The following is a 72,089-nucleotide window of genomic DNA, read 5'->3' on the forward strand; positions in this document are numbered from 1 at the left end:
TATCCAGAGTGCAGGTGAGATTCCCACACAAGCAGAGAGGCAGGGTGCTCGGAGGAGGATTACAGCCTGTCATGCCTCTGTTACAAGTGCCACAGCAGCAGTCACCAGAGGCATGTTTTGGGCCATCATGGAGGTGCAGACATGTAATAAACATAACACCAGACATATATATGCAGGGCTGTGTATGAGCACATCCCTGGTGTCCATGGCAATATTTTTGAACTCACTGCGACCATCCATGAGTGTACTGAGGTCATGGATAGACAGTAGAGAGAGACCTTGGCACTCCTTGATCATGGAATATCTGTGCTTGAGCATTTGGTGGATGATGGCCAGCAGCCAAGTGGTTGTAGGGTAGCACCACAATCAGCTGAGAGCCATGCACCATCATGTTCCCATAGTGGCAGTACCACCAGCACTACTGAAGGAGTTGTGCTGTCCACACCACGACACAGCAGCCCATGGGTACATGGTCCCAGCTGGTCACATCAGGGATGTGGATCTAGCAGGCAGAAGTCACCATCAGGGAGTAGTAATGCATATGGACTCAGCCCTGGTGGTGTCAGTGAGACCCCTGGCAAGCCAAATTCCCCTGTCTGTGGCTGGTGATGGTGAACTGTACACCCTGCCATGTATGGTCCACAGCTGTCCAAAATACCCCTGTGTAGGGTGCCCACATGGCATGACTGTGTGCATACAAACACACACATATCACCATCAGAGAAGTCTCCTCAACACACACACACACACACACACACACACACACACACACACACACACACACACACGCACACACACACACACACACACACACACACACACACACACACACACACACACACACACACACACACACACCACCCCTGCACATTCCATTTAATGAACACACCTCCAAACACACACACATGATGTCAACCATATGGCCCAGCCTAGGCTTCTGGCAAACCCTCACAGCACCCTGTGCATATGATGATACCTGTGCCACATCCGTGCCATCCATATCATCAATACAAGGACATGCTAATATGAGTCTGATGCACAGGGTGACTTTAGTAGAGTGTAGCTGTTTAATGCTGTGTAAGGTGCTGTCATCTTGCATTCTTAATGGGTACACATCAGAGTGTGTGTGTGTGTGTGTGTGTGTGTGTGTGTGTGTACTTTTTCAGCCATGATGCATTATTGGTGTTAGTAACACTAAGTGAATGTGTTCTCACATGCTGTATTCTATTTGTGTTTCAGGTGTCTTTGTGTCATCAGGATGTGGCCATGCAGACATTACCAATGAGGGGTACGGCATAGCCAAGGTACAGCTGTATCTGCACACATTTCCCACTTCTGGGTAACAGTTCTTGCATGTGCCTCACAGCTTATAGGGCTGAGGGGTTGTATATAAGTCTATAGTGGTTGACATTAGCTCTTATTGAGTGGACAATGGTGTGGTGGATGGAATACAAGTCAGATCGCTAACACCCACAACACCAGAGGATATTGTGTCGACCAAACACACAGATAATACTGTTCATACACACACAAACACACATGCACGCACAGGATCACAGTTGCCCATGTTGTGTTTGGAACCCCTACCCATCAACTTGTGGTACCACACTATTATGCAGTTATTGCAGGTGGCACAGGACTACTAGTGTGATAAGCGTTAAAAGGTACCTGTAAGGTTAATAACATCACATGGCCTTGTGAGGTATGGCAATGGTGGGTGTACTGGGTGTGAGAGTACTCATAATAGTGACACATACAACTCTACACACTCACAAACACTGCTATACACACCAATGTGTGCATACGCACACACACACACACACACACACACACACACACACACACACACACACACACACACACACACACACACACTTGCCAGTACTGACATTAGCAGACCAACCTATATTGTTATTCATACCATACTATTCCATACTGTAGAACAGGGCTTATAGGGTTGGAGAGTGTCTACAGATACTACTACAGTTGATGTGAACAGCAGACCTCATACACTAGAGCTAGGAATGTGTACTGTGAGTACCATGGCATAAAATATGAAACCATGGCTATCCAATAGATGTCGTTCTCCCACAAACACAAGATACTTTTCTCTCACACACTTTGCCAGGACTGAGATTAGAACCCCTACCTATATATTTATTGTTATGACATTGTTATGCATTTATCTCACATGCCATAGAGGTTGAGATATGGGCATGGGATTTTGGAGGCATAACCTCAGTGTCAGACTGACTCACTGCACCCCCAAACTGTGAACCTTCATTGCTGCCTTCACCATCAGAGGCTACTAACACTGTGACATCAGTTGGTAGGAGTTTAACAGTTCCACTGGCACAATAATCTATGATAACAAGTAATCAACACAACAAAGAGAGAAATCAAGTAAAGAATGATCAATCTTATATTGTGTGAAATGTATGTTAAAAATTAAGAGATTCTACTGCGATGAAACCAAAACAAATTTAGTTACACATAAATCAGCCTTTTGTACATTAATAACATTACTAAAACAATGAGTAAAAAGGTCACACAGAAAAGAATAATTGGTTAAAAGCATAAAAAGAAAAATCTAGCAAAGCTATTTTTCCACTGTGAGATACCTTAAGCCTCTTGTGTCGGAGGCAACATGGGATATAGGCAAATTAACCTTTAAGGATATCAGGTGTTTCAGCTAAATGGCAATTCTGAGTATCCATGGCTTTTTCTTTTAAGCCTATTTATGAACAATTTCAGGGCAATAAAGCCATACCCCTTTAGCTGTAGACATGCATGCTTCAGCCTTCTTATAACATCATCAGTACAGCATAATAGGAATGTTTGACCTTTGGAAGCATAGGTTTGTTGTACCTCAGTAATATCCATAAACAATAGGATGTCTACAAAATATCCCAACTAACAATTTAAAACAATGAGTAAAAAGGTCACACAGAAAAACCAATTGGTTAAAACACAAAAAGAAAATCTAGCAAAGCTAGAGTTTCCACTTTGTGATACCTTACACTTCTTGTGTCAGAGGCAACATGGGAAATATGCAAATTACCCTTTAAGGCTATCAGGTGTTTCAGGTAAATGGCAATTCTGAATGTCTATTACTTCTTCTTTTACTTTTAAGTCTATTTATGGAGAGTTGCAGGCCAGTAAAGCCAAACCCCTCTAGCCGTGGACATGCATGTTTCTGCCTTCTTATGGCATCATCAGCACAGCATAAGAGGACTGTTTGACCTTTGAAAACGCAGAGTTGTCTTACTCAACTGATATCCATGAACATTAGTGTGTCTACAAAATATTCCAACTAACAAACTAAAACAATGAATAAAAAGGTCACACAGAAAAAAAAACAATTGGTTAAAAACACAAAAAGAAAAATCTAGCAAAGCTATAGTTTCCACTGTGTGATAGTTTAACACTCTTGTACCAGAAGCAACATGGGATATATGCAAATTACCTTTTTAGCTACATGGAAATTCTGAATGTCCACAACTGTTTCTTTTAAGTCTATTTAGGGAAACTTTCAGGTCAATAAAGCCAAACCCTCTAGCTATGATCATACAACATTCTGCCTTCTTATGGCATCATTATTATCACAGCATAACAGGAATGCTTGACCTTTGGAAACACGGGGTTGTTGTACCCAACTGATATCCATAAACATTTGGGTGTCTACAAAATATCCTAACTAACAAACTAAAACAATGAGTAAAAAGGTCACACAGAAAAAACAATTGGTTAAAAACACAAAAAGAAAAATCTAACAAAGCTAGAGTTTCCACTGTGTGATACCTTAAACCTCTTGCATCCGAGGCAACATGGGATATATGCAGATTATCCTTTAAGGATATCAGGTGTTTCAGCTAAATGGCAATTCTGAATATCCATGACTTTTTCTTTTACTTTTACTTTTAAGTCTATTTATGGACAATTTCAGGTTTCATTAATAACATTACATAATGTGTGCTTACCATGTGCAGGTGGTCATACAATAACAGAACCAGATATGCATAGATATAAGAAAGGGAGATGAAACATGGATGATAAATGCCACAAAGTAAATGACTCAAGAAACTATCTCTAGACAAAGCTGTTGAATACTTTAATACAATCTTCTTAAAAATCTTAAATCATCATGTACCCCCCACAGAACCATTAGAATACAAACTAACTTTGCCCGGTGGCTAAGAAAGGATACTAAAACTATAATGAAAGAAAGGGACAAGGCCTGGATTCAGTATTAAAAAAACAAAACCACTACTTTGAGACAAAACTATCTAGAGCTTCGTAACAAAGCTAAAAAAACAAATCAAACTAGACAAATCTAGTTACTATAAAAATATGCAAGAAAAATAATCTCACAACCCACAAAACTTCTGGGCCACAATAAATGGTATACTGCACACAGGAAAGTCCGCTACTCCAACCCCTGTGCTACCAAATAACTATGAAAACGTTTCTACTCAATTTAACAAATTCTTTATCAAAACAGTCCATACCCTTGCCAATGACCAAAATAGCATTAGCAGCCCCGTACCAATAACTGCCCCAACCCACTCCAATACACAAAACAATACTCTCAGTTTTCACCTTCACTCTGTGTCCATCAAGGCAATTTCTAAACTCCTTAGGAAACTTAAACCAACTACTCTAGCAGCTGATATGCCACCAGCAGACTTCCTTCAGATATCAGCTGAAGCTATAGCCTATCCTGTCTCTATTCTCATAAGTACATCTCTGTTAGAATACAAAGTTCCCACCTCATGGAAAACATCACATATTAGTCCACTGCACAAAGGAGGTAACTCCTTAGAGCTCACCAACTATTGCCCAATAGCAATCCTATCACCTTTATCAAAAATATTAGAAAGAGTTGTTCATACTCAACTAATGCAGTACCTCCAAAATAACAACCTACTCTCCATATCCCAGCATGGCTTTATACCTTCCCATAGCACCACCAAAGCATTACTATCATTCACCAATATAGTTAACCACCATAGAAACAAGGGTCTATTTATTTCTTCCATATTGTTAGACTTATCAAAAGCCTTTGACACGATAAATCACAGTATGCTTCTTGAAACTCTATCTACCATAAATATAAGTCTCCGCTCTATATCATGGTTCAACAGCTACTTATCTGGCCATCAGCAAGCAGTCCTATGGCAGGGACAACTGTCTCCCCTGTTAACAGTTACCATATAAGTCCCTCAAGGATCCAACCTTGGCCCTTTGCTATTCTCTTTATTTACTAACAAGATCTCTTCATCCTCACCCATTGCCTCAGTAGTACAATATGCAGATAACACCACCCTTATATGTCCTGCCCCCACCCTAAGTGAACTACAAACCATAACCCAAAAAACTTGGTTCACTAACATCAAACTTCTTCTTAATCCCAAAAAAAACTAATTATTTTCAGCCCTGGCAGATCTCCTCCCCTAAATATTTATTTCACCATCTACTCTAAAGAAAACATTCAAATTAAAACTCACTTAAAAAATAAAATATAAAATATAACCATCTGAACCACCAAAAACTCCAACAATAAATATATCAAGTAGTTTTATTCATATTAAGTACTTTCATCTTTTAAAGAGACTTCATCAGAATACCTGATATTCTGATGAAGTCTCTTTAAGAGATGAAAGTGCTTAATATGAATTAAACTACTTGAATTATTCATTGTTGGAGTTTTTGGTGGTTTGGATGGTTATATTTTATATTTTATTTTTTTTAAGTGAGTTTTGATTTTATTAGATGGTGTGGTTGTTTCGTTCTTTGGTTAAAACATTCAAATTAGTCCAACCACGCACAGTAAACTGCTAGGTTTAGAAATAGACAATAACCTGAGGTTCAGCATCCACATAGCACAAACCATCCAGAAAGTTAATAAAAAACTTGGACTCCTCTAAAGAAACAAACAGTTTATGACTAAACACACCAAAACAACCATCACAAGGACTCATCTACTACCCATCCTCCTCTATGCCTCTCCCATCTTGACTAATTTCCACCAAACCAATTTCAATAAAATGGAATCTTGCTATAACAAGATTTCCAAGTTTGCTACTGAAGTCTCATATAGGTCCCACCACTGTCTATCCCTTAAGCAGCTCAACTAGCTTGAGTTGTCTCATATACTTCTACTCAATTTACTCTCTATAGCACACAAACTGTACTACCTTCCTGAGAAAACACCAGCAGTTCAGCATCTAATTGAGCCCCACATTCCCTGTAGAGCCTTAGGATTTAGTAGCCAGAAACTCATAACTGTTATCCAACATAAAAATGATGCTGGTAAATGCCTCTTTGCCAGCACCATTGCTAAAACCTGGAACACACTACCAAGCCACATAACTTCTACCACCTCCTTTATTAATTCCAAAAAACTCCTGAAAACCCACTATTTAAGTGACTAACTATGTTCATGCCACTCACCAGGCTAACCCAAACCAAGAGAATGTTTCTGTGTACAGCTAAGTATAAACAGTTCCCCTGAAAGCTTGTGAACCCATTGATATTTTCTTGACAAAACTTATAACTGTAAAAATAATACAAATGCTGTTCTAAGTTTATTATGTACCTCACTGATTGTCTACTATAAGAATTGTTAATGTCTAACATATTGTGTATGATTGCTATAAGTATGCCCAATTTTTTTCTCTTCTCTCATGTAGTGTATTGTATTGTGGAGCTTTTCTCCCCGGGCCTCCACTGAAAATGGACCTGTGTCCAGTCGGACTTTCCCAGTAAACAAATGTAAAATAAAGTAAAATAAATGAATAAAACAATTATCTTTATGTCTGCAGAATAAGACACATTTAATACAAAACTTTGCTCCCTAGTTGACCTCCTACCCCCTTCCTTCTCCACCGTAGTATCTCTTCTATCCCGCTCTTCTCTCTATCTCCATATGTATATATTACTTAATTATATACTGCATACCTGGAAGTTCTGCAGTAGACACACTTGAGTTGTGTTCCACTTCAGCCGCAAAATCAAGAACCCTGTGCTGAGCTTCTCAGATCCCTGGCAGTAGACAGGAATTCCTCAGTTTCAGTCAATGGTGAATTGGTAGCAGGACCACCCCCACCTCCATATGTTCACGGGCAGTTGCTGCCGACCAATATCTGGCCGCTGTGATCATATTTCTGGCCCTATATCTTATTTTGGAATAAGTATTTCCATGGCCTCCAAACACATTCACATTGTTGACCACCTCCTCCCAGATGCGGTGATAGCAACACTTGTCACCTCTACTTCTCTCTTAGAGGAATGCCCAAGACAACATCATGCCTGAATGATCATCTCAGTCTCAGTATCACTGTATATACATGCATGTATGCATACAAATATTTCAAGCATGGGCATTAATGTCCTTCTAGCCTGCCAATATAGCAAAACAATTGTTCCCAGACTGTTCTTAAAAATACCTAAAAAAGTACTTGCTTTAATGTAATTCCTTAGTCTATTCCATGTATCAGCAGCTCTCTCTGAGAACCAAGTAATACACTTCTCATTCCTACTGAATCTTCCACACAGGTTGTTTGAAGATTCTCTAGCATGTTTTGATAACCCCAAACATTCCTAGAGGTAGTTGTCTTTAAATGCCCTATATACATGAATAAGATCTCCTCTTAGATATCTATAAGAGAAACTGAACAGGTTCAGATAACTTATTCTGTTAACTTAAATGTTCACATCCATGGATGCTTTTGGTATATTTCCGCATTACTCTTTCCAGTTTACTCATGCTTGTTTTCTTATAGGATCTCCATATTGTTATTCCATACTCAAGTTTGGGTCTAATGTAACTAACAAACAATGACTTCATCATTTTTGATTTCCTAGATGTTATAATCTTTTTATACAACCTATAGTTCTATAACTATCATTAACCAATTGGCTGATATGATTAGAAAAACTCATAGCTGAATCTACCCATGTACCCAGGTCCTTTAACGAGTCTACAGTTTCAATCACTGTGTGCTATATTAAATATTCACCTTTCAGTGTATGTCTCTCAAATCTCATATGCTTAGTTTTTGATGGATTTATCAGCATATTATTCTCCTGTGCCCAAATGGTCAATTTAGTCAAGCTATTTCGCAGACATGACTTATTTGTAACACATGTAATCAGTTTACCTAATTTCAATTGGCTGCATATAGACTGTAGAACACTTCAGATGAAAAAAGTTAAGTCTGAAAGATACAATCTAAACAAGTAATGGCTTAGGACAGAGCCCTATGGGACACCTTGACTGTAACCAAGAATTTCAGCCCTCCACTTGTTGTATGATACTTGTTATAGCCTATTTGTAAGCTATTCAGCTATGCAACTTAGCAAGAGTACATCAATAACTAGTTGTGCTAATTTATTGATCAGTATTTTGTGTATGACCCTGTCAAAAGCTGATGTTAAATCTATACAAATTACATCACAGCACAATTTTTCATTCACAGCTGTTATTATATTGTTACAGAACATCATGTTACAGGTGGTAATAGATCTATTTTCAACATATGCATGCTGATACATGGTTTCAAGTTCCAACATATCCAGTTCTGACAATAATGTATCCAATATTACCTTCTCCATTATTTTTCCACAACATGAAAGGAGACTTAAGGGTCTATATGACTCTGGCTTTGTCTTACTCCCCTTCCCCTTAAAGACAGGTTTAATAATCTCATGCCTCCAATCTTGAGAAATTTCACCATATTTATATGACCTAGTGAATAATAGATATAATGGTACCATACGGTCTTGCTGAAGTGTTCTCAGGTCATTGTTACTAATTCTGTCTCCTCCCTTTGCTTTGTTTGGATCCAGCTTGCATAGTTCTTTTTCAATATAATCTAACTGATTCCAGTATCTGGGGTTTCCTGGATGTTATTAGGGCAATTTATCACCCCTTTTGTGGAGCCAAACTGTTTTGCATAAGATTTTGTAAATATATCTTTAATCTGTTTTGATTGAGAATAAGTTTTAGAATCTGCACACAGTTTATCAGTTTGTGTGTGTTTACTCCTTCCACATCGTATGTATCTATAAAATGGTTTCATATTATGCTCAATATCTTTATATAAATTTTCTTCAAAATTTTCTTGATCTTGTCTCACTATGCTTAATCTGTTTGCCCAACGTGTTTAATTCAGTTTTCAAAGTTATAGTTTGACCTCTCTTTCATTTCTTATATTTTTTCTCTCATCTTAATCAGATAGCTTGCTCTTATGTTAATATATCCCGTGAATTTTGTATGCCTAGATTGTGATGTTAAACATTTTTTTTTTATTTTTTGCACTCACAGTTTCTCTTTCAAAACTTTCCACATTCCATCTGCAGTTCTTCTACTACACCTCACTCCAGTTAGTTTTACATAGTACTGACCCATTAGCTATCAATAATGTAGAATTAATTTGTCAGCCAAAGCAGTCATTCATTATGCTTTCATTTTACTATCTTTTTTTTTATTTACTATACTGGAGATGGCATTAAACTGTGAAGCACATCAAGAGAGACTAACTCACGTCAGACAGGCAAGGGGAAGGGATGCATCGGGTCTGATTGTAAGGCAGAGAAGGTTTTGAGTTCATCACTTTATCTCATCTTGAACAGGCATATCTTAAGTTTAATATCAAGCATACATGTCTACTCCAATAATTTTTGTGTATTGCAGCAGGCAATTAGTACATATGCTTTATTGTGTAGGTTCAATATCCAGAAACACACATTACATATTTTTACAGGATAGTATTTATAAGGTATGAACTGTCTAGGACATGAGCAATTACATTTTGACAAATGCAATTAACTTTGAAATCATATATATAGTATGGCATAGTGAACTACATGATTCTGTTTGTCATGTCATACTATTGTAATTGATTGATTTTATGATACATTAATTCCTTCCCATCATATCTGGATGTGGCCAAGGTGTACTTTTATATTTCCCACAAGCGTTTATGTATTGAATTAATGAACTAATGTGACATGCCATTGATCTAATTCTCTCCTTTGTCTCATCCAACCCTATTTCTCTCTATTTTTTATTCATATATACAGATGTATGTAAATGTATGTATATGTGTATGTATATGTATGTATATATTCACAGGTTCATAGATTCATAGGTGTGCACTTGGCTAATGGCCCTGAAGCCTTTACAAGCCTAGCCCATAGGATTACCCTGGCATCATGCCACCCGACCTTAGTTCCAAGTGCCTCTATCGAGTAGATGTAATCTATATCTACACACACACACACACACACACACACACACACACACACACACACACACACACACGCACACACACGCACACACACGCACACACACGCACACACACACACACACACACACACACACACAATACACACACATATTTTTTTACATACATTGCTGTTGCAAAAATTAAAATTACCATCAGCGCAGGTAGCTAGACAGACCACTGCAGTTAAGCCCACCATACCTCCACATGTGTCTGCAGTGGCAACAACACAGGCAGCACAGACCCCAGCACATCTGGGTCACAATCTGTCACTGTTGCCTCTTCAACTCTTGCCCTACCTGCCCCAGCTGCTGGTGCAGTGGTGTCTTCTGTGAGCAGTAGTAGTAGAGGTGGCAATTTTGTCACCCAACAGGAGCTGACAGAGCTGGTGGAGGAAATAATGGACAGGATCCTCAGTGCCTAAATCAGTAGGGTTAAAAAGGTCCTGTGTCATATTGTCAACACAATGCTATGTCTGCCACTGACCCAGGCAATAACTCACAAGAGACAGTGATGGCAGTACTGAGGGTGAGGACTATATTTTCACTGTTCTCAAGCTGGAAGTGGCTGTGCCTCTGAGGTCCACTACCTATCCCCAAACAATGGAGTCCCCCAACCTTCTGTGTCTATCACCATCATTGTCTGTCTTGTATGTCTTGTATGTCTACACCTGCTAGCTAGCCTAACCTTCCTACTTAACACTCATTTATCATCACAGTTTCCATCATTTCTCTCTCAGTGAAGAAAAAAAACATGAAAAATGTGCACCGGTCCCTGAATATTAGCTCTGTAACTCACTTATGTGTCATCTTGACACACCTGATTTGGTCCAATTGACTATTCAACATTATTCTGTTTTTGTCATGCATCCTTGTTGAGGTGACTCTCAAAACAGATTCAATTTGGTGTATATCTCTACATATATGTTGTGCAGAAGTGGATAGCTATGGTGCTCTCCCACCAGTCCTGCAAAATCCTGTATTCTTTCCCTTGTGTCCTACCATCTGCTTGCCTCTCCATTTTCACCACCATCTTATCAACCCCCTTTTTACACTTTTTCCTATCTGGTCAAAAAATAAAATCACACATGATACACATGTACAGAAATGACTCTTGATTTTTGGTCCTCAACTTTTGTGCAAAGGTGTTCATCACACACTACTGACAAGTGATGGTGAATGGCATTTCACTTCTATGGCAAAACCTAAAGATTTTAATTCAACTGCACTAACAATGTTCACTTCCCGCAAAGGAGCTTAAATCCACTGTGCTATATGAATACAGAGTAAAGGCAGAATGAAAGCAGTACTTGGAAACAGTTACTCTAACAGTTATCAGGCTGCTGGATGTAATGATTTACAAGTTCCTGTGTGGTGTGCTGAGATAATTCCACTGTCTATAGACATGTTTTTGCATAGCAACATGGATATGATTACAGCTGTATGTCAAATTTTTATGAATGACATTTCAGATTCCAATCATATATTTAACTGCAAATGTCTGTCTTTATCTCTAGGAACATTGTTCCATTAATACAGCATTTGAATAGCGCAGCAAGGAGACATTTGCAAAAGCACTCCATCCCCAACAGGTAGACTTAGCAATCTACTCTCATCCTGCTTATCTCTCCATCTTGTTTCTTCTCTACTACCCCTTCTTCTTCCTTGTAGCAAACAATTTATTGTATATAGCATGGCAGATTAATAGTGAGGAAACACTTAGGAGTAACACACTATAAAGATGATCCTAAATGACAATAATCAATACTTTTATTCCTCTCTCCATCTTTCTCTCTCTCTCCCTGTATTGCATCTGCTTCAGTAAGTTGTTATTGTCCCTTCAAATGTGTGATTGAAATTGTGATGAGACAAGATAATGCACATAGCTATAGACTGATTTTTGCATACGTTCAAGATTTCGAGCTCACACCTTTGCAAACTGTTATGAACTGTTTTAGTATGGCTCGTGCCTACATGTTGGTTTGAGTCACAATTATCCTTCTGCCATAGTCTACTTGATCCTTGCCTCCCTCTCCCACTCTGTCTCTTTCCCCTTCTGTGCCATCACTCTTGTCTCCTCATCAGCTGCACAATGCCTGATGCTGAGCAGCAGCTGTACCTTAGAGACAATGGAAGTACACAGCTCTTGGAAACTCTTGTGCGTTTTTGCCTTTGGCCACATTACTCTCGTGGCCTTTACACTGCTGTGTTTAGTTATGTACAGTCAAGCTAGTCTTCCATTGAACAGGCTGAAGAGTTGAACGTGAACCATGTATGATGTTCCCATTCCAAATATTGTGAGGAAGTATTCAGCACTGGATCATTTAGTATGTTTCTGGATGGAATGTATATCTTTTGTAATATTAAAATTGTCATTATTGTGATGAATCCTGATGCCTACATTCTCCCTTGCCTCATAGTTTTTTGATTGCTTCTTCAACCCACTAAAATTAAATTTGTGAAGTAATATTTCCTGTGCGGTGTGTTGATATAATTTGAATGTCTGTAAAATGCTTTTTGCGTAGTGTCTCAGGTTCTAATCAAGAAATATTTGAAAGTCATATTTAATGTTTTATATGAATAAAGTGTTGTTGACATATCATATTAACCCATCATTATCCTCCTTGTGCCTTTATAGTGTTTCTACTTTTTGAATCCTGCTTGGTCTCTATTGGAAATGTTTAATTGTGCATAAAATGACAGATAACTTATCAGGAAAAACATAAGGGTAACATACCCTATACATGTTAAAAATGCCCCACAAGAAATATAACAATCTTTGTTTGTCTCTATCCCTGTTCCCACGTCTGTATCATCACTTTTTACAGTTTCATATTTATTAAGCTACTGGATGTAATGTACATGTTATGGGATTTTACAATTGTCATGAGTGCAATAAGGAATAATACATACATTCTCCTTGGCTTTAATCTGTTGTCATATTTGAAATTGGTGAAGCAGGAGTATCAATTTGGTGTGTTCAGATAAAACTCAAGTGTTTGGATTTGCTTTGGAATACTGTCAGTGTTTGGATCCAGATGTATAGAAAAGTGTTTGTGAATGTTTTGTCTGACTTCTGTGGGTATAAGTGCTGGACACACATTTTTCGAAAACACCATTATCCTGCTATTGTATTAATGTGTTTGCTCCCTCTTGGGAACACTGTCTTGTACAGATCTTGCCTGAATAAATTATGATGATAAATTGAAGAGCAGCACAACAAAAACATGTGCAGAACTGAACCATACACCAATCTCTTAGTATGTCTGCATGTGTATTCCTGTCACAAACTGTCCACCTCTTTCCAGACCTTCTGTGGCATCAAATAAACATCCTTGATTTAAAACTGTTTCCATAAGCTATGTTTCCACCAGCAGTAATGTCTGTTTTGTCCATCATGTGTTTCATAATACACCTGTATTATAAATGTCAAGAGTTAAGGACTGCAACTGTCATGACAAATATTTAAATCATGGCACAATGAACGTGACCGTAATGCATCTCTGTTCTGTATTCCATCAGATTCAGACATTGGCTGTATGTATATACTGCTTATTTGCATGAAGGTTGGCATGGAGCAACACAAACTACTGTTAATTTCTATTCAAAGTTCAACATCTCATGATATGATCGCACATGCGCTAATGCTTTGCCATCAGCTACACAAATTAGCTTGCTAGTGCTGTGTTTCCGGGAGAGAGTTAGAAGGAATTACAAGAAAGAATTATGTGAGCAGGTTGCACAAATTCTGTATGTGTTCGTGGAATTTTGAAACCGAGGTATTCCGATGTTACAGTGACGCTGACTCATTTAATTCAGTCTGTTCGTGTATGTCTGCACTCCAAAAGTTACACTTGCAAATCTGTTACAATGGTGTGCAGCCTTTTAACACATAATCCATCGCTTTTGTTCAGAAGTGCACTGTCATATTTATGAAGTATCTGCATTATCCATGTACATTGTGCAAACATGAGCCAGGACAACTGACAGTGATGCATTAACTGGTTACTCTTTGCATACAATCATCCTGGGATGAGCTGTAATGAATGCTTGCTTGACTATCCACTGTTTTATAATTTTGATAGTCAGTGATAAATCATACTGTGAAGCAGGTACCTGTCCCTCACAGTAATGCTATGTACATGAATGACAGTATATAGATGCAATTACATGGTACAAGCACAATGCTGTTAAAAGTACCTGACCAGACACATGCTTTTGTCTCAAAACCTGTGATGCACAGTAGATGATTTTGCAGTGAAGTATTGATACTTACAAATGTGTATTTTCAGATTGTTAAAGTCTGATTTCTCCTGTTGTGTTTCTAATTCATATTGTGTTCTCTAGACTGTGTAAATAATAAGGAAGATTTGAATCTGGCAGTGGTAAACATGTCTGTGTGGTTTAGTAAGACGTACGCAAAGTTTCAACAGCAGATATGCTTTGAACAGTTTCACGCAGAAGAAAAATTTTACTTTGGACACAACTCTCTCTGCATTTATCCCTCTTTAACACAAAATTGTTCTCTGCAACACACTGATGAGGCCATCATGTCCAAAGTGCACCCTCTCCCCTTAAGAGTCAGTCTTCTCATGTGGTGTTTGTGGTCATTACTGTGTTAACTAGATTGGTAGATGGATTGCATCTGACAGTGGAGAACTTGTGTGTGTGCGGTTCTCGTGACACGTATATCAAACCTCAAAAATTGATGTGCATTGTCCACTTCTACTCAGGAGAAAACTTTAACTTTGGGCACAGCTCCCTCAGCAATATATCTCCCTTTTAACATGAACACCTTCTCTGCAACACATTGATGAGATCATCCTGTCAAAAGTGCACTCTCTCCCCTTAAGAGTCAGTCTAGTCATTTGGTGCTTGCAGTAAATAGAGAGGTAGGAGATTCAGTTATCACAGTAGTAAATGTGTGTTTGTGGATTAAATGTAAGGTATATGTAGCATCCTGAACAGATGTGCTATATCTACTCCCACTCGGGGAAGAATTGAATCTGGGGCTGGATTCCTCCATCCTCTTATCACAGTTTAAACAAAAACATGCTCTCTGCAACACACTGCTATGGTCATACTTTCATAAGTGCAGTCTGCAGTCTCTCACTATAAAAGTCTGATTTGATCTGTAGTGCTTGTGGCTAATACTGCATTCTCTAGATTTTGTAACTAGATATGCACAAGGATCAAATCTCACAGTAGCGAACTTGTGTGTGTGAATTCAATGTAAGACATATATAGCATCCTGAACAGATGTGCTGTATCTGCTTCTCCTCAGGGTAAGAATTTAACCTGGGGGAGGTCTCCCCCATCCCCGTAACCCACTTTTGCCACAAACATGTTCTCTGCAACACACTGCTAAGGTCACCCTTTCATAAGTGCAGTCTCTTACTATAAAAGTCAGACTTCTACTGGGCTACTTGTTGCTAATAATGTATTCTCTAGATTGTGAAACAAGATAGGGACGTTGTTCAAATCCAGCATTGATTAACTGGTGAGACTGTATACACTGTCATGTAAATATGAGTCCAGGGCAGCACCATTTATGTAAAGTTACACTTAGATGATGTATTTTCAATGGCAGAAAGCTATCCTATAAAGTTTTATTATTCCCGGGTAATACCCAGTTTTGGAAACACAATGGTTACATTATGCTATCAAAAATGAACTACATTACAGTTGTAGTATGACTTATCCTGTGGCATTGACTCTTGTTAATGTGATTCTATACTGCACAGCTAAATATGTAGGAGGTTTAAATCCACTAATGACTGACTGTTGTGCTGTGTAGAGAAGGCCTCTAATGCATATAGTGTGTGTGTGACTGTGTATTTTTACTGTGATCTTCAACCACCTTTTTTTTCCTTTTTACAAGAATATCACCATATTAAATGATGGTGAGTTCATCCATCCAGATATGCACTGTCACAATTGTAAACCACCACCTCATGTGGCATGTGCAACTCAGCCAGTGTTCTATCCTTGTGATCTTAGTTAGTATGTTCAAATCCAGTCATTACTCCTTAGACTCACTTGTGCCACTTCTTCTTCTCTTTCGGCTGTTCCCGTTAAGGGTTGCCACAGCAGATCATCGGTTTCCATATCTTCCTGTCCTCTGCATATTGCTCTGTCACACCAACCACCTGCATATCCTCTCTCACCACGTCCATAAACCTTATTTTAGGCATTCCTCTTTTCCTCTTACCTGGCAGTTCCATCCTTAGCATCTTTTTCCCAATATACCCATCATCCCTCCTCAGCACATGTCCAAACCATCGCAATCTCACCTCTCTGACATTGTCTCCAAACCATCTAACCTGAGCTGACCCTCTAATATACTGATTCCTAATCCTGTCCATCCTTGTCACACCCAGTGCACATCTTAACATCTTTAACTCTGCCACTTCCAGCTTTGACTCCTGCCTTTTTGTCAATGCCACCGTCTCCAACCCATACAACATAGCTGGTCTCACTACCCCCTTGTAGACCTTCCCTTTCACTATTACTGGTACCCGTCTGTCACAAATCACTCCTGACACTCTTCTCCACCCATTCCACCCTGACTGCACTCTCTTCTTCACCTCTCTTCCACACTCACCATTACTCTGAACTGTTGATCCCAAGTACTTAAACTTATCCACCTTCGCCAGCTCTACTCCCTGCATCCTCACCATTCCTCTATCCTCCCTCTCATTCACAAACACATATTCTGTCTTTGTCCTGCTGACCTTCATTCCTCTCCTCTCTAGAGCATATCTCCACTTCTCCAGGGTCTCCTCAACCTGGTCCCTATTAACACTACAGATCACAATGTCATCTGCAAACATCATAGTCCATGGGGCCTCCTGTCTGATCTCATCTGTCAACCTGTCCATCACCATTGCAAATAAGAAAGGTCTCAGAGCTGATCCTCGATGTAATCCAACCTCCACCTTAAATGGATCTGTCACTCCCACTGCAGACTTTACCACTGTCATACTACCCTCGTACATATCATGTACCACTGTTACATACTTCTCTGCCACTCCTGACTTTCTCATACAATACCACAACTCCTCTCTAGGCACCCTATCATATGCTTTCTCCAACTCCACAAAGACACAATGCAACTCCTTCTGACCTGCCCTATATTTCTCCATCAACAGTCTCAGAGCAAACATCACATCTGTAGTGCACTTTCCCGGCATAAAACCTTTCTGCTGATCGCTAATCATCACCTCCCTTCTTAACCTAGCTTCCACTACTCTTTCCCATAACTTCAAGCTGTGACTGAACAGTTTTATCCCTCTGTAGTTACTACAACTCTACACATCACCCTTATTCTTAAAAATAGCTACCAAAACACTTTTTCTCCACTCCTCAGGCATCCTCTGACTTTCCAAGATTTCAGTAAACAATCTGGTTAAGAACTTCACTGCCATTTCTCCTAAGCATCTCCATGCTTCCACTGGTATGTCATCTGGACCAACAGCCTTTCCATTCTTCATCCTCTTCAGAGCTGTCCATACTTCCTCCTTGCTAATCTGTTTCACTTCCTGATTCATTATACCCACATCATCCAACCTTCTCTCTCTCTCATTCTCTTCATTTATCAACCCCTCAAAGTACTCTTTCCATCTGCTCAATGTCCTTTCTTACCTCACACATTAATTTCAATTATTTGTGACAAGTTCCACTGCTATGTCTTGTGGCAGACATGCCTAGTATAATAGGCAAAGGTTTGAATCTGGTAACATCCATCTGTCAGATAGGTGAGTCACATAGGAGTGACTTAGGCAAAGAAAGTATATATGGCACAGTCAGAGGACCACATTTTTAAGGCATCACCCTCCAAGGTAGGGGATACATACACATTGCAATGTAAAGTGCTGTAAGCCGTTCAAGTGCACTCATCATGACACACACAGTATGCCTATTTTTGTGGCATCGCAGGTTGATACAGAGCTTTCTGATATCTATATTGCTATGTGCTTGAGTCTGGCATGATGTAAATGTTGAATACATCATTGGTTGTTCACAGGCATTACTTAGTTTCCAACAAATAATGTTCTGTATTGCATATTTTTTTTTCCTCTCATATGTTTTACTATATGTAACAATCTGTAATTGTGACAATGTTGGAGCTTTTCTCCCCAGGCCTCCGCTGAAAATGGACATGTATCCAGTCGGACCATCCCGATCAACAAATGTAAAATAAATAAATATTTTCATGCAAACATTTATGTATTACTGCCATTCTTTTCCTCACACTTTAGAGATTTATAGGACATGACTATTTATATATCATTTCTTACTGTATTGCATGATGTAAGATCATCATAAAATGTGATTATGTTTATGTTTGGACACTTTTTTGTGTGCTTTTGCTGCTTATATGCTGTTATGACAGTGTTCACTGTAATTTCTTATGAGCATGCCCAGCATGATCATGTAGCAGATGCACTCCATTTATGAACTGATACCTTGAAATACTGAAATGTTACCAGATTTGTATTGCCATTTGTCAGTTGGGTATTTTGAGTTTTACTATGTTACTGTTTACGATGTATATGAATATACAACAGATGATTGTCTAAAACATATTTCAATATAATATACCCCTGTCTATGGTTGCCAAATGACAACTAATGGCAAACATTTCACTTTCTGATGTGTTTGACACAACAGCTGTTGCATGGTGTCTTTCTCATATTAATTTTTCATTTATGTTTTTAGTTATGTGCATGGGTCAAGAAATTTCAATAGGACTAATTATTATTACAACTGTTTTTTGAGTATTTATGTTTAAAATGTTGCTTTTTGACATAATTAGATTTGACTCCATTAGCTGAAAACATTTTCCCATTCACTCTTCCCTTTGTACATATACATTATTCATCTTTATCATCCCCTGCAACTTAATTCTTGTAATCAACCTGCCCTAATTTCATATGAACTGTCCAAACATGCACGTATAACAGATTTGCTTACATGCAGGCTGATTTGTTTACAATTTGTGCTCATAATTGCCTGCACCTTTTTATGGTCACCAATACTATTGCTGGGAGCAAAATGGTGCTTGTAAACATGTAAGCACAGTGAGCAGCATGCATATAAAATAAGCAGTGCTGCTCATTTTGTTAACACTCTTAAGCTGTGCAGGCTTTCAGCAAATCCTACATGATTTTTAATGAATTCCATGGGGTATTCTCTTAATATTTAATGATCTGGGGACTTTGCCCCACTCCCCACATTATTTTTGGCTTTGTCCAGGTTTCATGAGCAAAGAATTTTATTTATTATTTTATTTTACATTTGTTGACCGGGCTAGTCCACCTGGATGTATGTCCATTTTCAGTGGAGGCCCGGGGAGAAAAGCTCCAATGGTTATTACAAGTTTAAACAAAAACATAAAAGGATAGAAAGATAAAAGGATGAAAACAAAGATGAAAAGATTATATACAAAAATTGAGTTAGTAGATTGTATACAAAATTGAATTAGTACACGTAAAACACATATAAGAGGAAATAGCAATTACAAGATAAGATTAATAATCAAATAAGTAAATACTTGCAATACACAAATGATAAAACATAGCATGAGTAACAAACTGACAAACAAATGCGATAGAAATTTTTTTTTTTTTTTGTACAGTATATATGAGATTAAAGAGGGGAACAATCAGGATACAGGAAAAAGAGAAGGAAGAAATTATGGTAGTGGAAGTGAAGAAGGAAAGGTCAATCAGGGTTGGTACAAGAACAAAACCAGTACTTATCAAGATGCATATCCAGTTGTTTTTTAAATAGTGGAAGAGTGGACAAGGATGAGATATCGGAAGGAAGTTTGTTCCACATTTTTCCAATAGAGTTGGAAAAGAGGCAGTCACCTGCAGAGTTATTGGGTTTGGTAATATTAATCAGCAGTTTGTTTGAAGAATGTAGGTGGTTCAGGTTATCATAAGGAGTAATGAGGTTAGAGAGTATTGGTGTTTTGGATGGTTGATATAGAATTTTGTGAGCTATTAAGAGCTGTTGATAAATAAGCTTGTTAGGAAGTTCAAGCCAACCTAGCTGTTTTAGGTTCAGACAGTGGTGAGTTCTAAAAGGGGATCCTGTAGCAAATCGAGCAATATTATGGTAAGATGTAGCAAGTTTGTTAAGGTTATTTTTAGAAGGATTAGTGTAAATAGGGGAAGCATATAGAAGGGTAGAGATAAGGTGAGATCTAGCTAAGGTGGTCCTAGCTTCAGGTGTAAGGAAGGGTTTGATTCTATAAAGGGATCCAATCTTTTTGTTAACTGCTTTTATTGTGTTGTTGATGTGAGAATCAAAGTTAAGATTGTTGTCAATAGTTATACCTAGTAGCTTTGTGGTAGAGTCAGGAGAAATAAAAGTGTTATCAGTGGCAGTGATAGAGAAATTTAGAGGGGAAGATTTACGGGTAGGTGAAAATAGTAATAATTTGGTTTTCTTGGGGTTGAGGAGTAGGCAACAGTCAGAGAACCACTGTTCAACAGTGTTAAATGCTTTTTGGGTAAGAGACTGGAGTTCAGTTTGAGAGGAAGCAGTGCAGATTATAGTGGAATCATCTGCATATTGTATGCAGGTAGCATTAAGAATAGCTGATTGGAGGTCGTTAATAAAGATGGAAAATAGAAGGGGACCCAGGATAGACCCTTGAGGTACTCCTAAAGAGATAGGAAGGAGATTAGATAGTGTATTTTTCCAGCATACTGCTTGCTGACGGTTTTCTAGGTAAGATGTTAACCATGTTAAGGAAGAGGGATGAAGTGCGAGAGATTGTAGTATATGCAGAAGAAGTCTGTGATTAACCATGTCAAAAGCTTTTGATAGGTCTATGAAGAGAGAAGATGATAGATTATTGTTGTTGCTGTAATAGTTGATGGAGTTGGTAAAGGAAAGTAATAAAGTGGTGGTGCTGTGGGAAGGTCTAAATCCATGTTGACAGTTTGCAAGTAAGTTGTTATGGAGAAGGTGGTTAAGTAGTTGTTTGTGGGTACATTTTTCCATGATTTTAGCTATGGGTGATAGAAGTGCGATAGGACGGAAGTTTGAAAAGTCATTAGAATTGCCCCCTTTATGCAGGGGAATGATATGAGATATCTTCCTTATGGAAGGGAAAATTCCTTCCTTTATAGATCTATTTATTAGGATAGAAATAGGATAGGCAGAGGCTTTGGCTCCTATTTGCAAGAATTCTGCAGGAAGCTTGTCAGCAGAGGGGGTGGTGGGTCTAAGTTTTTGGAGTAGAGATAAGATAAAGGAGGTAGATACAGGTTGTAAGTGAAGGGGAGGAAGAGTATCTAAAGTGGGTGAGAGTAGTTTAGTAGTGTCTGGAGATAGTTGATTTGCAAGAGTTTGGATAGTGTTAGTGAAGAAGGAGTTAAAGTCATTGGCTGTTTTTGTAGGATTGTCTGGGTCAGAGTCCTGAAGGTTAGGTGTGATTGACTGACCTGTGGATAGTAGATTATTAATACTAGTCCAGAATTTTTTTGGTTCTTTTTTGGTGGATTGTTGTAATTGCAAGTAATAGTTCTTTTTATCTGTCAGGATAGCTTTTTTGTGCTGTTTCTAAGCTCTCTAAATTTTTGATGGTCTGTTTGATTCTTAGTAGACCGCCATTTAACCCAAGATTTATTTCTGAGAATGATCTTTTGCTTAGTATCCTTGGTAAGCCAGGAAGCTGTTTTTGCTTTGGTTCTAATGGTCCGACTTGGGGCATGATGATCTAGGATAGATAGGAATGTAGAATTGAAGTATTCTACTGCTTCATTAAGTGGGAGATGTTTAAGTGGGGCCCAATTACATTGTCTAAGTTCAGCCTGAAACTGTTCAGAGTTAAATTGTTTTTTAGAACATAGTGTTTTGTATGTTGTAGATAATGTTAGGTTTGTTTTGTGTCTAATGATATAAGTTAGTGAGTGGTCACTTAGATCATCTGGAAGGGTGCCTGATTGGTAGGTTTGTTGGGGAGTATTAGTAAGAATCCAGTCTAAGGTGGTTTCATTATTGTTGGTTTTATTAGTTCTGGTGGGACTATTAATGAGTTGTTTAAAGGCATAAAGGTTAATATGTGAGGTGGGGTTAGTACTGTTACAGGTATACCTGTGGGAAACAGATATGCTCATCCACATGGGATAGATTACACTGAGACATTACTGCAGTATCCTTAATTCAGAAGTCATGAGATACCCAATGCGCCCCATTCTCCTTCTGAAAGGGACTTGCGGCAAGTATACTGACAGTAATATATACCTTGGTATCTGCAGGTATAGGAAGGCCATCCATTCCTGAAATTCCAACTTGTGAGCTATACAATTTCACCATACAACCTTGGCCATATGAAAGTGGACAAGATCCTCCTGCTCCTAAAAATTATAATGGGCTAGGACATTATTTGTAGCTATTTTGCCATGAGTGCTGTGTGCTGCCAAGCACAAGAGGCAAAAATATTACAGCAACAAACATTTGAAAGCATCAAATTGGAAAAACAGCTGCTGCTCAAATTTTCACTGATTGACAAATGACTAAAAATGGTGGAGCTTGATTTTATGTAAACCTATGTGCACAGTGCACAATTGCAAGGCATTCTGGGATTCTGAATAGCAAAAGCAGGAAAATGAGCACCATAAGCATATCAGCAGTGCTGCATTTGTATACATTGCCTCATTTAAATATCACAGTGCATTCATTTCCACACAACCTTCACTTATAACTTTGGTATCTTTAAAATACAATCCCCTGGATTCAAGAAATTCCATACAAGAGTAAAAATATTCTTGCACAGAATGGTTTGTGTCCGTTTATCAGAGTAGAACGCCTTGCATATTCATGAAGGTGTGCTGCTGTACTTCCTATATGGACATGACCAACAGAAAATAGAACTGGAACCAAACCAAGTAGTAAAGAAATAAAGTCCAAACCACCACACTGGTAATAAATTAGATTCTTTTTACTTCCAACCACAACAGATGAGCGCTTTCGTCTAATAGATAGACTTCATCAGATGAAAGCACTGATATCATGATACACTTATATATAAAAACACAAACAATTAAGAATCCATTAATTATAATTTAAAGACATACAGCTTCAAAAACCTGACATCCAATTTTAAAAAGACTTCCCAGCTTTCAAGACTTTAATGAACACATATATATTCTATATACAAACATTAATAATATAATTATTCAACTGATAAAATACAAATAATAAAAATGTGCAACAATTTAAAAAAAAATGAATAAAAAATTATAATCTTTTGGTTTATTATATACTTTCAGCTTTTTTATGTAGCACAGATTTTATGCTGATATAGTCATTTAAACCTGGTGGTGAGTTTGAATTCAGCCTAAGCTGCCATATTATATAGTGTTTATGTCATAAGAAATGCTCTTTGCAAGTAGCCGAACAGTGAACTATCTAGATGGCTATGTTTTTAAGGAACGGCGGCATGGCGTGATGATGTCATGATTAGGAGTGCTTTTGCAAAGTAAATAGTAGAGTGAGTGCTTAACAGCATTTCACTTGAAAAAAAAGGGGGTTTATTGCAAAAGTAAACTGGATAAGTGCATATTTAACTGCATTTTGGAATCTAGTATCAATATATAGATAAACAGGCAATCAACCATCTATGTTTAAGAAGGTACAGTAAACTGTTTATTTGAATGATGCAAAATAGAACTTACTTTTTGATTGATTTTTGCCAGCATACAAGGGCTGTAAGGTGAACGATTATGTATTCACATGTTTGATGGTATTATATCTTTCATTTGAAAGGACCTAGCTACACTACAGGATAGACTTGGATGGATATATATATATAAAATGTGTGTAATATGACTAGATCCATAAATGTATAAGTAATGATGTATTGACTTGAATGATTTGGGTTTTGGAGTCGAGTGAGTGCTTGACCATATAATCAGTTATAACAAGTAGGAAATGTTATGTCACAATGATATAAATTTATTATTGTGTGGCGATCTATATATAACAAAAGCAACTAGACAGCTAGTTGATTTATAGATGCACAATATAATTTATGTGGTTAAGGATGAAATATTTATATATTTTAAAGTGGAGCGTGCATACAATTTTATTATGTGATGATTTTTGCGTATTATAAAGTGGATTTTATTTATGTATGAGCAACGAATAGTTAATTTGTTGCTGTTTTAATTTGTTTATGATGTCAAGTGACTAGGGGGCATTTTCTGCAGAATTGATTTGCTACAACAAACATATGAATTTAATTAGGAGGAGGTGTTATGTATAAATGGAAATGTTTGTCAGTTTATACACTTTTACTTGTAAATGGACTGCATATAATGTGGTCTTGTATGCATTTAATTCATGAGTATACCTTTTTACTAGGTAGCTCTTCAAACAGACAAAATGGCACTGATCATTCTTTAATTAACAATTAATTGATTTTTAATTGGTGTATAATTGTTTTAACTTATGGCAAGCAGCTATTTAAGCTGATGTTTGGTAGTGATTCATGTACTTGAGAAAGCTAGGAACATCCTAGCGAAAACGCTTGTATTACGTGTTTCTTGCATTTGGTTTTATAATAAAAGATCAACTTGTGGACTATCATCAATTGTGGTGTCAGCTTCTAGGTCGTTCACTTGTTACTTGTAAATGGTCTGATGAAGCCACATCCTGTGGTGAAAGCACTTACCTATCTAAAAATAAATGCGATTTTGTCTTACTGAATGGTGATACAAGTCATGCTTCAGATTACCGTTGCTGTTTTTTGCTGTTTTGTCTGTTGACAATGGCCAGACATACACAGACTTCTCAAATATGCAGTTTCCCACAGAATGTATAGGCACAGGACTCATATATATGGCCACTTCCTTGTTACATGTCTGGGGGGTCTATGACATCACTGCGATGGTAGCAGGAATGTAGGCAATAAATAATGATACTACATACTTCTGAACCTCTTAGTGCATGACATATGGACAAAGCCTGACAGAGGCCCAAACACAGGAGAATATTGCTGTTATAAATTTAGACAGTTGCTGGTGTTACTGGGTTTGTTGTCACATATATTTTCTGAGGGATATGAAATGAGTAACACCAATGCATGTTAGCATCTACTGACTGCATTCCCCAGTTATCCTACTGATTAGCCAAGGACAACGAATGTCTGGGGAACAGATCAAACATATGAGCCATGCATCTGGACAGTGTCTTGGCCTCTGGGCAGTGTAGAGGCACGACCGCAGTCATGTCAGAAAATGAAAATCCCCTGACAGCGGCCAAACATTTCATCCAGCACCTTATGAAGCACAGTAAGACCAACACAACACTCCCCCACATCAGCTCTGGGCAATTACCCATGTATATTCACATATAGCATGCACTACAGGATGGAACTGTAGTGAAAAGCAGATAGCGAGGCAAAAATGTTCACCCACAAACATTTGCACCACGGTCACAGCAACATACCAGTACCCAAAATGAACTCCAGAGTACTATGACTCTCTGAACAAACATATTCTGATTCCAGTCACACACTACACTGACATATACTGGCTAAAATCACAGTGAACTGGGAATCCTGAGGTGTTGCAGGACATTTTCACAGTCTGCCCCTTCAAGCATACAGACCTGATGGACTGCCAGCAGCCATATCAGCATGCACAGTCAGATAGGTAAAGGATGTATGGCACTCACATCTGCTACTCTCCCTACCCAGTCCAACAAACATCTACACACAACACTGTTACACAATCTTGACAGTCTGTTCACAATGTTCAGACTTACATAACTGTCATATGTACAGATTTCCACAGAATTTTATGGGTGTGGAACCATAATCCTGGCCACTGCCACATATCATGGCCAGGAGTCTGCTAGGTCACTGGGATGATAACTGGAGAGCAGTCGGTAATTAATGATATACCATACCGCTGCACCTTGTAGTGCAGGACAGCTGGACAACGCATGATGTACTTGGGGGACAGGGAGATGGAAAGAGGGATATATCACCCATAATGGTGTTATAAACTGAAACAGTAGCTGGTGTTACGTGTGTTGTTGTAATATAACATTCCTGAAGGATATGATATCTGGAACACCAATGGATGTCAGCAGTTAGTGACTCCAGTCCTCACATTATCCTACCGACCCCACAAAAATAGATGCTGTTCGAGGAACCGACCAAACATAACAGGCAAACCTCTGGCCACTCTGTGGACAACATGCCTGTTGAGAGGTATGGCAGAGGCATATCACTGTCAGATGTCAAGTCACTCAGTAAATGCATGTCCAGATGAACCCTGTCAATCTAGCTACCCTCCATGTGTATAACAGCAGTAATGACATACAATCTGTACCCAATTCTGGTACTTTATCCCCCATGTTTTTGGGCTGTTTCCACATGTTCTGTCATGTGAGGTATTCCCACCTGCTGTCTGTGAGGCTGTAGCCCCTACACCTCCGTAATGTCCCCTGCACAGGTAAGGAAAAGGCGCAAGGCCTGACTAGTCTGGTCTGTAAAGCTATGGAGTGTATTATCATGGAACTCATAAAGAAAGACATTGGGAGCCTCCAGACACTGGACCCTACCCAATTCAGCTTTGTTAAGGGCAGATCATGCCTCTTAAACCTAGTTGATTTCTTTGAAACAGTTACCAAAGCCATAGATGAGGGCAAGGTAGTCCAAATAGCCTACCTGGACCTCGCAAAAGCCTTCGACACAATACCTCACTCGGGCATCATAAATAAGCTTACCAGCTTAAATATCAACCCCTATATCACAAGATGGGTTGCAAACTGGCTCAGAGATAGAACCCACATGGTCAGAATCACAGGTGCCATGTCCAAATCTAAACCAGTTACAACTGGCGTCCCACAGGGCTCAGTTCTGGGACCTCTCTTGTTCGGTATATACTTCTCTGAGGTTCAGGCTAACACGTGGGGATTATAGCTGACAAAGTTCGCAGATGACTGCAAACTGGGGGCCATAATCAAATCTCCAGCTGACACAAGCATCCTCCAAAAGGGTCTCACAGAGACAGATGCTTGGTGCCAGGGCCACGGCCTCAAGCTAAATGCTAAAAAGTGCATAGTCATCCCCTTTGGAAAAAACAAGGTGCCCACAAATTACCACATAGGTGGTAATCCATTAATTATGGAAGAAGTAATTAGAGATTTGCGAACCAACGTAGATAGTAATCTCTCCTTAGATAATCACGTTGCCAAAGTGGTTAGAAAGACCGTCTATATAACCCACCTTATCATGAAAGGGTTCGCATCTAGATCAAGTGAGGTCATTGTGCTCCTCAACTCGTCACTCATCAGGCCCATAATTGAATACAATGCCCCTTTTGGGATGTACCTTACCAGACACCTGCAGCAACTGGAGAGACCCCAAAAGTACCTCACCAAGAGGATCATGGGCTACAAACAGATGTCCTATGCAGCTCGACTAAAGAAACTCCAGCTCTACTCAATTGCTTACCACCTACTCAGAGGCGATCTATGCCTGACGTACAAAGCCATGTCAAACCCAGAATTAATGGACATGCTCCACCTCAAAAAATCCAAGTCCCTTAGAGCTACATGCTCCAGGGACCTAAACCTCAACACAAAAATAAATAGGACATGCTGGAGGGACAGATTAATTTCCCAGAGGCTCCCCTCATTCTGGAATAGAATCTCAATTCATGTTAGACATAGCCCCTCACTAATCCTCTTCAAGCGAAATTTGAACGCGTGGATGGGAAATCGCAAATTCACCCCTGGGATCTCTTCTGTGTCCCTGCTAGACAGAGGCACAGTAAACTAATCTTAAAGGGGTACCTTCTGTGACCTACTTTACAGAGGCACAGCAGGCTAATCTAATAGGGAGGCGGAAGCCAAATACACTCTGGCTAGGCTTATAAATGCCCTAGGGCAGATAGCCTAGTATCTACCTATGAACCTATGAACATGAAGGATGTCCCATATGTTGGAACTAGCAGCAGTGTGCAGGCACACACCACAATATTATGTGGACGCCTACATAGGTGTATGGCCTAAGCAGTACCTGACAGGACAACATCAACCCCCTCAAGGTAGGCTGAACAAATGTGGTGGACATCAACAATACACAATTACCATCATAGGTGGAAATAATTACAGGATGCACCAAGAAGGAACATATGCCTCATTGACAGCCATGTCATATTGTTCTGCACAAGCAAATAAGGTCACAGGTGATGTACACTAAGGCTGTCTTTGAGTGCAAACTGGATACATCCACTAAGGCCAATCACTAGGCCTTCCAGATATGTGTCTGCAATTCCAGAGGCAACACACATATCTGCTCTGTAGTGGTGGTAAATAACACCACATACACATATGCCATAGATATAGGTAATGGGCTGCAGACAGGTGAAGTGTAAACTTCACCCCCTATCCCCCCATAGGTACACATGTGCATGTACAGCACCTGCCCCCTCCCCTCATAATCAGGAAGCAGGTCTGTAATGCCCTCTCAAAGGCAACATGCAGAGGTCTCCATAGGCCTGATACCATTCCTGGCTGCATTGTACATGAACACAGGCATGGGCTCTCAGGCCCATTCTGCAGTGTAGTCAACCACAGCCTGTCATCCCATCTGCACAGAGGACAGATAGAAAGTTGTTAGAAAAGAGGTCATGCATTAGCATGAATATTCTGAAAGATACATGTCTGAAAATGAAATGTATGCCATTATGTCATGACAGCAGCCCCAATGACTTGGCCGAAAATCTCAATACTATTTATTTCATATAATAATATAATATTAATATACAATAGGAGATAAATAAAAAAATATACAGATCAAATCCACAAATCAATGTAGTGTAGTGATCAGAGGCCCAACTTTGCATGCAGGCATGCACGGTTTGAGTACTACAACAGGCAATCCAATTTTACATGGGAAAGCAGTGTTAAAAGTACTATTTTCATATTAAAATATGTGGTAAGTTATTTTTGTCACACAGGGTAGTGTAACTGGCATAAAATGGAAGTGTGAGTGCATATAACATGTGAAACCACCCATATATATATATATATATATATATATATATATATATAGTTACACCCCTTGCTACTGTAATAGAAGCACATTTTGTATTTTATAAGAAATATATAAAAATATATGTATAAAAATATAATATATGACATTATAATATTATAAGGATATACTATTATAATATCATCATTATAATTATAATAATATAATATATATAGAAATATATATAAAAGATATTTTATAAGAATGCACTATGAACAATGGTTAGCAATGCTCTGATATGTTTAGCAGGTTTAAGCATTGCTAAACATGAATGTTATGCAGCAGGTAGCTCAGCTAAGTTGATTCTCATCCAGAAAAAAAGAGGTCATTGTTCCCCTCTACTCATCACTCATTAGACCCATTATAGACTACAACACCCCTTTTGGTATGTACCTCACAAGACATCTACAACAACTGGAAAGACCACAGAAATACCTCAAAAAGAGGATTACTGGCCTCAAACAGATGCCCTAGGCAGACCGTCTCAAAAAACTACAGCTTTACTCCATCGCATATCGCCTACTCAGGGGTGATCATTGCCTAACATACAAAGCTATGTCAAACCCAGAGCTGTTGGACATGCTCCACTTAAAGAAATCCCAGTCCCTCCAAGCTACATGCTCTAGGGACCTTAACCTTGTCACCACAATAAACAGAACATGCTGGAGGGATAGATTCTGGTCCCAGAGACTTCCCATACTCTGGAACAGACTACCTATTTCAAACAGAGCTCCTCATTAGCACTCTTCAAGAAAAATCTTGATGATTGGGTGGAAAATGGGAAAGTCACCACTGGGATCACTTCTGTGGCTCTGCTTGACAGGGGCACAGGAAAATAATTTTCTTGGGTGGCGAAAGCCAGGGTACATTTTTTGGCTAGGCTTGTATGGGTCCTAGGGCCGATAGCCTAGTACCTACCTATGAACCTATGAACCTATGAATGTGTGCACTGGTAAATGTTGCTAAGTGAAGCCAACACAGATTAAGCATCTGTCCATTTAACCATGTGTTGGCATTGCTTAGCATCACGCAAACCTGTGGAAACCCACTTACAACTGCTTAAAACTGCTTTAATCACTCTGTTTTCATCAGCCACTATTCTGCCTGGCAACAAAATAATCAGCCCTGCCAAGTCCTTAACCCAGGTTTCTGTACACCATAGTCAGAGCAATGTACCACTACAACATTTGAGTTGTAAGGATTGCTGATGCTTTTTCAAACATATCATGCAGTAGAGTTTTTAAGTAGAGTTTTTAAGTAGAGTAGAGCTGGATGTGGCAGAGTTAAAGATGTTAAGATTTGCACTGGGTGTGACAAGGGTAGACAGGATTAAGAATAAGCGTATTAAAGGGTCAGTCCAGGTTGGATGGTTTGGAGACAAAGCCAGAGAGGCGAGATTGTGTTGGTTTGGACATGTGCTGAGGAAGGATGCTGGGTATATTGGGAAAAAGATTCTAAAGATGAAGCTGCCATGTAAGACGAAAAGAGGAAGGCCTAAGATAAGGTTTATGGATTTGGTGAGAGAGAACATGCAGGTGGTTGGTGTGACAGAGCAAGATGCAGAGGACAGGACAGGAAGGAATGGAAACAGATGATCTCCTGTGGCGACCCCTAATGGGAACACCCAAAAGAAAAAGAAGATCATGCAGTAGTGTCTTTCAACAATAGGGAAAAGATTCTGTAGAATCAGTCAGGGTTTGTATTTTTACCTATAGACATGTATATATGTATGGAGATGCATATATATGGAAAAATGTATACATAATATAAATATAAAAATACATATAAAATATATATACATATATATATATATATATATATATATATATATATATATATATATATAAATCTAAATATATATATATATATATATATATATATATATATATATATATATATATATATATATAAAGTAAAAACATATATAGATAGATAGATAGATATAGATATATATGCTCATAAAATGTAGTGGAGTCATACATCACAACCATACCTCTCAACCTCTTAGTGCAAGAAATCTGGCCAAAGGCTGTCCAAATGGGGAGACAATAGGCCAAACTAGGGACATATTTTAAATATTGCTCTTATAAATGTAGAATGTTGCCAGAGTGACAGGGTTTGTTTCGGCATACATATTCTGAAGGATGTGAGTTGTGGAACTGAAATGTATATCATCATTTACTGTCAGAAATCCACAAATCATTGCAGTGATTTATCAGGGATATAAAAATAATGACTCTGTGGAACAGACCAGAAATATAAGCAATAAACCTGTACATACTGCAACAATCTAGACAGTTGAGAGGTAGGCTCAGAACCCCTTAGTGCAACAAATCTGGATCAAGCCTGACAAAGTGGGGGGGGGGGCCATGAAAATAGGGACATATCTGAAATACTGGAGTAGATAAGCTGACACAGTTGGTGCAGTAACACCCTCATGTCTGTTCTAGCATATATTGACTGAAATAGCACAAGTCCAACACTCAATTACTTCTCACTAGTTAGTGACTGAAATCCTCACATCATCCCACTGACGTGTCAGAAATACACAACACTTATGGGGGCCAGGCAACAATACATCCTACAAATACCTGGACATAACATCACATTAGGGAAACTACACTCAGCTGCTAAGCATGTCACCAAGCATTGTTCAGACTATAGTCAGACTGACACAGCACTAACACAAATCCACTAGGGGGAATTACACATGTATTGGCAAATATACCGGGCACTACAGGGATGTAAAACACTGAAAAGCAGACACCAGTGTGAAAGTGCATACCCACAACCAATTCCACCACAGTCACAGTGACATACCGGTATCCAAAGGAACAGTACAGTATAAGGACTGTGTGAACAAAAACACCTCAATGTGTTTGCCACTCACACACTCCCCCTACATATTCTGGCCCAATTCACAGTGTAGTATGATGCCTGACCATAGTATGGGACATGTTTCAATCTGCCTCTACAAACATATACACCCGTTAGACCACCAGAAACAGGAGGAGCATGCACAGACATATAGAAAAGGACAGGCCAAATAACACTGACACACTACACTGCTTCACAATCCTGAAAGTCTGTCAACAATTGTCAGAAATACACAGACCTCTCAACTGTACAGAATCCCACAGAATGTCCAGGCTTTCCCCTCATATATAAGGCCTCTTCCACATAGCATGTCTGGCAGTCATACATCCCTGGGATGATATCAGGAATGTAGGCACTAAATAATCATATACCATACCTATCAACCTCTTACTGCATGACATCTGGACAAAGCGTGACATAATTGTGGGACAGAGGCCCAAAAACAGGGACATATTTGAAATATTGCTGTTGTAAACTGAGAAAGTTGCTGGTGTAACAGGGTTAATTGTATTTATTTATTTATTTGTTTATTTCCAGTTTGGTTACCGGGGAAGTCCACTGGGTCAACATGACCCATTTTCAGTGGAGGCCTGGGGAGAAAAGCTCCAAGAAAGCATTATACAAGTTCAAATTACAATTAAATGCAGGGGTATACAAGTTAACATTGTACTGGGAAACACAAATAAGAATTTACAACAAGCGTAGTTGGAAGAATCTGTTAAGAGAGAAGTTAAGTGTGATTCATTTACTTTTGATGCAAGGGAAAGTGAGTGTTGAGAGTGAGTGTCAGTTAAATTACTTTTATTGAGGAATCAGATTATACTTGTTTTATATACATAATTAAAGTAGAAAGTAGAAAATTATTCACAATATTTACATTAATTACAGGTTTAGTCAAGTGAGCACAGCTCTAGGAATTTAAGTTAGTTAAATATAGTGAAGCTAAAGAAGTTAAAGAGAGCTTGTAAAGGGTTATAGGTATGAGACTGTGGGAGATTAAGAGAGCTGAGTACCAGGGGAAAGGACCCCTAGGGCATATAGATAGCAAGGATTAAGTAGGGTGGAGGCAGGTGCATTTCCATTTAGTGGACAAGTGTTTGAAAAGTTGGCTTTTGAAGTTATCAGAGTTAGATGTGGTTCTTAGTGTGGAGGGAAGGGAATTCCATTTTTTGCCTAGAGCATAAGAGAGGAGCAGTTGGCCATCAGTGTGCTTAGGTTTGTGGATAGCAATTAGATTCTGGTGCTCAGATCTAAGTGTTCTGTTAGGAATATACGGGGAAAGGATATTAGCTAGAGCAGGGCATTTTGTGGGATGGAATATAAGTCTATGTGCTGTGGATAGTTGCAGGTAGTCCAGGTGGTTAGAAATTTCTAGCCAATTCAAGGACTGAAGGGTGAGGCAATGATGGGTGGAATGTTTGGAATTGGTGGCAAATTTAGAGATTTTATTGTAGCAGTTTTCAAGTCTGGAGGTTGTAGAGGTGGACAGATTGGTTAGGAGAGGAGCACCATATAATAAGGAAGGAAGAAGATATGTAGTGGCCAGAGTATGCCTAGTGGAATTAGAGAGAAAGCGATTGTTCCTCTACAACATACCTACCTTTTGGTGTGTTTTTTTAATGTTTTGTTGAATGTGGGTGTCAAACTTGAGGTGTTCATCAACAGTTATGCCTAGGCGTTTAGCAGAAGGTACCACTTCTACGGGTGAGTTGGATTGGCTAAGGACTTTGAATTCCTTTTTGTTATAGGAGTAGGTCTTAGAGGGAGGGAATAGTAGGATTTTAGATTTATTTGCATTGAGAGAGAGATGGTTTTGGTGCATCCAGTTTTCTGTTGTGGAGAATGCAGTTTGAGTTTTTGTCAGCAGTTCAGAGAAGTTAGTAGCAGAGCAGACTGAGATAGAATCATCGGCATATTGAATGACTTTTGCATCTGGAATAGCAGTATGGAAGTTATTGATGAAAATGTTGAAAAGCATGGGCCCGAGGATGGATCCCTGTGGTACGCCTGTAGGGGTAGGTAAGAAAGAAGAGATGGAGTTCTTCCATTTGACTGCCTGAGATCTGTCTGCTAGATGACTAGAGAACTAGGATAGAGTTTTTGTTGAGAGGTGAAGGTTTGAGAGATGGTTGAGTAAGTGGCTGTGAGAAACTGTGTCAAATGACTTAGACAGATCTAGTAAAACAGTAGAAACTAGGTGTCCAGAGTCTCTGGCTTGATTGACAGTTTCAAGAAAAGAGAGAAGGGCGGTTATGGTGCTGTGGACTGGGTGGAAACCATGCTGGGTGGGTGTGAGAAGATTGTTTTGGGTTAGGAATGGCATAAGTTGGTGGTGAATGCATTTTTCAAGGATTTTAGAGATTGAGGAGAGCAAAGCAATGGGGCGGAAATTAGAGACTCTTGTATTTTTGCCTCCTTTATTGAGCGGGATGATATAAGATGAGTGACAAAGTTTGGGGATGTAGGATTCATTTATGGATCTGTTTATAATGATGCTGATTGGGAGAGCAATACCATCTGCAGCATATTTTAGGCACGAGGGGGGAATATTGTCAGGAGCATTACTGCATGGTTTGAGTTTGGAAAGGAGTTTTTTTATAAAGTTTGTGGAGACGGGTTTAAGCTCAAACAGAAGAGGAGGGTTGTTAGGAGAGTTTGGAGGCTGAGAGTGAGGGCCACTTGGGTTATTGTTAGGAAAAGATTTGGTAAGGACAGAGATTCTTTCTATGAAAAATAAATTGAATTCAGTGCCTAGTTCTGGGTCGGATTTGCTTGGGTCAGGACAGGGATTATTATTTCAGCCTGGATGGAGGAGAGAGTATATAGAATTCCAGAATTGCTTTGGGCTTTATTGTTATTGGACTGGAGCTTGATATAGTAGGATTTTTTATCCTTGGTGATTAGTTGTTTTACTAGGTTGTGGAGCTGTTTATATTGAAACAGGGTAGTGAGCAATTTGTTATTTTGGTAGAGCTTCCAAAGATTGTCTCTTTGGTGCATAGCCTGTTTTGTTTGTTTGAAAAGCCATGGAGCTGTATTAGTTTTTATTTGTTTATATCTTAGGGGGGCTAGGGAGTTTAGAGTGTCAAGAAAGATGGAGTTGAAGTAGTCTATGGCTTTGTCAAGGGGAAGGGTTTTTTAGAGTTTGCCAGTTCATTTGTTTGAGTAAGTTTGAGAAAGTGGTGGGGTTAAAGTTGGTGAGGTTACGAGTGTGAATGTATGGATGTTAGTATGGGGAAGAGCTAGTGGAGCGATGTATGAAGGCGGGGAGGTGGTCACTAATGGTATCTGGAATTGTGCCTGAGTTGGTTATTTTGTTAGGATTTGAGACTAGGATCCAATCTAATGTGGAACCAGGGGGGTTTGTTTTATTAGGTCGAGTACTAGAGTGGATTATTTGAGTAAAGTTGTAGAAATTGATGGATAGGGATGGAGCAGGGCTAATTATTTTGTTCCAGTCAATATTTACATCTCCTAAGATATAAGTTTTGTAGTTAATTTTTGTGGATACCCATAAGAGAATCTCCTCGAGATTTGAACTATTATTACCAGGAGAGATATAGAGGGAAATGAAGCACATATTTTTGTGCTTGTTTAGCTTAAGTAGTCCAGCAGTTAGTTCAGTGTTTTGGAATTGTGGGATTGGAATTTGGAGGGGAATTGAGGTGAGGAGGTTAGAGTAGACTAGGGCAGTGCCACCACCTTTTTTTCCTAGTCGGTCATTTCTGAGAACATTGTATCCTTGGGGCAGGATCTCTGAGTCGGAGATGAAGGGTTTGAGCCAAGTTTCAACTATGGCTATGATGTCAGGTTGTTTGTGGTTTAGCCAAGTCTGGAGGTGGTGAGCTTTGTTACAAAGACTCTGTGCATTGATAGTAATGATCTTTAGGTGATTAATGTGGGAGGAAGAAGTAGAGGGGTTGGTGTTATTGCAGTGAGAAGGACCGGGGTTGGGATGGATATCACCGGCTTGGATTATTTGTTGAAGGGAATGTCTTTTAGACATTTTGGTTTGCTAGGATTGTGTTCAGGGAGTTCTGAGATTAGATTAGGTGACAGTATCTTAGCTTTGCAGGTGAAGAGGAAGACGCTAGGGTGGAATAGGTGGAGAGGGTTGGGCTGAATGAGAAAGGGGGAAGATAGAGTGGAAATGTGAGTAATAGTGAGGATGAGGATGGAATTGTATGGATTTTACTTTTGTGGGTAGTAATGGACAAGTAAGGGAGGAATATGAGCTAGCATAGCATAGGAGAGTTAAGAAGAGAGAAATGAGACACTAGACCTGGAAAGTGTGATAATTTGAGGTGGTCGTGTTAGATGAGAGAGAGAGATAAGTTTAGATGTGAAGGGGAAGGAAAGGCTGATAATGAGAGAGGGTTTATAGTGGGATTGAGGTTTTCTAGGAATTAAGGGAGAGATGAGGAGAGTGTGGGTGAGTAGGTGGAGTATGACTGGAAGAGTGTCGGAGGGAGGGATTTTGGTGGGAGGAGTTGAAAGGGGTGTAGTAATTGGGTAATAGGACTAAGAGGGAGGGACAAGTGATGAATAAGGGTAGGAGTACTGGGTGTGGGTGGTAACTGAGGGCAGGGTAGGGGAGCGGAGTGAGCCTGCAGGGCGAATGGAGCGGGAAGAGCAAAAGAGGAGAGTGCAGCAGAAAAAAGTAACAGCAAGAAGCAGCTGAAATAACTAAAGAGATGAGGTTTGTACTAGATTATATGATTCTTTCTTGTTTTACTTATCAGACAAGGTAGTTTAGTCAGCTCTTACTGAGGGGAGGCTGAGTAAGGAGGGAGGGGATATTACCAGATGTGAATATAGATCACAGCTTTTTCTCATGGCTAGAGGCTCTAGTGTGAGGATTAAACCTATTGGGTATATAAAGAGTGACTGGCGGGATTGCATAGGCAAGTGCTGCCACCTAGAGGTGGAGGGAGATAGTGAGCAGCAGGGATGAATAAAAAAAAAATTCTAAGATAGGGCTAACAGGAGGGGAGAGAAGGTAAGTGGTCTGCGGTGGGCTGCTGAAAACGCACACATGGAAAGTCAGATTAACTCAAAGGAAGTATAACAAGTTAGCAGAGAAATTAGTTGTATGCACATACATTTACTCAATCTTGCAGGGCGGGGTTCTTCTTAGTGGTAGCTTTCTAAATACCAGGCAAGCAGGTGAACTCAAGGTGTCTTCAGGAGTTTGCCAGAGTTATTTCTTTGCTTAAAATATAGGGATGGAGCACCCGGGGCAAGTTACTGTAGAAATGAAAGAGACACAACACAGTTAGTAAAATTGCAGGTAAAAAAGGTATGAACAAGGAAAGAAGGGGGGCCAAAAGGTAGAGTAGAGCAGAGGGGATAATAAAGCAGAACACAGGTAATGAAGGATAGGCTACAGAGAGGTATTACTTGAGCTTCAGAAATGAGATTTGAATAGTAACAGCTTTTGCAGCTGAGTTATATATTAGAGACCCAGGACAGTTAAAGAGGAAGTAGTTGTTTCACAGTAAAGCATGGAGTAGGCAGTAGTAAGCAAATCAATATCCAGTAGAAATACAGTATTAATTCATCATTACAGTGAAACTATAACATTAAAATAGCAATTCAAACAGCTTCAGAACAGTGTAAAAAAACAGTCATTTGATGCCCTTACAAACAGTCAGAATTGAGCAACGTGAGAGTAATACATTTAAACTGTAATAACTTCCAACAATATAGTGAAACCATGGGAGTATTTCAACAGTGCAGTAGTTTAAAGGTGAAAAATAAAATAACAGCTTTAGCAAATGTATATATGTCATGTGGTGCCCATAAAACACAATGCACAGAGAAAAAATAAATAAATCCAAACAGAGGAAAAACAAAAGACAAACCAGTAAAATGAACTTAAAGCGAGTAAAACACAATGAAAGCAAAAAATAAAAACTTGTAAAATCCAAAAGACCATTTAATGAGTGCTTTCGGTGTGGACTATCCTCACCTCTCACCTTCATCAGACAAAAAAACATCCAATTAACAATCTATTTATATTAATTCCAATCAATTAAATTAGTTAATATAGCCTCGTAAAAAGTTAAAGGTAAGTCGCAGACAATATCCAAAAAGCAAGTAAATAAGAAATATGCTCTATAGCATATCAGTAGTAATTACAAATTAATAAAAGAAAAAAAAAATAAATAACTAAAACCAGCAACCAGAGGGTATTAGTGTATATACCCAGCACATAGAGGCAGTCAACCAAAATACAAACTAAGTTAAAGTTAAATATTTTAGACTAGAATGATTGAACAAGTTAATAATTTATAACACGCCAAAAGGCCAAAAAAGGCACAAAAAGGCTGGACTCCAAATGTGGATTATCCTAACTCAACAGATAAAACTGAAAACCTTTATTTGATGTTGAACAGCCACTTTAGGACTTGTTAATTAAACTACTTTGCATAACAAAGTCTTACTAAAGTGCGTTGTTAAATTTATGCTATAACCTAACTGGCCACTCAAATGCAAGCTTGTGAATTATTATTATTATCATTTAGTTAAAGATGAATTAAAATATAAAATATGTATTGATTGATCATATATATAATAATATCAATAATGGTTTATCTAAACAAAAATACATAACAGATAAAAGTGGGATATTTTACTAGTCTGTCTTAAATGCATGTGTATGCCAGTTATCTCCTCAAGGCTAAAAGTCTCAGAATACTTTTAATGGATAAATATTCATTGAGAAAGTATGTGCCCCTGTTCTAATTTGCCACATCAGTTCGTCGATCTCTAATAAGAGTTGCCAACGCCCCCCTCTTATGTCAATATGCCTATGCTGGAGAACAACAAATTTAAAACAATGGTCAGGGCACTCCAACACATGTTTAGATAAACCATTATTGATATTATTATATATAAGACCAATCAATACATATTTTATATTTTAATTCATCTTTAACTAAATAATAATAATTCACAAGCTTGCATTTGGGTGGCCAGTTAGGTTATAGCATAAATTTAACAACGCGCTTTAGTAAGACTTTGTTATACAAAGTAGTTTAATTAACAAGTCCTAAAGTGGCTGTTCAACATCAAATAAATGTTTTCAGTTTTATCTGTTGAGTTAGGGTAATCCACATTTGGAGTCCAGCCTTTTTGTGCCTTTTTTGGCCTTTTGGCGTGTTATAAATTATTAACTTGTTCAATCATTCTAGTCTAAAATATTTAACTTTAACTTAGTTTGTATTTTGATTGACTGCCTCTATGTACTGGGTATATATACTAATACCCTCTGGTTGCTGGTTTTATTTATTTATTTATGTATTTATTTTTTTCATTTATTAATTTGTAATTACTACTAATATGCTATAGAGCATATTTCTTATTTACTTGATTTTTGGATGTTGTCTGAGATTTACCTTTAACTTTTTATGAGGCTATATTAACTAATTAATATAAAGATTGTTAATTGGATGTTTTTTGTCTGATGAAGGTGAGTCACAGTCCACACGGAAAGCGCTCATTAAACTGTCTTTTGGATTTTACAAGTTTTTATTTTTTGCTCTCATTGTGTTTTACTCGCTTTATGTTAAAAAAATAAATAAAAACAGTTGTCCTGTGATATGCGCGGTAAAGATTATGAAAACAACAGGCATTCAGTAGCGCGTCTTTTGGATAGTAAAAGCAGGCATAAAGCTGAACAATTTGTAGTTTGGCGTGCTTTATCATGCGCAGTAAAGTTTTTTTTAGCAGACGTACAGCAAATACTATTGAAGATTATAAAGGTGAGCGCTCTGCTGTGCACTTTAATTAGGCTTGCTTTTTGTTTTGTGCAACGCTATATCCAGAGACTATATATTGGCTACGTGGTGCTCTAAATGGATGTAAATAGTAAAATAGTAGCTGCTGTGCCTGTAATTGAGTGAGGAAAACCTAAAGTAATAGGCATTCAGTACTTCACTTAGTGGTATTCTTTCAGCAGGATAAATATAGTACAGTAAACCAGAAGGCTATGCAGGCGACTATGCCATTCACCCAGTAAACTTTAAATTGGAGCAACGGAGTTAATGCATTAACTCAATAGACCCATGAAACAGCTTGCAGGAGTAAAACAATGATTTAGTATGTTACAATGTGATCTAAGTTGATTGCTACATAAGCAGTAGAGGGGTAGATGCCAAAACAAGCAGCAGTATCTAATTAAACAATCTAACAGCAAAGTACATGGAGATTAGCACAGTAGGTGTTCTACAGTCTTATACAGATTCAACGTGACAAACACAGTAAAGGGGAAAAACACACGTGCAAGGACTGCAGTATCTAATAGAACAAATTAACAGCAAATACAGAGAGATAAGCACAGTAGGTGTTCCACAATCATGTACAATTACTTAGATAAAACCTACCAAGATGTGAAATCAGGAAGCCCAAACTGCAGGACCGATGCAGGGATACCGTGGACGCCTAGAACAGGGTTTGAAAAATGGTGCCACAGTCCATGGGAGATAGAAGTAAACTCAGGGGGAGATTGACAGGGTGGATGGGAAAGATAGGGGAAATCTGGTTGGATAAGAGGAGTAGGAAGGAGGAGGGACTGTGTTGGAATACAGGGGAGAGGGGGAAAAGCAGGGGAAATGGAAGGTCCAAAAGAGGAGAGTGCAGCAGAAATAAGTAACAGCAAGAAGCAGTTGAAATAACTAAAGAGAGGAGGTTTGTACTAGATTATATGATTCTTTCTTGTTTACTTGTAACATATCTTTGCTGAGGGATATGAGGTCAGAAACACAACTGGATGTTAGCAGTTACTGACTGCAATCCCCAGAGTATGCTACTGATTTTACAAAGACAAAAAATGTCTGAGGAACACACCAAACATAGGAGTCCAAACTCTGGCCATTCTGCTGATAGCCTTACAGTTGAGAATTATGTCAAACACATAACACTGTCAGAGTTAAAATCATGCAGAAACTCCATGTCCATACAAACCCTCTTAGACTAGCATTAATCCAAATGTGTAACAGCAGTACTTACATTCTGTCCCTATGTCTGGGCATTCTCCCCAATTTTGTTGGCCTGTCTCCACAGTTTTGGTTGTAAGAGGTATTTCAAAATACCCTCTGTGATGCTGTTGTTCACACACCTCCATGAAGTTCTCCCCACTGGCAAGGAAAAGGGCCAATGCCCACACAAAGTACTCAATTATAGGAGTGTGTTGCCATGCTATTGGTTATATGGAAAACAACACAGCTGTTCTGCATGCAATTAGCAAGTGGGGGACACCAATAGGTGCACAGGCCATCAGCTGCTCATGAGCATTACCTACAAAAGGCAAGCTGCTGCCTATGCAGAACAGATGTACACCCTGCATTCATGAGAGAGAGAGAGAGAGAGAGAGAGACAGTGACAGTGACAGTAAAAAGAAAAAAAAAAACAAGCAGGATATGACCACCTACACTTGGAAAAAATAGGTATGTCAAAAAAGTAAGCATGTAATGGACTGCAGTAGGGGGTATGTAGGAATGGGAAATAGGACGTTTAACATATATGTCTCAACAAGACTTGCTGTACTGATATATTGCTGATCAGAACCTATGGCCATAGCATCTGGGTCTGTCTGCAGTGACAAAGATCATAGGTCAGGCCCCTGAGTCACCCCAGGAAAGGATGGCTCACATATTACTACTACTGGAGTGCGTGTTGAACAATACTTACTGTAACAATGCTAGCCCAGCTACTGGGATGTCATACATATTCATATCTTACTTTTGAATATAACTATGATATATTTGTCAGAAATGTGAGAAACCTATACATGGTATTTGCATAGTAAAGTACTGTTGCAGATGTGTGTGTTGAACTGCATGTGATATACTGAGCTCATGCCATTTAACTGTCCAGGTTTATCACATTGAACATATGTTTGCCTCATATTTGTAGTCATTTACTCATAGAGTTGTGTTATGTCTAGCAAATCCTTGGCAAATCTGTGAAGACTGACATTACAACATTGCCTTCTTTTTCCTCTGGCTGTTCCCTTTAGGGGTCACCACAGTGGATAATCTGTTGCCATTTCTGCCTGTCCTCTGCATCTTGCTGTGTCACACCAACCACCTGCATGTCCTCTCTCACCCCATCCAGAAACCTTATCTGAGGCTTTCCTCTGTTCCTCTTACCTGACAGCTGCATCCTTACCATCCTTTTCCCAATATACACAGCATCCCTCCTCAGCATTACATCCAAACCGATGTAATCTTGCCTTTCCAGCTTTGTCTCAAGACCATCCAACATGGGATGACGCTCCCATATGCACATTGCTAATCCTGTGCACCCTCGTCACACCCAGTAGAAATCCTAACATCTGTAACTCTGTCACATCCAGCTCTGACTCCTGCCTTTTTGTCAATACCATTGCCTCTATCCCATATAACATAGCTAGTCTCACTACCCTCTTGGAGACCTTCCCTTTCACTTTTACTGGAACTCATCTGTCACAAATCACTCCTGAAACTTTTATCCACCCTCTCATTCCTCCCTGTACTCTCTTTTTCACCTGTACTCCACAGTCGTCATTACTCTGAAATGTTGATGCCAATCATTTCAACACATCCACCTTTGCCAACACTACTCCCTGCATCCTCAACATTCTGCTATCCTCCATCTCATTCACACACAGGATATTCTGTCATAGTCCTGCTGACCTTCATTCCTCTCCACTTTAGAGCATATCTCCACCGCTCCAGATTCTGCTAAATCTGTTTGCTATTCTCAATACAGTTCACAGTGTCATCTGCAAACATCATATTTAAAAGGGACTCCTGTACGATCTTGTCTGTCAACCTGTCCACACCATTGCAAATAAGAAAGGACTCACAGCTGATCCTTGATGTCATCCTACCTCCACCTTAAAAACATCCATCACTCTCACTGCAGACTTCATCGCTGTCACACCACCATTGTTCATATCCTGTATCAGTCTTACATATATATCTACCACTCATGACTTCCTCATGCAATGCCACAACTCCTCTCTAGGCACCCTGTCATATGCTTTCTCTAAGTCCAGAAAGACACAAAGCAACTCCTGACCTCCTCTGTACTTCTTCATCAACACTCTCACAGCAAACATTGCATCTGTAATGCTCTTTCTTGGCATGACACAATGCTGTTGACCACTAATCATCATCTCCCTGCTTAACCTAGCTCCCACTACTCTTTCCCATAACTTCATGCTGTGACTGATCAATTATCCCTCTGTAGTTACTACAGCTCTGCACATCAACCTTATTCTTAAAACAGTACCCAAACACTTTCTCTCCACTCCTCATGCAACCTCTCACTTTCCAAGATATAATTAAACAATCTGGTTAAAAACATCACTGCCATTTCCTCTAAACACCTTCATGCTTCCACAGGTATATCATGTGGACCAACAGGCTTTCCAGTATTTATCCTCTTCATAGCTATCCTTACTTCCTCCTTGGTAAGCTGCTATACTTTCTGATTTGCCATACCCACATCATCCAACCTTCTCTATCTCATTCTGTTCATTCATTAGCCTCTCAAAGTACTCTGTCCATCTGCTCAACACACTCTCCTCACATGTGAGTACATTTCCCTCATTATCCTTTATCACCCTTATCTGCTGCACATATTTCCTAGCTCAGTCCCTCTGTCTAGCCAATTGGTGCAAGTCCTGTCATCCCTCCTTAGTGTCCAACCTGTCATATAACTCTTCATATGCCTCATTTTTAGCCTTTGCCACCTCTCCCTTTGCCATGCACCTCATATCCTTATACTCATGTCTACTTTCCTCATCTCTCTGACAATCCCACTCCTTCTTCCCCAACCTCTTTCTCTGTATACTGTCCTGTACTTCTTCGGTCAACCACCAGGTCTCCTTGCACACCTTCCTCCATCCACATGTCACACCAAGCACCTTTCTAGCTGTCTCACTTAATAGTTCTGCTGTACTTACCCAGATATTTATTAAATCTTTACTGCCAACCAGTGCATGTCTTAGCTCTTCCCTGAACTCCACCTCACAATCACCCTCTTCTAGTTCCCACCATTTGATCCTTGGTGCTGCCCTCATGCTCCTCCTCTTCTTGATCACCAACATCATCTTACAGAGCAATATTCTATGCTGCCTAAATACACTTTTCCCTGGCACCACTTTACAGTCTCCAATCTCCTTCAAACTGGCCCTCCTATATTGGGTATAGTCTACCTGTGTGCATCTTCCTCCATTCTTCTATGTCACCCTATGCTCCTCCCTCTTGTTATAGTATGTATTCACCACAGTCATGTCCATCATTTTTGCAAAATCCACTACCATTTCATTGTCTGCATTCTTTTGCTTAACACGATACATACCAATCAATTCCTCATCCCCTCTGTACCTTTCACCAACATGCCCATTGAAATCTGCTGCAATCATCACTCTCTCACCCTTGGGTATAGTCATCACCATGCTATCCAACTGACTTCACATTTCTCTTTCTCATCCATCGCACAACCAACTTGCGTAGCATATCCATTAACAACAGTCATCATTACACCATCAATTTCCAGCTTCATAAACATCACTTCATCAGACACTCATTTCATCATCCAAAAACACTCTTGGCATACTGTTCCTTCAGGATAACACCTACCCCCTTTCTCCTCCCATCCTCACCATGATAGCACAATTGTGACCTGCCTCTGATACATCTAGCTGTACTCCCCTTCCATCTTGTCTCTTGCACACACAATATATCAACCTTCCTTTGGCCATCATATCAGCTATCTCTGTCCCTAGATCAGTCATGCTGCCAACATTAAAAGTTTTTACCCTTAATACCACTCTCCTAGCCTTTCTCCTCTCTTCCTGCCATGAGTGTTGGACATCCTCCAGGGTATACCTGTCAATGTAAAGGGCTAATGTGCTATTGAATGACTCAAGTGTGTTACAGCAATATTAAGACAGTGTCACTAATTTTGTCCCATTGTCTCCCATGTATGTGTGGAGTCCTACAGATGTTCTGCTCTAAGGGGTTGAGAAGGATGACTGTGCAGCAAGAGTGTGAATACAGTGTACCATACTGACAAAGAGCATAAATGTATATCAGATATTAGCTCTGCACGTCAGTATGAGTAGGTGTATCTGGCCGCCTCATATCAACAGACATGGGATGCAAAATGTCAGTTAAATAAGCTGTACATGTTGTACACATGTGTAATCTTAGTTACTATGCATCCAACAGAGTGACATTTCTACAGCTACTGGTTGTTGCATTGCCCTAATACAGCCATGAGTACTATAATAAGCATGATTATCAGTTTGAAATTGGAGAGGTGTCCAACTGTGTTATGACTTTGTGTCCATGCCTACTACAAACAGCTATATGAACACCTAAATAGCTGTATGGACTCAGCAAAACCTTACTTGTAAAACCTGCCTCCACCTAAGTAGAGTAATCCCCTTTGCTGGACAGCAGCGATACACAAACCATAGACTTGGTCCCCATATTGGCTGTACAGGGCAAAGTAAGGGCAGGTACCAACTTGGCATCAAGTCAGCCATTGTCTAACATGCATATAAGGTCACAGGTGGATTACTGTAAGGCTAACAAATTGGACACACCCACCAAGGCCAATCACAAGGCCATCTTCCCATATGTCTGCAATCTCAGAGGCAACAAACCAACCCAACCTGTAATGGTGGTCAATCAGACCACATACACACACAACATAGCTATAGCCAGCCTGCTGCAAATAAGGTTATGGCAAACATCACCCCCCTATCTCAGCATCACTATAGGTGGATATGTATAGCACCTGCACCCCTCCACTCATCACCAGTAAATAGGTACATATTGCCTACTGAAAGGCAACAAACATAAGTATCAATGAGACCCGATAGCAGCTCTGTCCGCATCCTACATGAACTCAGGCATGTGCTCCCAGCTCCATTAGACACTGCAGTCTCACCAATACTCGGCACCATCCACACCCCATCTGCATGAAAGATGGCCAATGTCATCCCTCTACACAGACCTAAATGAGGAATAGAGGATTATGCAATTAACTGTCCCTCATTGGGGAGAATATGACACATCAGGACCAGGAGTGCAATGCAAGTTGATACTATGATGATAAATTACAGGGGTATGGTGTGGTTGTGAGTGGTCGCTACTGGTATTCAATGTACATGTGCAGGTTCTGTACATACTGCTGCCAAATGTATAAGGTCCTTTGATGTGTTCCCCTGTTTATGTCTTCCAGGTGCAATGTCACATCAGTGAAGGGCAACCTTTTCAGCGTCTAAGACAACTATAATCATAGAAGCCATACTATGGAACCATGCAATAATGTTTGGCCAGAGCCAGTAACATCTGTGGGAGAGGACCACCCTGTGTGATGACCTTGTCCACAGGACAAATGATGTCGGCCTGCATGTACATACATGCAAGCAGGTCCAGCACTGTGCAACCAACCTCATACACCATGCTCGGCAAAAGGCTGCTGCCGTGGCCAGGGACCGCACAGCCACAGGTGGGGGCCAAGCCATGCAGCCCCCACTGACACCCACCGAGGAGCTCCTCACCAACCTTGGGGCACCCATCCCAGTACAACATCAGGGTACAGACCCCCACATGCTGAAGGTGGGTGGTACTCAGTTAAGGGATGAGGAGCATGCAGGTAAGGCCCCAGTGGAGATTACTAGATGAGTGTAACAGACATACTTGTATCTGTAGAGTATCTACATGCATGTGTTAGGTCAGATTGCAGTTGTGGATGAGGTTTTCTAATGCACAGGAGTGCACATCTATGGTGAAGGACAGCAAATTGTGTAGTACTGGGGGTTGTACTGTAAATGTGTAGACATGGTGCATCCATTCTGTACTAATGCCACATGTGAGCCTGCTGACAATACCTCTCTCTCACAACTACCTATTTCCTTCTGGTGTGTGTTGGACTTCAACCTGGAGCTGGTGAGTATGGAATTGTTCTGTTGTGGTTTGCCAGTACCCCAGGCATGAGAAGGGCATGCAATTTACCATGCACACAGCTTTCAGTCATAGTTGTATTGCTTTATGTGCATGTTCACTTGTGGTGGGGTTAACTGCATTGCATCACTGTGGTCACCACAGGGACCTATCTAAAGAGAATGTAACATTCCTGTAGCATACCTCACAACCTGTCAGTGCAAGAGTTCTGGGCAGAGACCAACAAAATGGGGGAATAAACAGCCTAATTTAGGGACATGTGAGAAACATTACTCTTATACAGTGGATATAAACAGTGTACATGACCCTGTTAAGATGCCAGGTGTTTGTGATATATACAAATTGAGACCACAATATGTCAGTCCACACCCTTTCCAACCTTTAATGTGACCCATAACATGAACAATTCACATGTAAAACCAAGCAATCTTTTGGGCACCAAATATGGAGTATACAAACCTTACAATAAGCTGGATGCATATGTGTGCACACCTTTCAAATAATATTTTATTGCAGCAGCTTGTGATTTACTAACAGCATTCAGTTTGCTTGGGTACACACCTGCCATCAAGTAAAGGCATTCAGAGTAACAACAAATAACAGTCTGCTATTCATGACATTTGCTCAGTTGCCTGCATCAGCAACAGCCATGGCTTGTAGACAGCTTACAAAGCAGCAAAGGGATCTCATATTTGAAAGGTATCAGTCAGGAGTAGGGTACAATGACATTACCACAGCACTGCATACACCATGGAACACAGTGGAGACAGTCATCAAAAGGTGGATTGAATGTGGGACAACAGTGCTATTGAAAAGAACCTGACGTCCCTCCAAAACTGATGAAAAGACAAGTCCAAACCTGGTCAGGGAGGCTGCTGGAGACATACAGCAACACTGAGGGAGTTGCAGGAATCTCTTGCAAGTGCTAGTGTTGTGTACAACATGTGACAGCAATCGAACATATTCTGCATATGTCTGGCCTATGGGGTAGGTTCAGAAGATGGAAGCATTTCCTTACACCAAACAACATCCAGGGGTGGATACAAATTGCAATACAGCACATCAAGTCTCCCAAAGGCAAGGGTGAAAATGTGTTATGTTGTAATGAGACTATGGATCAATCTCACAGCCACAATAGCAAAAGGTACATGTGGTGCACAAGCAACACCTCTCTTCACCTGCAGACCACCACCCCCATGGTGAATCATGCTGGTGGTATTGGCCTGCTGTAGGGATGCTGTTCTAAAGCCAGAACTGGGCCTGTAGTCATGGTGGTGGAAATTCTGAAAAGTTCAAAATAACACTCATGCCTGGCCCAAATCCATCAGGTGTCTGCAAGAATGCTGAGGATGAGGAAGGGTGTTAGCCTTCAACATAACAAAGACCCAAAGCATACATCCAAAGCTACCTAAGAATGGCTCCATCTGAACACACTCATGGTTATGGATTGGCCCAGCTAGAGCCTAGACCTAAACCCAATAGCAAAATCCCAGTGTGACCTGATGATGGCTGTGTACATGAGCTGCCCTTGCAATCTGACAGAGTTGGGAGACCTTTGCAAAGGAGAGTGGCCAAATAATGCCAAGTCAAGATGTGCCACGCTGATAGACACCTTCCCAAGAAGAGTAAATGCTGTAAGTCACTTACAATGTGCTTCAACAAGGTATCATTTTAAGGGTGTGCAGACTTATGCAACCACCATATTGTACATATTTCATTCATTATATTTTACATGTAAAAAATTTGTTTGTTTATCGGTTGGACTGCAGAGATCATATGTCACATGAAAGGTTGGTAATATTTTTGAATGCATTATTGTGGTCTCATTTTATATATTACAAAAAATGGCATGTTAACAGGGTTGTGTACACTTATCATATCCACTGTAAGCTTAAAAGGTTGGTAGTGTAACAGGAATTGTAAGACCATACATTTACTACTGGTTTGGAGATCTGAAACTCAAATGTATGTCATTAATTAGTGACTTCGCTCCTCAGATCATCACAGTTATGTATTAGACAATCACAGGGGTTATGAGAAACAGAGAAAACATATGAACCAGACATCTACACATCCTGTAAGGATCTGTACAGTTGTGAGATATGTTCTGTAGTACTAGTTACTGTGCTATATACAGGTGAACAGCAGTGATGTGTATATGGATGCGGTCTGTGCTGGAGGAGGGCCATCACCTACTAACACTACTTATGTATCCCAGAGCTCTATATTGTTAGTTACATGTAGTAAAACTGGCTGCAATGCATGATGTTGAGGATCGTGTGTCATGCATGTCACCATTTGGGTAATGAGAGGTCTGTGTAGCAGATTGGTGCCACCTCAACTGTAAGTGTCTGTGTGTGTGTGTGTATGTGTGTGTGTGTGTGTGTGTGTGTGTGTGTGTGTGTGTGTGTGTGTGTGTGTGTGTGTATACCAGCCAACCTGAAATTGCAGGTATTAATGTACATATGTTGTCTTCCCCTCACAGATGGCGATGGGGTTCAATGTTCCTCCTACTTGGAAACTGATGTCATTGTCTCTGCAGACTCTGACAATGATGATAGAAATAGTGAGGTACAGTTGGGGTTGTCAGGGGCTGAATCTGTGCCATTGATTGGCATCCCACTGTTGTGCACACCATCTCCGCACACAGTGACAATGCCCACACTTACCCCGTCACCAGTGGCCACAGATGATAGACAGTTGGTAGGTGTTGGCATGGGACAGGCTAGTGTGGTGACTATGGTAGACACTGGTCATAGCAAGAGTGCAGGTGAGGTCCCACACAGGCGGATGAAAATGGGTGCTCACAGGAGGACTGCTGCTCATCAAACTTCTGTCATAAGTGCCACAGCAGGTGTCTCCAGACACATGTATTGGGCTATCATGGATGCACAGGCACGTAGTGAATGCCACACCAGACAAATGTTCAAGGTGGTGGATGCAACTCTTCTGCATTTACGTGGCAACATACATGACCTTGTTGAGACCACAATTCAAAATACTGAGGTCATGAATAGATGGTGGGGTGAGACCTTGGCAATCCTAGACCATGGCATGTCTGTGCTAGAGCGTGTGGTGGGAGATGGGCATCAGCCACATGGATGTAAGTCAGCACCAACAACAGCTGAGAGTCTATGGGGCCATGCACCTTCACACTCCCATAGTGGTAGTGACACCAGCACTACTAAAGGGGAGTTGCTGTCCACATCACACCAGAGCAAGTCATGGGCACATGGTCCAGGCTAGTCCCATCAGGGACATGAATCCAGCAGACAGCAGTCAGCATCAGGAAGCAGCACTGCATCTGGCCTTGGGCCTAGTGGAACCAGTAATACCCCTGGCAGGACCAGTTCCCATATCCTTGGCCAGAGATGGTGAACTGGACACCCTGCCATGTACGGTCCAGAGCTGTCCAACATACCCCTGTGTAGGGCAACAACATGATGTGACTGTGTCCATGCATACAAACACACATCTTTATCACAGGCACGACACCTCCAGACAGACACAGCACCTCTGCACAGCCCATATATTGGATACCCTCCAAACGCACACACATGATGTCAACCATATGGCCCAGCCTAGGTCTCTTGCAAACCCACACCACACCCTGTGCATATGATGATACCTGTGCCACATTCCTGTCATCCATAACATTGATGCAGGGACATGCTTATATGGGTCTGATGCACAGGGTGAATATAGACTTGTGAGAGATGCCCTTATATCACCAAATTGGAAGATATGCACTATCCAGTGAAGACTGGACTAGCTCGTCAAGAGGAGAAGGGTCAACACCTGCAGCACACCACATGGAATACATACCCCTCCAGAACACCCACTATCACAGCTCTGACATACATACAAAAACACACACACACCTTCACAGAGGCACTCAATAGACATTTACCCAAACAGCAGAGACCACCAAGACAGACACCCACACAACCACCATAACACAGCACAAAGCACAGGACACATATCTCACCTACACAGTGTGTCCTTCAACCTAAGCCCCTAAGCCTAACCAACTTGCCCAATACAGTAATCATAGGTGACTTAATAATGAGGGACACAGATGTCCCACTCACTGGATGGCCTAATGGTTAAGGTGTTTGCCTTACAAACACAAGGTACAGCATTTGAATCTCACAGGGGATAATTGGCTAGGCTTAAAATGGCTCACAAGGTCAGTTTGCCTAGTACTAATCTATGAATCTATGAATCTATGAATGAATATGGAGAAGGTAGCAGTCAGCTGTCTATCAGGTGCCAGAATCCAACACATAACACACCCAGTCAGATCACTCCACAACAACTACAGGTGTCACTCTGTCATTGTCCGTGTGGTTGTAAATGACCTGACATGCACCTCCCTGGACTACATGAAAAGAGACATGGTGGTGCTCTCAGATTATGTGGGCCAGGCAGGTATGACAGTAGCCCTGAGAAGTATACTACTGTCACCCAGAATGATACCCCAGTACAAACAACAAATGATTGACTTCAACAATTGGCTTAAGTGTCTGTTGTCATTCTCAGTGGATCCAGTATCTGTCTGCTTGGGATGGCATGACTGACAGACTGCAATGACTTACCAGAGATGGCCTGCATCTGTCACCCCTGGGTTTCCAGGTACTGGCTAAGTGTCTTGCCACCCCTATAGTGCCTTTTTAGGTGGTTCTCCAAATCAAATTACCACAGTAACAACTATAAATAAATGCAATCTGAGGGTCATTCTGCTCAAGGGTCTATATTACGAATGCGAAAAAACATATGAGCGAATACGAAGACATCGACCCATATTGCGCAAAGTATGGAAATCCCGAACGTACAAAACCGCAAATTCCGAAATGTCAATTTGTTTTGGTTGGCCCATCTGCGGTATAGTTCCTTAAAGGTAAGTGTGCGACAGATAGGACTTTAGTGTTACGATCTGGGTTAAGGTAAGTGCATAGACAGGTAAAGTATGTAAGGTTTAGTGTAGTGTTAGAAATAGGGTTATTTTAAGTGTATGTATGTGTATTTTTTTTTTTTGTTTGGGTGTATGTCTGCAGGAGGAGTGTACGGTAGTTACAGACCTTAGGGTTAGGGAGGGGTTAAGGATAGTGCATAGATAGTTGTGTATGTGGGGTTTACTGTAGTATTGGAGGTAGGGATTTGTTAAATGTATGTATGTGGATTATTTATTTTGTTTGGGTGTATGTGTGTAGGGGACATGTGTGGTAGTTACAGACCTTGGGGTTAGAGAGGGGTTAAGGATAGTGTATAGTTAGTTATGTATGTGGGGTTTAGTGTAGGGTTAGAGGTAGGGTTTTGGTGCTTTACCTTAGATTAGAAGTAGGGTTTGGTTAGTGTATGTGTGTGGTTTATTTATTTTCTTTGGGTAGGTAATATGTAGTGGGTGGTGGGGTTGGCCAACTATGACAGTTCGATAATTGTTTTTTTCGTGGTTTAGTGCATTCAGGATTTTCATGTTTCATGGTATAGGTGTCGACGTTTAGGTATTTTGGAATACAGTTTTTGGCTTTGGTAATATATACCCACTGCTCAACACTAGACATCTAAATCTCAAGATGCAGTCACTCAAAGCACTCCTCAAAATGGAGAACATTTGTGCTGTAATGGAGACCTAGTTTACAGAAGCACCCCAGCACTACCAGGCTATAACTCATTCCACATCTGTCAGCCTGAAAACGTGGACCACAGCTTCAAAGGCAGTGGTGTCCCCATATTCATAAAGGATATGCACACCTCCAGACTAGTACCCCATCATAATGCATCTGCGATACTTCAGGTACATCTGACATTGGGTAATAGTACAGTCCAGGTCATAGCCTGCTATAGGTCCCCATCCATGTCTCTAGACTCTCAATCCACATTCTTCAACACCCTGGAATCTATAAATGTCCAACCCAACACTCTCATACTAGGGGACTTCAAGTACCCCTCCATCAACTGGGAAAAGTACTCAAGCACAAATACTCTGGCCCAACGCTTCCTGGAATTCATCAGTTGCGATGCCCTGGACCAGCTCATTCTGACCCCCAGTAGAAGAAGAAACATCCTTGACCTGTGTTGATCACTAATATATGGGACTGTTGCTTGACAACAGTAATCAATCCCTACCTGGTCTGATCCAACCATAAAGTAATCACCATGGAAATCCACATCTCACCCACAACCACCGCAAAGGTAACCACCTTGAAAAACTTCTCCAAAGCTGACTTTGGACCCCTAAAAACAGAGGTGGCTAACTTCACAGCACCCATGCCGATGAAAAATAGCTATATGACTGCCAAATCATGCACAAATGCACTGTACAAACATATACATAAATGCATGGAACTAGCCATACCCAACAGAACCTTGACACTCTCCTCCAAACACTGGAGGCCAGTCTGGCGGTCCCTTGCCATTAATAACCAGTACAACAGAAGGAAGAAACTATTGCAGAAAAATGTAGAGTCCCAAGAGTGGTAAAACTCCCTTATTATACTCAACAGCAACTTGAGATCTCCCATGAAATCATCTAAAGCCAGATATGACAGCAAAATTGCAGCAGACACTGACAATAATCACAAAGCCTTTGATAGTTCTATTAAGAACCTCCACTTGCTCTGAGTTACTGCACAATGCTACCTCCTATACTGAGTCAACAGATATTGCCAGCATCCTTTCCAACACATTCAGTGCCAGCTTTACCACTTCCCCCAAGGGAACAATCAGAATGCCAGAAGAATGCTAGGCACCCAGGGTTACTGCAGCCTAGGTTAAACCTGCGTTGTCCATGGGCAAGAATACAACTTCCATGTGACCGAAAATTATCCCTGGCTGTGTTCTTTATGAACTACAAATATACCTGGGACCACATCAGTGTACCTTGTTCAGTCACAGCCTCACCTCAGGCTTTGTCCTGCCCAAAAGGTGCACTGCTACAGTCATCCCTCTCCATAAAGGGGTAGCAAATACAGATCCTGGGAATTATCAGCACATTAACCTGACAAATCTGATATGTACAGCTATGGAGTGCATCATCAGGGACCTGATCGACAAAGATATAGGTAATCTCCTAACTCTGGACCTCACACAGTTGGCTTTGTGAAAGCGAGATCATGCCTGCTCAACCTGGTTGACTTTTTGAGTCAGTCACCAGTGCTATGTATGATGGTAAGGCACTGCATACAGCCTACATCAATCTGGCCAAGGCTTTTGATACCATTCCTCAGTCAAGAATTATTTATGAACCCACCAAACTAGGCATTAACCCCTATATCACTAGGTGGGTTGCAAATTGGCTCATAGATAGAACACACAGTGTGACAGTAGTGAGCTCCATGGCAGACTGCTAACCAGTCATGAGTGGAGTCCCACAGGAATCACTCCTGGGTACTCTCCTGTTCAGCATCTTCTTCTCAGGAGTCCAGGTCAAAACAAAGGAACTCTGGCTGACCAAGTTCACAGACAACTACAAGCTGGGGGCCATCATTAACACCAAAAGTGATGCAGACATCCTACAGAAAGATCTCACTGAGTCCAATGACTGGTGTGGAAACCATGGTTTGAAGCTTAACACCACAAAATGCATTATCATTCCCTTAGGTAAAAACTCAGTTCCCACTAAGTACCACATTGATGGGAGCCCACTGAACACTGTAGGTGTTATAAGAGATTAAGGGACACAGGTTGACAGCAACCTCTTCTTCAACCACCACATTGCCACTGTGGTCAGGAAGTCCTTCTATGCGGCATATCTCATTCCCAAGGGGTTTGCATCCAGGAAGAAAGAGGTAATTGTCTCTGAGTGCTCTTCCCTCATTAGACCAATCATCAAGTATAATGACCCATTTGGCATGTACCTCACTAGACACCTGCAACATCTGGAGAGGCCACAAAAGTACCTCAGAAAGAGAATCATAGGCATTAAATGCATGTCCTACACAGACAGACTCAAAAGACTCCAGTTATTCTCTGTCTCATATCACCTACTTAGAGGCAATCTCTGCTTGACCTAACAAAGCCATGTCTGACCCAATTCTTTTAGAAATGCTGCATCAAAAGACATCCTAATCCCTCTGCACCACACACTGCAGAAACCTCAACCTCATTACCACAATCAACACAACATGCTGGAAGGACAGGTTCCTCACCCAGAGACTGCACATGCCCTGGAATAGACTTCCTATACATGTCAAGCAGAGCACCTAGCTGACCCTGTTATAGAGAAATCTTGCTGAGTGGATGGGTAATAGAAAGTTCACCTCAGGGATCACTCCAGTGGCTTTTTTGATAGAGGCACTGGGACCTAATTTTGGGGGTCACAATGGCAGGGCACATCTATGGGCTAGGCTTGTAAAGGCTCCAGGGCCATTAGCCTAGCACAAACCTATGAACCTATAAGTTGGAATGAAATCAGCATGACTGATAAAGTAGGGCAGTGGGTGGGAAACTTATCAAAATCCTTCCTTCTACAAACATACACACGTATACACCCACACACACATTTACCGGATCTGAGAGTAGAACCCCTGCCTATCTAGTTATTTGTACTATAGTGTTATACAATTATCACACAGACTACAGAGCTTGCTGGGTGATAACTGGAAAAAGGTGTTGATAAAGGGAATGACATCAGCAGGACTGATAAGTTTCCCACCCACTGGCCTACTTTATCAAAATACTTCTTTCTACAAACATACACACACACACACTTGCCGCATCTGAAAGTAGAACCCCCATGCCTATATAGTTATTTGTACTATAGTGTTACAGAGATATCGGATGTGCTACAGAGCCTACAACTGGCTAAACTTGCTGATAAGGGCAATGACATCAGCAGGCCTGATAAAGTAGGGTAGTGGGTGGGAAACTTATCAAAGTACATCTTCCTACAAACATACAATCTTGCACACACACTTATACACCCACACACACATTTTCCAGATCTGAGGATAGAACCCCTGCCTATCTGGTTATTTGTATTATAGGGTTACACAGTTGTCACACACTCTACAGAGGACAGAGCTTATTGAGCTGACAACTGGCCTAAGGTGCTGATAAGGGGAATGAAATCAGCATGAATGATAAAATAGGGCAGTAGGTGGGAGAATTATCAAAATACTTCTTCTTACAAACATACACACACCCTCATTTGTCAGATCTGAGATTAGAACCAATGTCTAGCTAGTGATTTGTACTATAGTGTTGCACAGTTATCACGCACGGTACAGAGCTTACTGGGCGGACAACTGGCCAAAGGTGGTGATAAGGGGAATGACATCAGCAGGACTGATAAAGTGGGGCACTGGGAAGTGTTCTGGGTGGGAATGGCCTAAAACTGTTTAACCTACAAACAAACACACACTCCCTCATACACAACTGCCATGCACACACGCACACACACAGTTGGCAGTATTGAGATTAGAACCCCTTATTTTCACCATAGTGTTACACAGTTATCACACATGCTACAGAGCTTATAGGGGTGATCAGTGTCCAATGGTACTCCTAAGGTGAATGACAGCAACAGATCTTGTGAAGTGGACAATGTGAAGTGTACTGAGTGGGAAGATCCTCCTAATACTTAGACCTATGGACACACACACACACACACACACACACACACACACACACATGCAGGTGATGTGATATAATAAACCAATAAACCCAACCTCAGTATTGTTACACAATGGGGCTCACTATTTATGCTAGCACGTGCAACTGTTTAAAACTGGTATGCCACTGTCCACAGCAGGACATCAATGTATGCCATTCAGGTTATCCGTGTGTGTGACTCACCCTGTCTGTGTTCCCCTGTGTCTCGCTCACTATCACTGCCTGTCTCTCTGTTCCCCACATCTATGTGTGCATGTGCTTGACATATATTGTTATCTGTTTTCCATATATTTGCGTGTGTATCTCATGCAACAGATGCAGATATATGACATATGGAGCACCTACAGCTAGTTGAGGGTAATCCTGTCTGGTGTGTGTGTGTGTGTGTGTGTGTGTGTGTGTGTGTGTGTGTGTGTGTGTGTGTGTGTGTGTGTGTGTGAGTGTGTGTGTGTGTGTGTGTGTGTGTGTGTGTGAGACAGTTGAGATGTACATAGCTTTCTGCATGCACAGACATATATACACAATACAGTCATATATTCCGATGTGGATTCCAACATGTCCTGTGCTTCTCTAAGTGCAGCAGCATGCTCAGTGTGACCTTCTATAGTTAGATTGAGACTCCATTCCAGAGATAGATGTACTCCAGTCCAGGATTTTGTGTGCTATAGCCATACCTCTCAGGAGTATACAGGACTTTCTTCAGGGTACTTGTTTTGTTTAGCAGACATTTTCTGATATATCTGTAGTCTGACACTGCAATGTATTCTGTCATTACCTAGTGCCAGACATCCTCATATCATCACAGTGCTTTACCAGAGGAATACTAGTTGTATGATGCCTAGACCAATATTATGAGTGCAGGCATGTACGTTATTGCCCAACAAGGCCATTTGTGAGGTGTGGTTACAGGCAGTTTAGTAATGACACAGCTGTGTAAACAGTCCAGCAACCTAGTGATATACTGGCTGGGGATCTCCTGCTCGTGTGGTATCTTTCTAACCTGAGATGTCATATCCTTGTGTGGGCATACCTCTCACCTGTACATTTTTTGGCAGGTTGTCCAGGTGTTTGGCTAGAGGTTTCATCCTTTCTATTTAAACTTGTGTTTTTATGGTAAGTTATTTACATATAACTGAAGAGTGATGTTGCAAAATAATGACAGACATTACTGTTTCAGACTGGATAACCTTCAGATAAGTCCCACTACTGCAAACTCCTCTCCTTACCTTTCTCAGTATGTAAGGACAATATTTACAACACATGCCTATCATTCTGCATTTCTTCCACTTTTATTATTGCCCTTGTCCAGATATCTTGTTGTCAGAGGTTGGGAGTTATGGGTGTGGGTACAGAGTGCATTTGACTGTGCAAGCATGTCCATTATATGTAAAACCAAACATAAGAAAAAAGGATTATTGAGAATAACCACTGGCAACAGTAAAAACAGCACTTATATTCACAAAAGCCTTGGCACCTCAGCTACACATCCTTCAAGATATCACTAATATGTGTAGTATATTCAACACAGGCCTGTGACCTCCAGGTATGTCAGTGGAAGAGCAGTGGGTTTCAATGACATGCATAACAGTTGGCACTGCAGTTATCTGCACACGGCCCCGTCAAAGACAGCACTGTACCTAGGGCACCACAAGACGGCTGCCAGGAGAATGTGCTGGTCAGATCCAGACAGTATTAACCAAGCATACGCATAGCTCATTGACCCCTGCATATTGTGGACAGGCAACATGTTTTCATGTGTATTAGTACAGCCCTGCCAATGTTTGCAATGCTGCTATTTCCCTGCAAACATACATGTTACTGCATTTGTGTGGGTATATGGGGGGCCACACCTGTCAACTGTACACATTTGCACAGACTGTGCTGATATTTCCTTTACATTTTGGTTCCATTTACCATACTATTGTCCCCTGTCTTGGGGACTAGAGACATATCAGTAAAGAGCACAAGTCAGATTCTACTGGCATACATTTGAGTTTCAGACTTCTTACCCTTTATAGCTTTACTGTAACTGTGGGTCCTGCTGTGCTTTCACTGTGTGAGTCTGTAGGGGGGTAATTCTGCACTGCCATCATTTGTGTGCCTTTACCAGATATTTCTCTGTGGTTTACTATAGCTGACTTGCTGTGTGGGTGTAAGGGGTGGTTATGGGACCCCCCACACTGACATCCATGTTTGTGACCTATGAGCCCCCCCCCCCCCCTGTTTGTTGTCCCCACACATATACTGCAGTGGGATTTTCCAGCTTGGGTACTACCGCAAAGTGTGTGGAGGCCAGTTTTGGCCAGACATTTCCTGGTGTCCTACATAACTGTCAGTTGTGTGCTGCTATCCCAGTAGGCCACACCATTCCCTTGCATGCATCCACCATTACCATAGATGTGCTAGCAAAACATACTAATCCATTCCTTTGTTGTTAAGAAGACTGACTTACCCTGTGCTTGCAGCAGTTGTGTGGACAGTGCTTGAGGGCCGCCTATGTTGGATGCACAAAGTACACTGCCTATACATGGTAAGTTACAGGTAATGTGATGTTTGAATCATCCATTTTATTGTGTGTGCGAGTCAGAGAGAGGTGTCAGTCCCTGGGGTCTCTACAGTGTCAGTGTGGGTGCTATGCATTGCCTCTTTGCCAAGGCCTGAGCATACTGGGCATGCCTCCATTTGCCTACAAGAACAGGCTCAGGGGCCTCCTACTCTGAGTCCCTCTGTGACTGTGGGGACCTTGGCAATGATGATGGCCCTTCCCCATGCTGTTCCTGCTGCAGCTGTTTCCGCAGGATCATATTGTGTCACATGGCACATACTATGAACATGTGTGCACATGTGGCTGGAGAGTACTGCAAGGCTCCACCAGATATGCCAAGGCAGTAGAACCATGACTTGACCATCCCGAACGCATGCGCTATAATGATGCTGGTTTGTGGATGTGCCTCATTATGGTGTTCATGTGTGGGTGTGTGTGCATTTCTGATGGGTGTCATCATCCATGGCTCCAGTGCATAGCCAGCATCCCCCCACCAGATGGCCATACAGGATGTCCCCACTGGCAAATGCCTGGTACAACTGTGATAAATGCCAGAAGTGGGAGTCGTGATAGCTTCCAGGGCTGCCAGCACACACATTCATGATAATGCCCTGGGCATTGCACACAACCTGGAAGTTGATTGAGGGGGAATGCCTTGCAGTTTACTTAGACCCTACCCTGTTCACTGAGTGATGCATTGATGTGAATGTGCGTGCAGTCTGTGGCACCCAGTACCTCCAGGTATTCTGCTACATGGTGGAAGATAGACATAGTGCTGGTCCTCTCATCACTGGTGTTGGGGAAGGAAAATTGCTCACCGGCATGTGGTAACATGGCATCCAAAAACTGGTGGAGCACCCTGGATGGAGATGCATGTCAGACCCCATGATGTCCCCAGTAGGTCTTTGGAAAGTACCTGTAGCTAGAATTCTTAAGGCTACACATACCTTGGTATCCACTGGGATGGGTTCCCCTCTGTTGGTTCTAGGTCTTAGTTTAGGCCGGCAAAGCTCAGTAATTTGAAGAAGTATGTCTCTGTCCACCCTGTAGCAGTCTACTATCTCCAGATCATATAAATAAAGGAAAATACACCCAAATGAGTGAAAACTATAACACAAATGCAAAAGAAAATAAAAATAAAACTGCCACCATAGTGGTGCGACCACAATCAATGAACTGGAAAAACTTTAATAGTAAACGTCAACAAGAGCTTTCACCCTATAACCTCAGGGCTTCATCAGAGTAAATTAACCACATTAAACCCATCCTTAAATACTTAAAATCACATCACATGATGAATTAATGATGTAGTTCCTTTTACATAAAATAACTTAAACCAAAAGCTTTAGAATAGACGTGTCCAAACTGCGGCCGGCAGGCCGCAAGTGGCCCTCAGAGCTCTTCCATGCGGCCCTCAACCTCTAACTGCAACATCGATGTACTCATGCCCCAAAACACTTTTTTGTTTTGTGTTTTTCGCTCCTGTGACCTGTAACGCTAATGTCGGTGTGCGCATCAAGTGGGCACAATGTCAATTTTTAAATGTTGGGGATTTTAATGGTTATGTGTGTGCTTATGTGTTGGGAGTGCTACAACAGTAGATGATTATTAAAGACAGAGACTTACTGACTGTGGAGAATATGTTACTTTGTTTCAAAATCTAATACTTGGGTACGCATGCCAGAAGTAGATTTTTTAAGACATAGCTTCTTGCCATTTACAGTGGATGGATATTTACATTTAATGGACAATGTATTAGAGTGGGCCTGTGGGGTTCTGAAGGATGCCAAGTCTACCACTGCCAATGTCTTGTAAAGTGACCTGGAAATGGATATTGGGATGTTACTGAAAAATATAGTAAGTGGGCTTAGAAATATAGTTTAATTAAACAAAGTGTACTTTCAATTTACAGGCCATAATTTAATTTATTTCAGGTAGTCCAGATACTGGTAGATTGTATACCATTAGACTTAATTAGGGAGAGCTGTCATTCTGGGGAAACAAGCAGCCCTAGTTTCAGTGAAAGCTCTGTGGTTGCTTGCAGGTAGGAAGTTGCAGGATGTTGATGCAATGTGTTTTATGTATTATTTTTAATGCATTTGTCATTTCAAAGCATGGTTTTCTTTGATGCAAAAGAAGGCAGGACTGAATGAGCCATATAATGTTTAACTGACAATGATGGCATAGAAAGATTATAAGTGATGTATAACGTTTGCAGCTACAGTTGTTTCAATGGTGTCTGTCATGCATAACTATTTTTGGGCCTATGTCCCACTTTTATTTTTCGCTTTGTCCAGATTTCTTGCTCTAAAGTTGAGAGGTATGGTTCCATACTAAATCAGAAGTTGTATTTACCTTGGAAGACTTTTCGGCATAATTATAAAAAACAGAGCCTTTTTAATATCTCTGCTTATTTCCAATATAAACTGCCATGCAACCTTGCAAATAACCTTCTTATTAAGCTACTTTACTTCTTTTGGAATTGACAGGTATGATTCATCTGCTTGGACATAAGCATAGAGTGCTAATGTGACTTTGATTTCTTGCAGCAGTCTGTGGTTTACATAATCACAATAACTTTTCTGTGTTTCTGGGTATGTAATCAATTTAACAGCATTAAAGGTGCTTTCCAAAAATAAATAAATAATCCTTTCTACACTTTGAGCTATTGACAAAGTCTGGGAATTAGTTTTTTTCAAAAGCGAAGGTCAGCATTACAGCTCAGTAAGCTGTCAGTCTGTGAGTAACTTCTGCACAAATTAAAATGTCTGAATGTCAAATGGCTTTAGATTGGAGGGAAGTTTATTTTTATTTATTTTGTTTTATTTTACATTTGTTTACCGGGAAAGTCCGACTGGGCACAGGTCCATTTTCAGCGGAGGCCCAGGGAGAAAAGCTCCAAAAATAACACAAAACAATATAATACATGAGAGAGAGAGAGAGAGAGACAGCAAATTATGGAGTGTAGTACTCATACAATATGGCAGAGATTACATCTCATAACAGTGAGAATCATTGTGGTACAGAATAAACTTAAAAACATTTTTTTTACAGTTAAAATTACAGCAAGGCAAATATCAATGAGTTAAGTTTTTAGGAGAAAGCTGTTTGTACATAGCTGAAGCTCTGAAACAATATTTTGGTATGGATTAACCTAGGGATTGACATAAATTATATGTTTACACCAGTATGTAGCATTATAGGTTATGGTTTTCTTATTGATTTACTTTTTGCCGAGCAGCTCTTTGTTGATTTATTGATGGTCCTTTTGGTGATGGGAAATTACATGGATGAATCCATCTCTACTATGATTTTTTTTCAGATATTTTGAATTCCAGACAATTTCATTTAGTGAGTGGGTGTCATGTGATTACTGAGGTTACCTATTTTACAAGTAGGGGCTTTTGTGTGTGTGTGTGTGTGTGTGTGTGTGTGTGTGTAAGAGAGAGAGAGATTTAATATGTATACTGAATATAATTTTGCAAATGGAATTCTTAATGCCCCTCTTCTTGGGCAACTAGACTTGAGTAACCAATATTAGATCTTAGCCTTCCAGCTGGGAAAGGTTAATATGTGGATTTTCCATCTGGTTTAATGAAGGCTATGCTACTTACCCAAGGACTACATTTATGGCTATGCATCCAGCCATCGTGTTGCTGAACTACATTGTTTGATAATGACAGGAGCTTTTTACAGAAGTTGAAGGTTTTTGTGTCAAGAACCTGTCCATAAAAAGTGGCTTGTTTATGTTGCAGTGAAGGCTGTGGTCTTTGTAGTGAGCGTTTTAAGTATAACCAGTATTTCTGAGGAAGAGGAAGTCTCTTAAGGCAGGATCTTTCTTAGCCTGGAAAGCAAGCCAATGGTGAAATTTATAGGGGCCAGTGAGAGAAAGAGGAAAGCAAGAAGCTTTTTAGTATGTTTAGATAACTAAGTGAACTTAGTCCTTTGACCTTTTTGTCAGAAATGGTTGTAGTCTTTCTTTTGGCAGGGTGTTTTGCTGAGGCACATGTCAAAAGGGGCATTGCACTCAATAACTGCTCTTGTAAAGGAAGAATACAGGAATGTTATGACATCCTTGTCCCTGGATGAGATACCCTTACTAATGAATTGGGCCATGTAAAAAGCTTTCCTTATAACTGAGACAACGTGGTGGTCAAAAGTCAGGTTTCTATCAACCTGGGTGCCCAAGTACCATACAACTTATTTCATGCTTACAACATTGTTATTAATGTGATAATTTGTGGGGACATCACTGTCCTCAAAGGGGATGATGATACATTTTTTGGCATTTAGCTTGAGGCCATATTTCTGGCACCAGGGTGAGACCCCCTTATAGCTTATTCAGAATTGTTTTATTAAGTCAGTAATGTGAATTCTTTACTTTATTGCAAATTTGTCGGGTTATTTTTGTGGATTATAGTATTGTAGGATTGCTGATGTTGACATTTTACGTAGTTGGACTGCTGGAATGGTTTTCCCAGTGAGAAATGCTAGTGCTGCAGTGAGTATCTGTTTATTTGTAAAATATATATAATATATAATATATATATATATATATATATATATATATATATATATATATATACATATATATATTAACTAAGATGTTAGAGTTAACTGATAGATTAGAGAATTAGAATGAGAATTAGAATTTTAAGGCAAATATTAGGCATTTATTACATTTATTCATTGTTCAAATGCACCTACAGTACAGCCAGGAGGTCGACTGTGGTCTTCCGGAGCAACAAAAGAGTTAACTGTATGATATATTATAACCATAACTCTCCTGATATAGCAGCTATCACTGAAACCTGGCTAAAACCTCGCATTAATGACTCTGAATTCCTACTCCCAGGATTCCATTCTCTCCGATCTGACCGACCTAATAGAAGAGGTGGTGGCATTGCCCTAATCTACTCCAACCTCTTGTCCATTACTCCCTACCCTAACCCCATCCCTTCGTTCAATAATGCTGAACTTGTAATTGGCTTACTAAAAATTAACAACCATAAAAGTATCTCCATCATTTGTCTCTATATCCCTCCAGACAACAATACCAATTCATTAGAAGACATCCTCTCCTGGACTTCCTCCAATATTAAGCTACAAACCTACATTTTGGGTGATGTAAATATTGATTGGGGAAAAATCTCTAACCCAAATCCCACAATAACTATCAACCTATTCAACTTCTCCCAACTTATTGACTCCATTACCAGACCTAACAAAGCTAATCCCCCTGGCTCCATACTTGACTAGATTCTAGTATCTCATCCAAACAAAATTATAAAATCTGGCATCACTCCTGACCCTTTAGGAGACCACCTCCCTGCCTACTCCATTCGAGCTACTCCCACCTCCCCACACTCTCATCACTACACTCACACTCAAAACCTCTCTAACTTCGACCCTACTTCTTTCTCTGACTCTCTTAAACTCACCAACTGGAACCCTCTAAAAATATTACCATTAGACGAAGCCATCAACTATTTCAATTCAACATTCTTAACAGTCCTTAACTCTCTAGCTCCAACAAGAACAAAAAGAGTTAAAGCAAATACCTCCCCTTGGCTCACCAAAGACACAAAAAAGTTAATGCTCCAAAGGGATAAAACCTGGAAATCCTACACTAAACACAAGCAACCCAATATATTCCTCAAGTATAAGCAGTTAAGAAACCTAACCAAGAGACAAGTCATTAAAGAGAAAAAGTCATACTACATCAAACTTCAAGAAACCATGCTAGAAACCCCAAACAATTCTGGAATTCCATCAATTCCCTCCTCAGACCAGGTACTAAAAACAACCCCTGTCCAGATACCAGCAAATCTGACCTTGAAATAGCCTCACTATTTAATTCCTTTTTCACCTCTTCCATCGCTGAGCTAACCAAGACATTTACTAACAATCACCTTCCTTCCCCCCACTCAATCTTCCATAATCTGCTCTCCCCCCTCCTCTTTCAAACTCAAACCAGTATCTACTGACCAAATAAAGAAACTTCTATATAAACTAAAGCCCTGCTCCAATGCCCCTGATAACATTCCATCCTCCTTCCTAAAAATAGCTTCTGACTCTATTGCTCTACCTATCAGCATCCTAATTAATAGGTCATTACTTGAATCCTATGTTCCTAAACTATGGTGTACCACTTACATTCTACCTCTCCACAAAGGCGGCAAAAACTGTACTATCTCAAATTTCCGCCCTATAGCCATTCTCTCCCCTATCTCCAAAATCCTAGAAAAATGTATCCACCTGCAACTCCTTCCATTCCTTACCAAGCACCAACTTCTCTCTCCTACCCAACACGGCTTCCGCCCAGGACACAGTACTAATACTGCCCTTTTCTCCTTCTTGCACTCCGTCAATTCAGCTCGTGACTCCGGTAATATAGTATCCATGGTCCTACTGGATTTATCCAAAGCTTTTGACACTATCTCTCATACCCACCTTCTAAATCACCTATCTAATCTCAACCTTTGCACGAAGACTCTTTCCTGGTTCTCCAGCTACCTTTCAAACAGGTCCCAAGCTGTGAGATGGGGCCAATCCACCTCTACTTTTCTTCCTACCCCTACCGGAGTACCTCAAGGTTCCATACTCGGCCTATTACTGTTCAATATCTTTATTAATGACTTCCACAAAGCCATCCCTAACACCAAAATTGTGCAATATGCTGATGATTCCACATTGATCTGCTCTGCCTCTAACCTAACAGACCTCCAAGTCCTAACTCAAAGTGCCTTCTCAACCACTGAAAACTGGATGCTACAAAATCATCTCTCCCTAAATGCTAACAAAACTAAGATCCTCCTTTTCTCCCCCTCTAAATCCTCCTCCCTTGATAAAAACTCATTTCACATTACCAGCCTTAGTAACTCCTCTATCGAGATTGTTCCCTCCACCAAACTTCTAGGTGTTGCAATCGATGATCAACTAAAATTTAATACCCATATCCAGCTAAACATCAAAAAAACACACATAAAACTAGGTTTACTGTATAGAAACAACCACTTCCTCTCTCCTCATTCCAGACTAACCCTTGCCTCTACCTACCTCCTTCCCTCCCTCTTATATGGAGCCCCCCTGCTCACTAATCTTTCATCCACACTTACCACCAAATTGGAACTATGCTACAATAAAATCTCTAGATTTGCCACAAACGCCAAATCCTCTTCCCATCACTGCTCCTCCCTTCACTCTTTAAACTGGCTGGAACTTCCCAATCAACTTAACTTTATCCAAATCACCTCAGCCTTCAAACTATTGTTACACCCTTCTAACTGCCCTGCTCTTTCTAATATTCTACAACCTTACACCCCCCTTAGACCACTTAGATCTTCTCATCTAAACCTGATCACAGTTCAAAAACCCCAGCGCCCAGCAGGTCAGATTCTCTTGTCCTATACCCTGGCTAAAAAATGGAATGCCCTGCTCTCATCACTAAGGACATGTACCAACCTTAATAACTTCAAAACCCAATTTCATTCCTACCTCTATCTAAACAGAATCTGAAAATGCACTCTTCAGCCTACAATCTCCCTTTACTCCAGGCTAACTTCCTCCTATTTCACCTTCCTATTCCTTTCTAAAAACTATTTAGCTTAGGGAACAAAACAGTAAAACTTGTATTTTCATTATGCAAGCCTTTTTTTCCCCCTTAACAATAATTGAAATTGTTTAGTGTTTATTCTTTTGTAACTACCTGTTATCTATAATACATACTGTCTATGACTTTGTATGTAAATAGAAACTGTTTTTGTAATGAAAACAATTTAAATTGTTGTATTTCCTTGTTGGAGCTTTTCTCCCCGGGCCTCCACTGAAAACGGGCCCCCAAGCCCAGTTGACCTCCACAGTAATCAAACTGAAATAACTAATAAATAAATAAATATGTTATATGCGGCTGCAAGACCATTTCTGTTCACTCAATGCGGCCCCAGCAAGACAAAAGGTTGGACACCCCTGCTTTAGAAACTGTCTCATACACCTTTACATTTATAAACCTCACACTAATCAATACTTTATCTCATTCTTAAACATAAAAATAAAGTAAAATGAAGTTAATAAATATAAACTTTTAAATGCCCAATACTTATGTTTTGCTTCAAACATTTATAACATACAAATCAAATCTGAGCTGCCTTTAGTTTCAACACTGAACTTAAAGAAACACTTGTTAATACCAGTGAACATTGTAACATTGGTCCTGAACTGCCAATCTAATTCTAAATTTTCCAAATAAGTTTTGAAGTCAGCACCTCTACCATAATCAATAACCCTGTCAATAACAAAAATATAAACTTTTTAAAACTATCACATCCCACAGAGTGACTGTACAATGCACTTTCATTCCTTTTCTGATTAATGTCCCTAAAATATTCGAAAATTCTTTCTTTTAATTTTCTAGTAGTTTTACCAATGTAAAAAGCTGGGCAAGGCAATCACATGGCCAGATATATCATCATATTAGTGTTACAGTAACAGTGGCCAGGACATGGGATAGTACGATAGTACCCTTCTAGCATCACATAGGGGCCTGTATTGATGTATTTACAAGCTTTACACATGTTACACTTTGACCTGGTAGATCAAAGCCTTTTGTTATTACAAGTTTTTTCAAACCAGTTTTTTTAATTTGCACCCCTAGTAAAAGTGGTTCTTGGTTTAGTATCTAGTATATTTTTGAGCTCAGGACCCAAAACTAAGTACCATGTATTGTTATCCATTGCTCTAATTTTCAGTGCTCCGTTGTTATAAAGGCAAAGCAAAACACTATCTGACACATTATTATGTCTTGTATCCAAAGTGAACCCATGGTCAGTGGATAAAATTGGGGGTAAACCTGTCCTTTCTTCTTTCACAAATTTAATTTCTAATTTTAATAAGAAATTTGGTGGGGTAACCTCTTTCTTTGAACATTCCTACTAGGGTGTACATCTCATCCTTGAATTCACTGTCATCACTAGTTAGTCTCGAAATCCTGACCATCTGTCCTTTTACTACGATTTTCTTTTGATGCTTTGGATGGCAACTGCCATAATGAAGCAGTGAATTAGAGTATGTATCTTTTCTGTACACCCTAGAGTTCAATTTGTTGTTAATTTTATCCCAAGTCAGGGAGATGTCTAAACAATCTATCATAACTTTCCCAATTTTGTTTTTTTTTTTTTTTGTGGCCGCACCAGCATTTTTGTTTTCTTTTGTATTTATGTTATAGTTTTCGCTCTTTTGGGCATTTATTGCTTTTATTTACTTGTTCAGTGCTCCACCTTGGTTGCAGCCATTTTCAGAAATGGAGGTACTAACTCAGAAATTAGAAGAATTACTGCTGTTGTTGAAACAACAGAATATTCACACTACCGGCAATTTGGAACAGTCCATTGTCAGAGGGTCCCAAAATGGAACTTTTAAATTTGCAGACACTACCTGATAGTTTGGGATAATCTTCAAAAGGATCAGAGGTGTATAATCGATCCATCAATAATATTACAGCTAAAACAACAATGATTACAATACCAAGTTTCATTTCTTTTTTTGAGATACCAGAGTTCCAATTTTACAACAACCCTGCAAAAGGGGAATGATTTGGTACAGTCCAAACACAGCTACGGGCCTTAGAGAAGTTTCTCAGGAGATTCAAGGCTCTGCAGGCAGATCATTTGTTTTTAAAATGTTCGTTAGAACTTCAGCAGGTCCCAAAGGGCCTGCTACTGTGGAAGTATCCAAATGGGACTGAGCTCTATAATGCATGGTGAGCTCCTCAAATTGTTTGATTGTACAGGACTGGATCTGGCACGTATTATTTTAAGATAAAATGAATGGAAATTAAATGTAATAGAGAAATAAATGACAGTACTGAACTAAAGTGTTACTAGTGATTTGTTGTTTGATTCGAACAAATCAACATACAATAATATACTAGTTGATACCAAAACATTTGTTAGAGATAACATTGCTAAAAAAAATAAAGAAACTAGAAAGCGACACTAAAGACTATCATAATAAGACACTTTACCCCATATCTAAGGTAGAGGGAACAGGGAAACAGAATGTTATAGATGTTGGTCAGGATTTTAAACAAGAATGGACAATGAATCAGTAACTAACACACATCAAAATGGAGATTTTTTTAGAACCACCTGCACTCCCCAGAAGGTCACAGAGAATCAAGAACAAGAATCAGAGATACTGGGGAAGCAGATCAGGGAGGAATTCTTCCTACCAACATCAGCTGGGGATGAGATAGAATGTACTGATTTTTCCTTGATGAGTTATGCATCCGATAATGAATTTACTATAACAGAAATGGACTCATCTGATGGCACAAAATGTGCAATAACTACAAAAGATGGCTGTAATGTTTACAATTTTTCACAAATAAGCATTAATGATGTACATATGTCTCTTTTCTCAAAAGATTTTTCTTTTGTACCGAATTTTAGACAGGATGTGGCTAAGGTCCTTACTAATTTAAAATTGTTTACAAGGCAATTAAATTTGAAATTGTTCTTTAACAAACAAGGGAGTATTAACATACAAGTACCTAGTTTAAAAAGGAAAAGTACTTTTATTCAACCATCAAACACCAGTATAACTACTATTGAAACTGTATGTGAAAATAAAATGTGTGCTATGATGTTGAGTGGTACAACAAATGTTGACAACTTAACAAGTGATGAAAGACACATTTTAAGACACTTGAACGATCAGTGTCAGGTTAGAGTTATAAAACCAGACAAAGGTGGGGGGGGGGGTTGTCATAATGAATCAAAAAGATTATGTGTTCAAAATGTATGAGCTGTTGAATGACGGTAACATGTATGAGAGAATATCTATCAATGAACTGAGGAGAACATACAGTAAAATAGATTGGGTTTTGTTTAACTGTTTAACTCAGGATGTGATAGACCACACTGAATATAAGTTCATGACAGTGGATTTTTCAGTGATCCCACACATCTTCAGGATCCTGAAAATCCACAAAAAGTTACACAACTCCACATTCAGACCAATTGTTGCAGCTACAGGGTCAAAAACTGAACCAATAGCTGCATACATTGATTTCTGGTGTAAAAATGTACTTAAACATTACAAGCACATTCTAAAACATTCATGGCACTGTTTAGAAACACTAAGAGACATTTCTATTACAGAAGAGTTAGTATTCATCACAGTAGATGTTATGAATTTATTTACAACAATACCACATAAAAAAGGTTGGTGTTGTTTGAAGAACCCCTTATGGGGAAAGATGATATACACAACGTTAAAAAAAATTACTGGTGGAACTTATGGAATTAGTACTAAACAGCAACTTTTTGTTGTTTGAAGGTGAACTTTTTTGCCAAATTTCTTATTAGAAATGAAATTTGTGAAAGAAGAAAGGACAGGTTTACCCATTTTATCCACTGACCATGGGTTCACTTTGGATACAAGACACAATACTGTGTCAGATAGTGTTTGGTTCTCCTTTATAACAACAAAACATTGAAAATTAGAGCAATGGTCAACATTACATGGGACTTAGTTTTGGGTCCTGAGCTCAAAAATACCCTAGGTACTAAACCAAGAACTACTTTTACTAGGTTTTCAAATTTAAAGAAGTAGTTTGAAAAATCTTGTAACAACAAAAGGCTTAGATTTACCATGTCAAAGTGTAACATGTGGAAAGCTTGTAAATACATCAATACATGCCCCTATGTGATGCTAGAAGGGTACTATCATACTATCCCATGTCCTGGCCACTGTAACTGTAACACTAAGATGGTGATATATGTGGCCATGAGTTTGTCTTGCCCAGCTTTTTATGTGGGCAAAACCACTAGAAAATTAAAATAAAGAATTTTGGAACATGTTAGGGCCATTAATCAGAAAAGGAATGAAAGTGCATTGTACAATCACTCTGTGGGATGTGATAGTTTTAAAAAGTTTATATTTTTTTATTGTTAGGGTGATTGATTATGGTAGAGGTGGTGACTTGAAAACTTTTTTGGAAAAGTTAGAATTAGATTGGCAGTTCAGGACCAATGCTACAGTGTTCCCTGGTATTAACAACAGTGTTTCTTTTAGTTCAGTGTTGAATCTAAAGCAGCTCAGATTTGATTTGTATGTTATAAATGTTTGGAACAAAACATAAGTATTGGACATTTAAACATTTAAATTTATTAACTTCATTGTACTTTATTTTTATGATTGTTGTGTTTTTTTAAGAATGAGATAAAGTATTGATTAGTGTTAGGTTTATAAATGTAAAGGTGTATGAGACAGTTTTTAAAGCTTGTGGTTTAAGTTATTTTATGTAAAAGGAACTATGTCATTAATTCATCATGTGATTTGATTTTAAGTATTTAAGGATGGGTTTAATGTGGTTAATTTACTCTGACAAAGCCCTGAGATTACAGGGTGAAAGCACTTGGTGACATTTACTATTAAAGTTTTTCCAGTTCATTGATTGTGGTCGCACCACTGTGGTGGAGTTTTTATTTTTATTTTCTTTTGTATTTATGTTATCTCCAGATCATGTAGCCCCTGGAAAGTTACCTTGGGTCTGAACACCCTTCTTCTCATTGGTCTGTGGTGATTGTCAGCATTATTCTCTTATCTACCCTCAGCCTCTAGCACATACCGATGAATCAAAGCAATGGCAGCCCCTAACATTTTTCCAGTTAAAATTCCCCCGCATGTGTACACCAATGGTGCAGAGTTTGAGAGAAA

Source organism: Protopterus annectens, chromosome 5.part1 (assembly GCF_019279795.1).
Source record: "Protopterus annectens isolate FY-2018-M chromosome 5.part1, PAN1.0, whole genome shotgun sequence".
NCBI classification, from domain to species: domain Eukaryota; kingdom Metazoa; phylum Chordata; order Ceratodontiformes; family Protopteridae; genus Protopterus; species Protopterus annectens.